The sequence below is a fragment of the Coregonus lavaretus genome (genome assembly GCF_964263955.1).
Source record: "Coregonus lavaretus genome assembly, chromosome: 9".
NCBI classification, from domain to species: Eukaryota; Metazoa; Chordata; class Actinopteri; order Salmoniformes; family Salmonidae; genus Coregonus; species Coregonus lavaretus.
The window spans coordinates 36,150,957-36,223,045 of record NC_139996.1 but is presented as its reverse complement, the minus strand read 5'-3'; the positions used below and the strand labels follow the sequence as shown (position 1 = coordinate 36,223,045).

Sequence of the window (72,089 nt, the reverse complement as noted above, 5' to 3'; positions counted from 1 at the left end):
AACTGTAAGTCGCTCTGGACAAGAGCGTCTGCTAAATGACGAAAATGAAATGAAAATGAATTCGTAATCATCAAACAGAACTCAATTCACCAACCCTGAGCACTCACTGCCAACTAATCAAGACAGCCATAAACCATCATTCTGGAAACAAACATGCTGAGTTAGAAATGACATTATTTCATGCTCAATATTTACTCACTTCCAATGTAGATACAGTGGGGAGAACAAGTATTTGATACACTGCCGATTTTGCAGGTTTTCCTACTTACAAAGCATGTAGAGGTCTGTAATTTTTATCATAGGTACACTTCAACTGTGAGAGACGGAATCTAAAAAAAAATCCAGAAAACCACATTGTATGATTTTTAAGTAATTAATTTGCATTTTATTGCATGACATACGTATTTGATCACCTACCAACCAGTAAGAATTCCGGCTCTCACAGACCTGTTAGTTTTTCTTTAAGGAGCCCTCCTGTTCTCCACTCATTACCTGTATTAACTGCACCTGTTTGAACTCGTTACCTGTATAAAAGACACCTGTCCACACACTCAATCAAACAGACTCCAACCTCTCCACAATGGCCAAGACCAGAGAGCTGTGTAAGGACATCAGGGATAAAATTGTAGACCTGCACAAGGCTGGGATGGGCTACAGGACAATAGGCAAGCAGCTTGGTGAGAAGGCAACAACTGTTGGAAGAAGTTCAAGATGACGGTCAATCACCCTCGGTCTGGGGCTCCATGCAAGATCTCACCTCGTGGGGCATCGATGATCATGAGGAAGGTGAGGGATCAGCCCAGAACTACACGGCAGGACCTGGTCAATGACCTGAAGAGAGCTGGGACCACAGTCTCAAAGAAAACCATTAGTAACACACTACGCCGTCATGGATTAAAATCCTGCAGCGCACGCAAGGTCCCCCTGCTCAAGCCAGCACATGTCCAGGCCCGTCTGAAGTTTGCCAACGACCATCGGGATGATCCAGAGGAGTGGTCTGATGAGACAAAAATAGAGCTTTTTGGTCTAAACTCCACTTGCCGTGTTTGGAGGAAGAAGAAAGATGAGTACAACCCCAAGAACACCATCCCAACCGTGAAGCATGGAGGTGGAAACATCATTCTTTGGGGATGCTTTTCTGCAAAGGGGACAGGACGACTGCACCATATTGAGGGGAGGATGGATGGGGCCATGTATTGCGAGATCTTGGCCAACAACCTCCTTCCCTCAGTAAGAGCATTGAAGATGGGTCGTGGCTGGGTCTTCCAGCAAGACAACGACCCGAAAACACACAGCCAGGGCAACTAAGGAGTGGCTCCATAAGAAGCATCTCAAGGTCCTGGAGTGGCCTAGCCAGTCTCCAGACCTGAACCCAATAGAAAACCGCAGCCTCTGGGTTCCATAGTAAACTGAGTAGTGATGTAGATTTGTGACTGTTATGTTTGCACCATTAATACAGAGAAAACTGCTTGTTTCATAGCCCAAACAGTTCCAAAGATATGACCCATATTACAGGCCCAACGTTTTTTTTTTTTATACTGTTAAAAAATCGTGTTGTTTTTACAGTATTATACAGTACAATAAAACTAACAGCAATGTACTGTATTAATTATTTACAGTAAATTGACGTAACTGGTAAATTATTTTAGGCGTAACTGGTAAATGATACCGCAAACTCCAATGAAACTTTGGTTTAATCCTTAAGAATCAATTGACAGACCTGTGCGTCAATCTAATTAACATAATACAAAATCCCCATCATAATCTGTCTGTTTAAAATAGAGATATCTGTTTTTTTGTATGGGCTGCATCTCAATCCACTATGTCGACCTTCCACATCTGCGGTGGAAAGTGGCAAAGCTACAGCGCTGTTTGACAGACCAGGAGACATCCCGAAAATCGGTCTTCTCACGAAAATGTCTGTAGTGTCCGAACAGTTTGGCCTACAAAAATAATATGACAACTCTATGGAAAGATGAGACTCACAATGTTCTCTGTTTTGCTCTATGACCCAAGATTATGGGAGTCGTCTGAGGGTAACCCGGTACGGGTTTCAATCATTTATGGAAGTATGGAAGTAGTTTTGTGAAAACAAAAAAAAGGGGTTAACTGTGTGTGTGTGTGTGTGTGTGTGTGTGTGTGTGTGTGTGTGTGTGTGTGTGTGTCTGCTGGGGTCCAGCAGAATTAAGGCAGTTATACATTTTAAAAACATTACAATACATTCATAACAGATTTCGCAACATATTAAATGTGTGCCCTCAGGCCTCTACTCTACTATCACATATCTATAACACAAAATCCATGTATACATGTGTGTATAGTGCGTATGTTCTCGTGTGTTTGTATGCATGTGTCTATGTTTGTGTTGCTTCACAACACAGACCGTTGTGTCCCCCAACGGCTTAGACTTTTAATAGTACATTACTTTAAAGAAGTACTGTATTTAAAATGGTATTATAATTCCACCCCACTGAATGCAGTACTCTACCGTATTTTTGAAGCGCCAAAAACCTTTTGACCACTAGTGGGTAAATGGTATTGTTGTTTCTGTTCAATTAACATATTTTGAGGTGTGCCTTGTAAGAGGCTACATTTGTTGCACCCGTGAGTGAGAGTGCTGTACCAATTTAACTGATATGTGGTAGTAGTGCCCAAACAGTCAAATGTGTATAGGGGACAGATTGGAGTGGCAGAAAGCCTCAAACCTTTAATGGTTGAGTATTTAACATGTCCTTGGTCGGTTTTGTCTTGTAGTTGCTCCAAGTTTGGAAGCCTTTGCTCATAGATGTTAAGTCCCCTATGTACAGTGGGGAAAAAAGTATTTAGTCAGCCACTATTTGTGCAAGTTCTCCCACTTAAAAAGATGAGAGAGGCCTGTAATTTTCATCATAGGTACACGTCAACTATGAAAGACAAATTGAGAAAAAAAAATCCAGAAAATCACATTGTAGGATTTTTAATGAATTTATTTGCAAATTATGGTGGAAAATAAGTATTTGGTCACCTACAAACAAGCAAGATTTCTGGCTCTCACAGACCTGTAACTTCTTCTTTAAGAGGCTCCTCTGTCCTCCACTCGTTACCTGTATTAATGGCATCTGTTTGAACTTGTTATCAGTATAAAAGACACCTGTCCACAACCTCAAACAGTCACACTCCAAACTCCACTATGGCCAAGACCAAAGAGCTGACAAAGGACACCAGAAACAAAATTGTAGACCTGCACCAGGCTGGGAAGACTGAATCTGCAATAGGTAAGCAGCTTGGTTTGAAGAAATCAACTGTGGGAGCAATTATTAGGAAATGGAAGACATACAAGACCACTGATAATCTCCCTCGATCTGGGGCTCCACGCAAGATCTCACCCCGTAGGGTCAAAATGATCACAAGAACGGTGAGCAAAAATCCCAGAACCACACGGGGGGACCTAGTGAATGACCTGCAGAGAGCTGGGACCAAAGTAACAAAGCCTACCATCAGTAACACACTACGCCGCCAGGGACTCAAATCCTGCAGTGCAAGACGTGTCCGCCTGCTTAAGCCAGTACATGTCCAGGCCCATCTGAAGTTTGCTAGAGTGCATTTGGATGATCCAGAAGAGGATTGGGAGAATGTCATATGGTCAGATGAAACCAAAATAGAACTTTTTGGTAAAAACTCAACTCGTCGTGTTTGGAGGACAAAGAATGCTGAGTTGCATCCAAAGAACACCATACCTACTGTGAAGTATGGGGGTGGAAACATCATGCTTTGGGGCTGTTTTTCTGCAAAGGGACCAGGACGACTGATCCGTGTAAAGGAACGAATGAATGGGGCCATGTATCGTGAGATTTTGAGTGAAAACCTCCTTCCATCAGCAAGGGCATTGAAGATGAAACGTGGCTGGGTCTTTCAGCATGACAATGATCCCAAACACACCGCCCGGGCAATGAAGGAGTGCTTCGTAAGAAGCATTTCAAGGTCCTGGAGTGGCCTAGCCAGTCTCCTGATCTCAACCCCATAGAAAATCTTTGGAGGGAGTTGAAAGTCTGTGTTGCCCAGCGACAGCCCCAAAACATCACTGCTCTAGAGGAGATCTGCATGGAGGAATGGGCCAAAATACCAGCAACAGTGTGTGAAAACCTTGTGAAGACTTACAGAAAACGTTTGACCTGTGTCATTGCCAACAAAGGGTATATAACAAAGTATTGAGAAACTTTTGTTATTGACCAAATACTTATTTTCCACCATAATTTGCAAATAAATTCATTAAAAATCCTACAATGTGATTTTCTGGATTTTTTTTTCTCATTTTGTCTGTCATAGTTCAAATCAAATCAAATCAAATTGTATTGGTCACATGCGCCGAATACAACAGGTGCAGACATTACAGTGAAATGCTTACTTACAGCCCTTAACCAACAGTGCATTTATTTTAAACAAAAAAGTAAGAATAAAACAACAACAAAAAAGTGTTGAGAAAAAAAAAGAGCAGAAGTAAAAAATAAAGTGACAGTAGGGAGGCTATATATACAATAGAATAAAGTGACAGTAGGGAGGCTATATATACAGGGGGGTACCGTTGCATAGTCAATGTGCGGGGGCACCGGCTAGTTGAGGTAATATGTACATGTGGGTAGAGTTAAAGTGACTATGCATAAATACTTAACAGAGTAGCAGCAGCGTAAAAGGGATGGGGTGGGGGGGCAGTGCAAATAGTCCGGGTAGCCATGATTAGCTCTTCAGGAGTCTTATGGCTTGGGGGTAGAAGCTGTTGAGAAGTCTTTTGGACCTAGACTTGGCACTCCGGTACCGCTTGCCGTGCGGTAGCAGAGAGAACAGTCTATGACTAGGGTGACTGGAGTCTTTGACAATTTTGAGGGCCTTCCTCTGACACCGCCTGGTATAGAGGTCCTGGATGGCAGGGAGCTTTGCCCCAGTGATGTACTGGGCCGTACGCACTACCCTCTGTAGTGCCTTGCGGTCAGAGGCCAAGCAGTTGCCATACCAGGCGGTGATGCAACCAGTCAGGATGCTCTCGATGGTGCAGCTGTAGAATTTTTTGAGGATCTGAGGACCCATGCCAAATCTTTTTAGTCTCCTGAGGGGGAATAGGCTTTGTCGTGCCCTCTTCACGACTGTCTTGGTGTGTTTGGACCATGATAGTTCGTTGGTGATGTGGACACCAAGGAACTTGAAGCTCTCAACCTGTTCCACTACAGCCCCGTCGATGAGAATGGGGGCGTGCTCAGTCCTCTTTTTTTTCCTGTAGTCCACAATCATCTCCTTTGTCTTGGTCACGTTGAGGGAGAGGTTGTTGTCCTGGCACCACACGGCCAGATCTCTGACCTCCTCCCTATAGGCTGTCTCATCGTTGTCGGTGATCAGGCCTACCACTGTTGTGTCGTCGGCAAACTTAATGATGGTGTTGGAGTCGTGCCTGGCCATGCAGTCATGGGTGAACAGAGAGTACAGGAGGGGACTGAGCACGCACCCCTGAGGGGCCCCCGTGTTGAGGATCAGTGTGGCAGATGTGTTGTTACCTACCCTTACCACCTGGGGGCGGCCCGTCAGGAAGTCCAGGATCCAGTTGCAGAGGGAGGTGTTTAGTCCCAGGATCCTTAGCTTAGTGATGAGCTTTGAGGGCACTATGGTGTTGAATGCTGAGCTGTAGTCAATGAATAGCATTCTCACGTAGGTGTTCCTCTTGTCCAGGTGGGAAAGGGCAGTGTGGAGTGCGATAGAGATTGCATCATCTGTGGATCTGTTGGGGCGGTATGCAAATTGGAGTGGGTCTAGGGTTTCTGGGATTATGCTGTTGATGTGAGCCATGACCAGTCTTTCAAAGCACTTCATGGCTACAGACGTCAGTGCCACGGGTCGGTAGTCATTTAGGCAGGTTATCTTAGAGTTCTTGGGCACGGGGACTATGGTGGTCTGCTTGAAACATGTTGGTATTACAGACTCAGTCAGGGACATGTTGAAAATGTCAGTGAAGACACTTGCCAGTTGGTCAGCACATGCTCGGAGTACACGTCCTGGTAATCCGTCTGGCCCTGCGGCCTTGTGAATGTTGACCTGCTTAAAAGTCTTACTCACATCGGCTACGGAGAGCGTGATCACATAGTCGTCCGGAACAGCTGGTGCTCTCATGCATGCTTCAGTGTTGCTTGCCTCGAAGCGAGCATAGAAGTGGTTTAGCTCGTCTGGTAGGCTTGTGTCACTGGGCAGCTCGCGGCTGTGCTTCCCTTTGTAGTCTGTAATAGTTTTCAAGCCCTGCCACATCCGACGAGCGTCAGAGCCAGTGTAGTATGATTCAATCTTAGACCTGTATTGACTCTTTGCCTGTTTGATGGTTCGTCGGAGGTCATAGCGGGATTTCTTATAAGCGTCCGGGTTAGAGTCCCGTTCCTTGAAAGCGGCAGCTCTACCCTTTAGCTCAGTGCGGATGTTTCCTGTAATCCATGGCTTCTGGTTGGGGTATGTACGTACGGTCACTGTGGGGACGACATCATCGATGCACTTATTGATGAAGCCAGTGACTGATGTGGTGTACTCCTCAATGCTGTCTGAAGAATCCCTGAACATGTTCCAGTCTGTGCTAGCAAAACAGTCCTGTAGCTTAGCATCTGCGTCATCTGACCACTTTTTTATTAGCCGAGTCACTGGTGCTTCCTGCTTCAGTTTTTGCTTATAAGCAGGAATCAGGAGGATAGAGTTATGGTCAGATTTGCCAAATGGAGGGCGAGGGAGAGCTTTGTATGCGTCTCTGTGTGTGGAGTAAAGGTGGTCTAGAGTTTTTTCCCCTCTGGTTGCACATTTAACATGCTGGTAGAAATGAGGTAGAACGGATTTAAGTTTCCCTGCATTAAAGTCCCCTGCTACTAGGAGCGCTGCATCTGGATGAGCGTTTTCCTGTTGATTAATGGCCTTGTACAACTCATTCAGTGCAATCTTAATGCCAGCATTGGTTTGTGGTGGTAAATAGACAGCTATGAAAAGTATAGATGAAAACTCTCTTGGTAAATAGTGTGGTCTACAGCTTATCATAAGATACTCTACCTCAGGCGAGCAAAACCTTGAGACTTCCTTAGTATTTGATTTTGTGCACCAGCTGTTGTTTACAAAAATACAGAGACCGCCACCCCTCGTCTTACCCGAGTCTGCCGTTCTGTCCTGCCGATGTAGCGTATAGCCTGCTAGCTGAATGTTGTCATTGTTGTCATTCAGCCACGACTCCGTGAAACATAAGATATTACAGTTTTTAATGTCCCGTTGGTAGGATAACCGTAATCTTAAATCGTCCATTTTATTATCCAAAGCTTGAACGTTGGCTAATAGGATTGATGGGAGAGGCAGTTTACTCGTTCGCCGTCGGATCTTTACAAGGCACCCCGACCTACGTCCACGGTATCTCCGTCTCTTCCTCACGCGAATGACGGGGATCTGGGCCTTGTCTGGAGTCTGTAGAATATCCTTCGCGAACGCCTCGTTGAAGAAAAAGTGTTCGTCCAACGCGAGGTGAGTAATCGCTGTCCTGATATCCAGAAGCTCTCTTTGGTTATAAGAGACGATGGCATAAACATTATGTACAAAATAAATTACAAATAACGCGGAAAAACACACATAATAGTACAATTGGTTAGAGGGCTGTAAAACGGCAGCCATCTTCTTCCGGCGCTGTTCAATTGAGCCAGTTGACGTGTACCTATGATGAAAATTACAGGCCTCTCTCATCTTTTTAAGTGGGAGAACTTGCACAATTGGTGGCTGACTAAATACTTTTTTTCCCCACTGTAGGTGACTTTGAGTGGTTCTGGACTCTCCTCATGCGATCTTGTTTTTTGTGTGTATGTACTGACATGTAGAATAGTAGTGAAGAGATCAAAACTATGAAATAACACATTAAATCATGTAGTAACCAAAAAAGTGTTAAACAAATCAAAATATATTTTATATTTGAGATTCATCAAATAGCCTCCCTTTGCCTTGATGACAGCTTTGCACAGTCTTGGCATTCTCTCAACCAGCTTCATTAGGTTGTCACCTGGAATGCATTTCAATTAACAGGTGTGCCTTCTTAAAAGTTCATTTGTGGAATTTATTTCGTTCTTTTAATGCGTTTGAGCCAATCAGTTGTGTTGTGACAAGGTAGGGGGGTATACAGAAGATAGCCCTATTTGGTAAAAGACCAAGTCCATATTATTGCAAGAACAGCTCAAATAAGCAAAGAGAAACGACAGTCCATCATTCCTTTAAGACATGAAGGTCAGTCAATACGGAACATTTCAAGAACTTTTAAAGTTTCTTCAAGTGCAGTCACAAAAACCATCAAGCGCTATGATGAAACTGGCTCTCATGAGGACCGCCACAGGAATGGAAGACCCAGAGATACCTCTGCTGCAGAGGATAAGTTCATTAGAGTTACCATCCTCAGAAATTGCAGCCCAAATAAATGCTTCACAGAGTTCAAGTAACAGACACATCTCAACATCAACTGTTCAGAGGGCTGTTTGAATCAGGACTTCATGGTCGAAATGCTGCAAAGAAACCACTACTAAAGGACACCAATAAGAAGAATAGACCTGCTTGGGCTAAGAAACACGAGCAATGGACATTAGACCGGTGGAAATTTGTCCTTTGGTCTGATGAGTCCAAATTTGAGATTTTTGGTTCAAACCGCTGTGACTTTGTGAGACGCAGTGTGGGTGAACGGATGATATCCGCATGTGTAGTTCCTACCGTAAAGCATGGAGGAGGAGGTGTTATGGTGTGGAAGTGCTTTGCTGGTGACACTGTCTATGATTTATTCACTTAACCAGCATGGCTACCACAGCATTCTGCAGCGATACGCCATCCCATCTGGTTTGGGCTTAGTGGGACTATAATTTGTTTTTCAACAGGACAATTTTTTTTACATTTTAGTCATTTAGCAGACGCTCTTATCCAGAGCGACTTGCAGTTAGTGAGTGCATACATTTTCATACTGACCCAACACACCTCCAGGCTGTGTAAGGACTATTTGACCAAGAAGGAGAGTGATGGAGTGGTGCATCAGATGACCTGGCCTCCACAATCCCCTGACCTCAACCCAATTGAGATGGTTTGGGATGAGTCGGACGGCAGAGTGAAGGAAAAGCAGCCAACAAGTGCTCAGCATACGTGGGAACTCCTTCAAGATTGTTGGAAAAGCATTCCAGGTTGAAGTCGGTTGAGAGAATGTCAAGAGTGTGCAAAGCTGTCATCAAGGCAAAGGGTGGCTATTTGAACTTTTTTGGTTACTACATAATGTGTGTTATTTCATAATTTTGATGTCTTCACTATTCTTCTACAATGTAGAAAATAGTAAAAATAAAGAAAAACCCTTGAATGAGTAGGTGTGTCTAGATTTCTGACTGGTACCTTTTGCAGCGATTACAGCATCGAGTCTTGTGTATGACACTACACCTGTATTTGGGGAGTTTCTCCCATTATTCTCTGCAGATCCTCTCAAGCTCTGTCAGGTTGGATGGGGAGCGTTGCTGCCCAGCTAATTTCAGGTGTCTCCAGAGATGTTAGACCGGGTTCAAGTCTGGGCTCTGGCTGGGCCACTCAAGGACGTTCAGAGACTTGTCCCGATGCCACTCCTGCGTTGTCTTGGCTGTGTGCTTAGGGTCGGTGTCCTGTTGGAAGGTGAGCGCTCTGGAGCAGGGTGTCCTGAGCACTCTGGAGCAGGGTTTCATCAAGGATCTCTCTGTACTTTGGTCCATTCGTCTTTCCCTCGATCCTGACTAGTCTCCCAGTCTCTGCCGCTGAAAAACATCCCCACAGCATGATGCTGCCACCACCATGCTTCACCGTAGGGATGGTGCCCGGTTTCCTCCAGACGTGACACTTGGCATTCAGGCCAAAGAGTTCAATCTTGGTTTCATCAGACCAGAGAATCTTGTTTCTCATGGTCTGAGAGTCTTTAGGTGCCCTTTGGCTAACTCCAAGCGGGCTGTCGTGTGCCTTTTACTGAGGAGTGGCTTCCATCTGGCCACTTTACCATAAAGGCCTGATTGGTGGAGTGCTGCAGAGAAGGTTTTCCTTCTGGAAGTTTCTCCCATCTCCACAGAGGAACTCTGGAGCTCTGTCAGAGGGACCATCAGGTTCTTGGTCACCTCCCTGCTCAATTTTGCCGGGCGCCAGCTCTAGGAAGAGTCTTGGTGGTTCCAAACTTCTTCCATTTAAGAATGATGGAGGCCACTGTGTTTTTGGGGACCTTAAATGTTGCAGAAATGTTTCGGAACCCTTCCCCAGATCTGTGCCTCGATACAATCCTGTCTCGGAGCTCTACGGACAATTCCTTCGACCTCATGGCTTGGTTTTTGCTCCGTCAGCTGTGGGACTTTATATAGACATGTGTGTGCCTTTCCAAATCATGCCCAATCAACTGAATTTACCACAGGTGGACAGGATGTACCTGATCTAAATTTCAAGTCTCATAGCAAAGGGTCTGAATACTTATGTAAATAAGTTATTTCTGTTTTTTATTTTTAATAAATTAGCAAAAATGTCAAAAAAACTGTTTTCGCTTTGTCATTATGGGGTATTGTGTGTAGATTGATGAGGAAATGTTTTTATTTAATCAATTTTAGAATAAGGCTGTAACGTAACAAAATGTGGAAAAAGTCAATGGGTCTGAATACTTTCCGAATGCACTGTATATATGTGAGTGTGTTTGTTATGTCTATATTAATGTTTTAAATGTATGTAAATTGTAAGTATGTTTGTCTGTAATGTATTTTTTGTTATGTGTCGGACCAAGGAAGACTAGCTGTTGCCATTGGCATCGGCTATTGGGGATCCTGATAAAAATCATACAATTAATTACAATGACCATACAAATATTACAGTAAGAGTATTGGTACCATAATACTGATTACGGTAACATGCTATACTGTACATTTACAGCATTATACTGGCAGCAGAGTTACCAGCAAATTGCTGTAATTACATAATACAGCTGTGTTGCTGTAATGATTTAAAGTAAGCTAGCATTGAGCGATTAGGCTAGCGCTGAGCAATTAGTGTATTTTTTTAGATCGGTTCAGTTTCGATTCGATTATTAAAAAATAATCACAGTTTTTGTTTTAGGTCTCGATAATAATGCACTATGCATTATGTGAGTTGAATGCTGTAACCACACAGAATATAACAATTAATAAAAGTCCCATGATTATAGTGAATGCCCATTACTGCTCATCACTTATTAACCATCATTTATTCATATTACTTTACTTTAATAAAATATTTCAGTTGTTGTGCATATTACATTTGTTTTAGGCCTATTTGATGACTTTATTATTTCATTCCATCATCATCTCATCTCTATAGATCTGCTGCCTATGCTGTCTGACAAAATCACTATTTTAGTAGTTCTTCAATGTAAATAAGGCATACTTTTATGACTGCTGAATACCAACTATCAATCACTTAGATCATGTATTTTCAGGTAGAGATACATCGCTTTCCTGGCTACCCAGACTCCTTGCTCCGGCCAAACGCTACGCCACGCCCACGGACGTTAGTTTATTCTCCACAATGAGTCTGGATCTGAATACGTCCCTGACCCTTCACCGAATGCGAACACATTCGGGGCCGTCTGATTTGTCCAGAAACTGATTGGTTAGAGACGATCCAATCGCTGATTACTTTATTTTGTACAATGCCCCTCATGCCCCTTGTCACCACAAACTACTTCAATGATGGCAGTCTCAGACTAAAGAATGTAGCAAACGACAGAGCAGCAGAAGAATGTAGTATTAGTTGTCAGGCTATCATGAAGCAGCTGCTCTCTATCCCTCTCAATCTCGAGTTCTTCTGTCTCTTCTCTCTGTCTCCGTGTCTGCACCACACAGACCAGACAAGGAGATGTGCAATGGATTATGGTCATTGTAGTTTATTACCACGTTTTATGTGCTAAACGATGTAGAATATTGGCTTGTTGGAAACTAGAACTCCCTACTACATCGCACAGTTAGAGCTTATCTCTACAGAAACTGTGCATTGTGCTCACAGATTTTTTTGTTGTTGCAAAAGTGTGTTCAAATAGCTGAACCGACGTAGGTCGGTCAATTAGTTGTTAAAAACTGAAAAATAAGCAACATTTTGGTTAATCGCTCAGCACTACAGTAGGCTCATTTACATTATAATGCTGTATTGTATAATATAGCACTTCCTTCCTTACTGTAAAACATTTTACAGCATCCCTGCTCTAAAGCAAAATTACAGTATTTAGCTGGCAACTCTGCTGCCAGTATAATGCTGTAAATTTACAGGGAAAAGTTTTACAGTGTACGTGTGTTTGTGTTTGCGCACATGCTGTGGCTTCCAATTTCCCTGATACTGTCACACTTCCTGACATCCTCCCCTCCTGCCTGGATTGTCAGTGAGACAGTAAGAAAGCCCACAGTGACATTTATCTACCATAGACAGCAGTGGCGGTCAGTGCCGTTTATGATGAGGTAGGACAACAACAACAAAAAATAATGAGCATGGCCTTATTTCTATTACAGTATGTTGGATGACTGTCATTCATATTCCATTCACTCAGTTCAATGTAATCGATAGGTTTAGGCTACTACATGATACTCATTTTCCCTATACCCATCATGAGGTTGCTACAACCTAGCCTATGAATTAAAGTTTACAACATAGGTGCACACAGGTTGAGAGAAAAATCTGAAATGACAGACAGTGACACATGTACAGACAGTGACACATTCAATCATGGGCGGTGTGTTCAATAGGGCGATATGGGCGACGCACTGCCAAACGGGAAAAGGAAGGGATTTTTTTTCTAATCAATTATATCATGGCAACAGTAGTTCAGTGTTCACGTCTGATCTGCCAGCCACTAAATGTCCAATCAGGCTAAAGTCGTGCTTCAAATGTCCCCGCCCGTTTTGGGGCGATTTCAGTCAGGTTGAAAATCGCACAGAAGTCTCTCATAGCCTCTAATGTAAAATATTTTTTTTTCAAATTTCTGAGCTTTCAATACATTCTCTATGGGTGTCTGAGGGCTTGCACTTACGCGCTTTCGTCATACGTAACGTAACGTAACCATGAACGGCAGACAGCAACGCTTGGACAGCGACTGGTGTAACCGACATGCACCATCTTTCAGAAAAGATTAAGAAAAATGAGCTGTCAAAGACCCACATTGATAGCTGTTTGAGATTGTCTGCTTTGGTGAGAGTGAATATTGCCACTCAACTGGATGAGGGATACAGGCTAGCTGTCCGCCGCCACAACGATGAGGTTAGCAACAGCAGAGTCGTGAACACTGTCTACGAGAATCGAGACGACCTCATAGAATGTTTTGAAGCCATCCGGACGGGTTCATTGGGTTCATTTGACCAGCCCACCGTACCAGAAGCTACAGAAGAAGGACATCGATGCTGTCTTTATCAAACGTGCCCTCGACAGCTTCGCAAGCAGTGTGCAGGCCATAAGGTAAGATAAAGATTAAACAATATCATTCGATCTTTCTCAAAGCAGAGCTTTATTTGAAAATGTATGCATGAAAGGAGACTGCATTTGTGTTTGAAATTACATTATTGTCATTATATATGGCCAGTGGTGTAATCTATCTTATTTTATATACTATGTGTACTGTACAGTGGTGCTCATAAGTGTATGAACACATTCTAAAGCTGACTAAAAAGAGGAATAAAAAAAAAAAAAAATCATCTTTTGGAAATTGATCTTAATGACTTAATTAAAAAAGTTGGAAAATCCAACCTTTAAGGACACCAATTTTCTTTTCTTTTTTATTCCTCTTTTTAGTCAACTTTAGCATGGGATCATAAGCTTATGAGCACCACTGTATACTGTGCTGAACATCCAGGCTATGTGAGACACAAAGGCTAACTTAAACACTAAAGACTTTATGCATCCCTGCCCATTTTAAGTGGAACTGAAGTATTTGTACTATACATGGATACATTGCATATACCTGTGCATCACATAGACAACAATACTGTACAAAGCCAACAAACACATTGGTCTGTTTGCCTTCAGGGACTCCTCTCAACAGCAGCTGCAAGAAGCAACAGGAGCCAAAAGACCCAGAACAGCTTTGAGAGAAGAGGAGAAGCAGAGGCTGTCTGAAGAGGTCTGCAACACCATCCTGGATCACACCAAAGAAAGGTTCTCTTTCTCTGGCCACCTTGTGAGTGCTACCTTACTGCAAGCAGACATGTTTGAAAGGTACTGCCATTCAAAAAAATAAAAAATCTGTTCATGTTCATTTTTACAAATCTATACAATTGGCCAGAATATGGTTGTTCATATTTACAAATCTATACAATTGGCCAGAATATGGTTGTTCATTTTTACAAAGCCATACATATTGTTTATGCAGTGTTGAGGAATGTGAAAGAACACCCTTGATTATTTTTACTGTGATAACTTATTTTGCTTTTGTAAGCCAACACTTTTGAGATCAGTCAATAAATGCTTCTGGTATTGACTTATATGCTGCCCCTGTCTTCATGTTGTTGCTGGACATATATTTTTAAAAATGTGTGTAGGTCACCTAAATCATCAGAAAAATTGCCCCTCCTGAGAATTTTTTCAGGAGCCGCCACTGCATTCAATACAGCCTTGCACACTCTTGCCTGCATCTACCTCATCTAGGGTGTAACGTTGCCAACGAGAGTTTATATTGGCCAAATTCAGGTATTTTTATCCCCGTTTCGTTTGCTTGTTTAAGAAACGTTTTTCAACAGAATCGTCAGAATGAATACACCCCCTGATCATAGCAGCCATGTTGTATTCATTCTAGCCCATATGCACTCTCCTCCTCTCACCTTTTCCCTTCATTTGTGGACTTAAATGAACAACACATCAGCTGAATGTGACCAGCCGAAAAAACCTTTCCAAGCCAAACCATGGCATAACCACTACACACAGCCTACATCGTTGTCCCCATATTAGCTAAAGTCACGTCCTAGTCAACATAGCTAATATAACTAATGCATTAATAAACCCGCTACAATCATGCAGTAACGTTACAGTGTATAGCCAGTAAGCAGTTAGACCGGCAGCCCCGGTGGCAATAAATTAATACAACCAAAAGCTTACCTTGACTTGGAAGAGTTCCAGTGTTGTGTTGGATAGTCATAGCCAGCTAGCTAACATAGCATCCCTCTGTTTGAGCCGGGTGTTTGAGTAACTCAACTAGCCAGCTGCATTTCCTAGCTAAGTAAGTGAAACTGAAAGTGAAAAAAAAGATAATCTCTCTCTCGCTCTCTTGCTTCTCCTTCAATTTGAAGAAATTAATTTGTTGAAAACTTTTCAACTATTGTCTTTCTCTAACTTTGAGTCAACTACTCACCACATTTTATGCACTGCAGTGCTAGCTAGCTGTAGCCTATGCTTTCAGTACTAGATTCATTCTCTGATCCTTTGATTGGGTGGACAATATGTCAGTTCATGCTGCAAGAGATCTGATAGGTTGGAGGACGTCCTCTGGATGTTGTCATAATTACTGTGTAAGTATATGGAAGGGGGTGAGAACCAAGAGCCTCCTAGGTTTTGTATTGAAGTCAATGTACCAAGAGGAGGACGGAAGCTAGCTAAACAGGGTGTTTTAATCAATTATTTGGTGACGTGAATATATTTAGTCTAGTTTTTCAATGTTTTACCATTTTTAATTTTAAGAAATTCACTGAGGAGGATGGTCCTCCCCTTCCTCCTCTGAGGAGCCTCCACTGATACACAGATATTACTATTCTACCAGGATGGGCACATGGGTGATGTGAGTAAGTAGATATTGTGCAAGTATTAGCGATTGGGGGAGATGTGCATAATCTAATATTCAGTGTGTGTGAAAGTGTGAGAGTTTGGACAGAAGTTGAAACCGTGCTGCTGAGACAGAATTACAGTGATTTGATTAGAAAAGTGCAGATGGCTGCTAATTCTAATCAGTGCAATAGATCAGGACGGGCCGTTAGGCTGATATTTCCCTAACCACCTCTCTGAAATTAACTTACAGATACAAGTGTAATACCCTGTTAAAACCATGTATTAAAAACATTTAGTTTTACTACAGTCTTTGCTGTTGAGTCTATTTTGTAATTACATTGCATCAAACAAATGTTTACTTTCATGTTTAAACGTAAAATAAAATACCTGTCAAACATTGAAAAAGCACTGTTGGTTGAATTATTTAATATACCGTCTACTTACTATTTTGACATATGCATGTGAACAGGGTGACCTGATTTGGTTTAGCCAATTAGAAGACTTGTTAAGTTTTGGGCCAATCGTGTAAACTCTGTTTTTGCGGTTGCACAGCACTTTTAGGGGCAATTTGAGGACACTCTGCTCGAGAGACACAAGGAGAGGAGAAGAGACACAGACACTATCAGTTGTTGAGTATAAACTTTTACATCTGAAGAGATTGCAAATTGCATTTAGAAAAAAGACTGTTGCTTAATTTTACTCACCTGTTACAAGTCTAGAGAAAGTCTAGTTAAACATCTACAGTATCTATCGAATTTATACTGAAGAAAAATATGAGCTGCAATAAAAGATTCCAGAAACTTTTCATACACACAAAAAGCTTATTTCTCTCAAATTTTGTGCACAAATTTGTCTAAATTCCTGTTAATTAGCATTTTTCCTTTGCCAAGATAATCCATCCACCCGACAGTTGTGGCATATCAAGAAGCTGATTAAATCCCCTATTGACTGAGGTGAATGAAGCTACAGCAACAAGGTGATAATGGCTGGAGTAAGTTTTGCTTGGATGAAGTGTTGTTACCACCTGCTCAGAGGAACTCATGCTGTGTTATCTGTCCATCTCTTATTCTCATCTCCTTTGCCTGGCCAATATGTGGGAATTTGAACATGAAATGAGATACTTGCAGCTAATCTGGAGTATCTTGAATTATGCATAATATAATACTGCAACTCAACCAAATCCTCTGCTGCAACTGAACCTCTCATTTCAAAGTACCAAAAATACTCCTGCTGTTTTCAAAAAGCCACATTTGAAGATTTCATTTTTCATTGAATCCTCTCTATGCAGGCGAAAACAAATTATTTTCTGACTCATTGCTGCAAAGTTAAAGACGCCCTCCAGCAATTGTTTTACTTTTCCTGTTGATATTCCACGTATAAATTATAGTTGCGACGATAAAGCTTCCTACCACCATATCTAAGCCACTATGATACCGATGTCGATTCAACTTTGCATTTGATATTATTGTACTATTAGAAGAATATCTTTATATTTTTTCGGACATCCGGAATTGTCGAAATGCAAAAAAAAAAGTATATTGGTTCTCTTGACCACTCAAAATGACGTGAATACACATGGCAGAGGTAAACAGCAGAAGTGTATGGCTGTGGATTGACTGCACTGTTTGTATGGAATGTTGGCGTATTGGCAGTAAATTTGGTTGACTAACTCCCTTACCAAAATGGCTGACCTTTATACTGTCATAAAAAGGTTTGTGTCCATTCTAGTATTCTAATTCCTAATTCTATGCTATCTAGTAGCAGGCTAGCAGCTGTAGCTAGCTAACAGCAGTGGGATAAGAGGCAAGCTACAAGCAAAGGAAGCTAGCTATATTTTGCTATGGATGTTTTTTCATATGGCTGAAGTCATTTGTGTAAACTGCTGACCTCGACACTTGCGTGCAATCAGAGCACAAACAAAATAAGCTAGCGAACGTCCTTGACTGCTATTATAGCCAGTTAGCTAGCAAACTAGCCAGTAGCTACAAGCCAACAATACTGTAGCTGTATGGACAGATTGTGCACCACAACTCAAGGTTAAGGAACGTTCATAGTCAACACCCAACTTTGGGAAACTTGGGAAACTGCCACGCTGCTATCTTACAATATGCAATGGGCATAGCTCATCTAGCTACACCATATAGTCAAACTGGCTAGCTTTTAGTTTCAGCACAAACGGCTGCTAGTTAGCTTACATTTCCTCGACCAAGATCAACCAAGACTTCTCAAAATACAAACTGTAGCTGATAAAACGAATTGCCTTGCTAAGAAATAGTTAGCTATGTTGAATCTAAACCCGGCCAATGCACATGCAAGAAGCATCTGCTGTTCATTGCAGTGTACACATGTGTGCTAGCTAGCTAATTAGCTACATCAACACACCACTGTTCAAGCATCCATAGCAAATTCCAGCTCTAACTCATGATGCATTTATTCAGTACACTCCCTCCTTTTGTCAATGCAATTTTCTTTGTGCCATTTGAATCAAAATTGTGCTGACTGATCAACAGTCAAGTTACTTTTCAGTTTTGAAGTAGCTATCAGCAAGTAAAATACTGGAGGGGAATCTGTGGGGATTCCCCCGTAAATGTTTAGAGATATCTTTCCTAATGCTTACTCATCTAAATTATTCAGTACTTTGAGAGGCACTTACAGGAATTATGTGGTTAATGTAAAGCAGCTGATGAGATTCAAAAATGTAAATAGCCATCTCTATGAAGTAATACTGCTTCAAGGAGACCACCATCATCCCAGTGCCCAAGAAAATCAAGGTGACATGCCCAAATGACTATCGCCCTGTCTCACTCACCCCGGTCATCATGAAGTGCTTCAAGAGGCTGGTCATGGCCCACATCAAGGCCAGCATGCCAGGCACACTGGAACCACTCCAATTGCCTACCGCTCCAACAGATCACGGGAGAGGCCATTTCCATCTCTATTCACATGTCCGTAACACATCTGGACAAGATGAACAACTACAGTGCCTTTAGAAAGTATTCATACCCCTTGACTTATTCCACATTTTGTTGTGTTACAGTCGGAATTCTAAATGGATTAAATTGTTGTTTTTCTCTCACCCATCTACACACTACCCCATAATGACAAAGTTTTTTTGCAAATGTATTGAAAATTAAATACACAAATATCTCATTTACATGAGTATTCACACCCCTGGGTCAATACATATTAGAATCACCTCTGGCAGCGATTACAGCTGTGAGTCTTTCTGGGTAAGTCTCTAAGAACTTTGCACACTTTGTACAATATTTGCACATTAGTCTTTTAAAAATTATTCAAGCTCTGTCAAGTTGGTTGTTGATCATTGCTAGACAACCATTTTCAAGTCTTGCCATAGATTTCCAAGCCGATTTAAGTCAAAACTATAACTAGGTGACTCTTAGTAAGCAACTCCAGTGTATATCTGGCCTTGTGTTTTCGGTTATTGTCCTGCTGAAAGGTTAATTTGTCTCCCAGTGTCTGTTGGAAAGCAAACTGAACCAGGTTTTCCTCTATGATTTTGCCTGTGCTTAGCTCTATTCAGTTTCTTTATGTCCTAAAAAAAACTCCCTAGTCCTTGCCGATGCGTGGTACTCAGTGATGTGTTGTGTAGGATTTGTCCCAAACATAACACTATGTATTCAGGACATAAGGTTTATTTCTTTGACACAATTTTTGCAGTTTTACTTTAGTGCCTTATTGTAAACAGGATATTCTGTACAAGCTTCCTTATTTTAACTCTGTCAATTAGGTTAGTATTGTGGAGTAACTACAATGTTGTTGATCCATCCTCATTTTTCTCCTATCACAGCCATTAAACTCTAACTGTTTTAAAATCACCTTTGGCCTCATGATGTAATCCCTGAGCGGTTTCCTTCGTCTCCGGCAACTGAGTTAGAAAGGACGCCTGTATCTTTGTAGTGACTGGGTGTATTGATACACCATCTAAAGTGTAATTAATAACTTCACCATGCTCAAAGGGATATTAAATGTCTGCTTTTTTTCTTTTTGCCATCTGCCAATAGGTGCCCTTCTTTGCGAGGCATTGGAAAACCTCCCTGGTCTTTGTGGTTGAATCTGTGTTTGGAATTCACTGCTCGACTGAGGGACCTTACAGATAATTGTATGTGTGGGGTACAGAGATGAGGTAGTCATTCAAAAATCATGTTAAACACTATATTGCACACAGTGAGTCCATGCAACTTATTATGTGACTTGTTAAGCACATGTTTACTCCTGAACTTATTTAGGCTTACTATAACAAAGGGGTTGAATACTTATTGACTCAAGACATTTCAGCTTTTCATTTTTAATTCATTTGTAAACATTTCGAAAAACATAATTCCACTTTGACATTATGGGGTATTGTGTGTAGGCCAGTGACAAAAAAAGCTCAATTTAATCCATTTGAAATTCAGGCTATAACACAACAAAAAGTGGGAAAAGTAAAGGTGTGTGAATACCTTCTGAAGGCACTGAATGTGAGAATGCTGTTCATTGAATACAGGTCAGCATTCAACACGATTATTCCCTCCAAGCTGGACACCAAGCTCATAGCCCTGGGTCTGGACACCACCCTCTGTAACTGGATCCTGGACTTCCTGACAGGCAGACCACAGGCTGTGAGGATTGGCAACAACTGACTCTTAACACAGGGGCCCCACAGGGGTGTGTCCTCAGCCATCTGCTGTACTCCCTGTTCACCTACCAATGTGTGGCTTTGCACGACACCAACTTTGCTGACAACACCATGGTTGTAGGTCTGATAACCAACAAAGACGAATAAGCCTATAGGGAGAAGGTAGGTGAACAGGCATTTTGGTACCAGGACAACAACCTCTTCTTCAATGTCAGCAAAACAAAGGAGTTGATTGTTGACTTCAGGAAGCAGAATATGGAACATGCCCCGACCCAGTACAGTCAGCAGTGTTAGGTTCCTCGGCGTCCAAATCACAGAGGACTTGACATGGACCAACAACACCACCACTCTTGTCAAGAGGGTGTCTCTACTTCCTAAGGCGGCTGAAGAAATTCGGCATTCGACCCCCAGTCCTCTTTAAATACTACCGCTGGTCCTCTTTAAATACTACCGCTGCACCATCGAGAGCGTCCTAACCGGTAGCATTACGGCCTGGTACAGGAATTGGTCCCTCCATGACCGCAAGGCCCTCCAGCGGGTGGTGAAGACGGCCCAGTACATCACTAGGACCGTGCTCCCTTTCATCCAGGACACCTACTCAAAATGGTGCCGCATCATCAAGGACCCCACACACCCCAGCCACGAGCTGTTCACTCCCTTACCGTTGGGCAGATGGTATCAGAGCATGAGGTTTGATACCAACAGGCTGAGAGACAGTTTTTAATTACAAGCCATCAGATTACTAAACACTTGAACTGGTCTGACCAGCTGCTCTGATTCTCTGCACCTTAGCTCACATGCACTCACTCACGCATACCCCCTCACAGACACACACACACACACACACACACACACACACACACATATACAGTTGAAGTCGGAAGTTTACATACACCTTAACCAAATACAATTAAACTCATTTTTTTCACAATTCCTGACTTTTAATCCTAGTAAAAAGTCCCTGTCTTAGGTCAGTTAGGATCACCACTTTATTTTAAGAACATGAAATGTCAGAATAATAGTAGAGAATGATTTATTTCAGCTTTTACTTCTTTCATCACATTCCCAGTGGGTCAGAGGTTTACACTCAATTAGTATTTGGTAGCATTGCCTTTAAATTGTTTCACTTGGGTCAAACATTTCGGGTAGCCTTCCACAAGCTTCCCACAATAAGTTGGGTGAATTTTGGCCCATTCCTCCTGACAGAGCTGGTGTAACTGAGTCAGGTTTGTAGGCGTCCTTGCTCGCACACGCTTTTTCAGTTCTGCCCACAAATATTCCATAGGATTGAGGTCAGGGCTATGTGATGGCCACTCCAATACCTTGACTTTGTTGTCCTTAAGGCATTTTGCCACAACTTTGGAAGTATGCTTGGGGTCATTGTGCATTTGGAAGACCCATTTGCGATCAAGCTTTAACTTCCTGACTGATGTCTTGAGATGCTGCTTCAATATATCCACATAATTTTCCTTCCTCATGATGCCATCTATTTTGTGAAGTGCACCAGTCCCTCCTGCAGCAAAGCAACCCCACAGCATGATGCTGCCACCCCCGTGCTTCACGGTTGGGATGGTGTTCATCGGCTTGCCAGCAACCCCCTTTTTCCTCCAAACATAACGATGGTCATTATGGCCAAACAGTTCTATTTTTGTTTCATCAGACCAGAGGACATTTCTCCAAAAAGTAAGATCTTTATCCCCATGTGCAGTTGCAAACCGTAGTCTGGCTTTTTTATGGCGGTTTTGGAGCAGTGGCTTCTTCCTTGCTGAGTGGCCTTTCAGGTTATGTCGATATAGGACTCGTTTTACTGTGGATATAGATACTTTTGTACCTGTTGTACCTTCACAAGGTCCTTTGCTGTTGTTCTGTGATTGATTTGCACTTTTCGCACCAAAGTACGTTCATCTCTAGGAGACAGAACGCGTCTCCTTCCTGAGCGGTATGACGGCTGCGTGGTCCCATGGTGTTTATACTTGCGTACTATTGTTTGTACAGATGAATGTGATACCTTCAGGCATTTGGAAATTGCTCCCAAGGATGATCCAGACTGGTGGAGGTCTTCAATTTTCTTTCTGAGGTCTTGGCTGATTTCTTTTGATTTTCCCATGATGTCAAGCAAAGAGGCACTGAGTTTGAAGGTAGGCCTTGAAATACATCCACAGGTACACCTCCAATTGACTCAAATGATGTCAATTAGCCTATCAGAAGCTTCTAAAGCCATGACATCATTTTCTGGAATTTTCCAAGCTGTTTAAAGGCACAGTCAATTTAGTGTATGTACACTTCTGACCCACTAGAATTGTGATACAGTGAATTATAAGTGAAATAATCTGTCTCTAAACAATTGTTGGAAAGATTACTTGTGTCATGCACAATGTGGATGTCCTAACCGACTTGCCAAAACTATAGTTTGTTAAGAAGAAATTTGTGGAGTGGTTGAAAAACAAGTTTTAATGACTCCAACCTAAGTGTATGTAAACTTCCGACTTCAACTGTACATTCATGCTACACACACATCACAACTGATGCTACAAGACTCTTATTATGATCGGTAAATACTGAACAATTTAAACACTTTCCCCCCAATCCCCCCTTCCCCAGAACACATGTAAATATTGGACTATAAATTGTGCCTTCCTGTATAATACATATGCTAAAATGTTTTCAATTCTCTCAGCCATTTACTTTATGTTCGTATTCTTCTCTTTTATTATTTATTGTTGTTGCATTGTCGAGAAGGACCCTGCAAGTAAGCATTTAGTTGGATGGTGTATACCATGTGTATACCGTACATACGACTAATACAACTTGAAACTTGAAACATAACAGCCAGGATGATAAATTCTGAGCTTATGTCAATATTACACAGATTAGCTAATGGTTCCAGAAATCTTGAATGCCGACAGGCACTTTAGACCTCCATATCTACAGTGCCTTCGGAATGTATTCAGACACCTTGACTTTTTCCACATTTTGTTATATTACAGCCTTATTCTAAAATTGATTAAATTGTTTTATTCCAGCATCAATCTACACACAATACCCAGTGACAAAGCAAAAACAGGTTTCTAGAGATTTTGGCAAATGTATTAAAAATAAAAAACTAGTCTTCTTGGGTATGACTCTACAAGCTTGGCACACCTGTATTTGGGGAGTTTCTCCTATTCTTCTCTGCAGATCCTCTCAATCTCTGTCAAGTTGGATGGGGAGCGTTGCTGCATAGCTATTTTCAGGTCTCTCCAGAGATGTTTGATCGGGTTCAAGTCCGGGGTCTGGCTGGGCCCCTCAAGGACATTCAGAGACTTGTCCCGAAGCCACTCCTGCGTTGTCTAGTCTGTGTGCTTAGGGTCGTTGTCCTGTTGGAAGGTGAACCTTCGCCCCAGTCTGAGGTCCTGAGGACTCTAGAGCAGGTTTTCATCAAGGATCTCTCTGTAATTTGCTCCGTTCATCTTTCCCTCGATCCTGACTAGCCTCCCAGTCCCTGCCGCTGAAAAACATCCCCACAGCATGATGCTGCCACCACCATGCTTCACTGTAGGGATGGTGTCAGGTTTCCTCCAGACGTGACGCTTGGCAATCAGGTGTGGTGTCGAGAAAACGATGCCAGTTATGCTGTGAGAACAAGGAAATCCGCTGACACTGTACTTTGACTATAAAGGTTTATTATATCAAAGGATTCCAGCGTCAATTTACAGATATCTACCGATATCTGGAGAATAACCGGCTCCAATCTGTAATATGTTATTCTCCCCGTCCTTTGTTTTAACCGTGGTATTTATATCCTATGCCCTATGTAACATAATATGGGTGTTTTCCCCTACAGACCAATCCCAGGACTCCACCTAAAATACTTCCTCGGCTTTAGGGTGCCCCTATAGAACTGCTCTCCAGATGCTCCCCTTAAGCTGAGTCAACATCCCCTAAGACCATTTGTAACTATTAGCAAAGTCATAAATTGTCCAGATACCACACAGGCCAAAGAGTTCAATCTTGGTTTCATCAGACTAGCGAATCTTGTTTCTCATGGTCTGAGAGTCCTTTAGGTGCCTTTTTGGCAAACTCCAAGCGGGCTGTCATGTGCCTTTTACTGAGGAGTGGCTTCTCAGTAAAAGGCACATAAAGGCCTGATTGGTGGAGTGCTGAAGAGATGGTTGTCCTTCTGGAAGGTTCTCCCATCTCCACAGAGGAACTCTGGAGCTCTGTCAGAGTGACCATCGGGTTCTTGGTCACCTCCGTGACGAAGGCCCTTCTCCCCCGATTGCTCAGTTTGGTCAGGCGGCCAGCTCTAGGAAGAGTCTTGGTGGTTCCAAACTTCTTCCTTTTAAGAATGATGGAGGCCACTGTGTTCTTGGGGACCTTCAATGCTGCAGAAATGTTTGGGTACCCTTCCCCAGGTCTGTGCCTCGACACAATCCTTTCTCGGAGCTCTACGGACAATTCCTTCGACCTCATGGCTTGGTTTTTGCTCTGACATGCACTGTCAACTGTGGGACCTTATATAGACAGGTGTGTGCCTTTCCAAATCATGTCCAATCAATTGCATTTACCACAGGTGGACTCCAATAAAGTTGTAAAAACATCTCAAGGATGATCAATGGAAACAGGATGCACCTTAGGTCAATTTCGAGTCTCATAGCAAAGGGTCTGAATATTTATGTAAATAATGTATTTCTGTTTTTTATAAAAATCTGTTTTCGCTTTGTCATTATGGGGTGTTGTGTGTAGGTTGCTGAGGATTTGTATTTATTTAATACATTTTAGAATAAGGCTGTAACATAACAAAATGTGGATAAAGTCAAGGGGTCTGAGTACTTTCCAAAGGCACTGTGTGGAGTAGCCCCATGGTGGGCCAGTATGAAAAAAGTATGAAAATGTATGCACTCACTAACTGTAAGTCGCTCTGGATAAGAGCGTCTGCTAAATGACTAAAATGTAAAAAATGAGTAGGCTATTTAAGGAGTTTGTCTGATGGTGCCCTCTGATGTCATCGGCCTCCCCCCTTGCTTACAGGAACAATAGAGGTGCAATAGAGAACAAAAGATGTCATGAGGATACCTGGACCACCTATTGAGATGTGCCTTTTGTTAAAGGCCAAGCGCAGTCCAAAACGTGATTTTCCTGTGTTTTGTATAGGTTGGAATAATACTGTGAAATTGTGAAAATTATGATAATGCCCTTTTAGTGTAGGAGCTGTTAGAAAATACCACCTTTTTATTGGGCACAGGGGAGGGTAGTGTTTTTTCCCCCTGGTTTACATTTGCTCTTTTGCAGGTTTTACTATATAATTTCTTCCATCCTGGCCAAATATCCTCATCTGCTTGCATGCGCCTCCCCTATATCAAGGTGTTTGGGTACTTCCCTTCTGCACTACGCTTTTCCACACGCTAACTTTTACTCTATCACAGGTCAATATAGTCAACCAGTCTGTCTATCCTGCCCTCTATCCACCATTCATAGTGATAATATATATATATATGCCATTTAAATATATATATATATGCCATTTAGCAGACACTTTTATCCAAAGCGACTTACAGTCATGCGTGCATACATTTTTGTGTATGGGTGGTCCCGGGGATCAAACCCACTACCCTGGCGTTACAAGCGCCGTGCTCTACCAGTAATAGTGGTAGGTGGATCGTTTGTCCAGATCTGCAATAGGCTAGCTAGAAATCATACCCTACATAATCTATATGAATCCACAAGGCCAGGTGCATCATTGCGAAAGAACAGAGAAGACATGAGACACGCAGCTCAAAAAGCTCCCCTATTGATCCTGTTTAGGGACAAAACAATTATCCTACCTAAACTAGCCTAAAACACCACAATGCAATGAATAATTGCATTATTGTTTTCAAGTGAGTACAAAATTCTACTCTTGGCTGCAGTGAAGTTGTCATTTGAACAACGGCGCAAAAGCCCTGTGATTTGAATGTTTCATTCCATTTGGATCAGCTGTGGATCTACTCTGAACAGTTTATAAGTTCTAGAAAGGCACAGTAGCAGGCCAGTCTGGCTGTATTTTTACTTCTGATACTGAGATACGCTGTCTGTTGCAGATCATCATTCTCCCAAGTTATCCTATAATAATGTGCCCACAAATGCTCCTGGCAGGCCCAGTTATTCAGGAAAGCTTAACGTGCACTCTGCCTCCTTTCCAATCGAAGTGGCTATTCCTCGAGCACCTAGAACCTAACACTTCAATATAGCCTAAATATTTATCATTTAACTTTTAAAATGTAAAAGTTTCACTTTTATATGTGTCATAAACACAACCAAATATTAATATAATCACCATCATATCGAAGTAAACTAGGAGTCATGCGATGATATGCTACAGATGAAATTATTTATGATGAACTTCACAGGGTGTTGAAAGTGAACGGTGATGAGCTTGATGCGCCTTTCAATAAATATCAAGGGTCTTATTCTGGTGACATGATGATCTCACACTTTTATACATAATAATCTTATTTTGTAGGCATTGGCGACCCGTCATTCAGGGGCAGGTGAGGCAGAGCCCCAACTCTTTTGAGCCCCAGATTTTTTGCAAAAAAATATATATACAGTTGAAGATTATTTCACTTATAATTCACTGTATCACAATTCCAGTGGGTCAGAAGTTTACATACACTAAGTTGACTGTGCCTTTAAACAGCTTGGAAAATTCCATAAAATGATGTCATGGCTTTAGAAGGTTCTGATAGGCTAATTGACATCATTTGAGTCAATTGGAGGTGTACCTGTGGATGTATTTCAAGGCCTACCTTCAAACTCAGTGCGTCTTTGCATGACATCATGGGAAAATCTAAAGAAATCAGCCAAGACCTCAGAAAAAGGTTTGTAGACCTCCACAAGTCTGGTTCATCCTTGGGAGCAATTTCCAAATGCCTGAAGGTACCACGTTCATCTGTACAAACAATAGTACGCAAGTATAAACACCATGGGACCACGCAGCCGTCATACCTGTCACGATCGTCGGAGGAAGTAGACCAATGCGCAGCGTGATAAGTGAACATACTTATTTATTGAACGAACAAAACAACAAACGATACGAAACGTGAAGTCCTTGGTTACAATACACACCATACGGAACAAGATCCCACAACACACTGTGGAAAACAGGCTGCCTAAGTATGGTTCCCAATCAGAGACAACAAGCAACAGCTGATACACGTTGCCTCTGATTGAGAACCACACCGGCCAACATAGAAACAAAAGAACTAGATAATAACCCTAGCACACAAAACACATAGAAACAACACACCCTGGCTCAACATAACAGAGTCCCAGAGCCAGGGCGTGACAGTACCCCCCCCCCCAAAGGCGCGGACTGCGACCGCGCCAAACATAAACCGAACAGGGGAGGGCCGGGTGGGCATTCTTCCTCGGAGGCGGTTCCGGCTCCGGGCTTGACCCCCACCCTCCAACAAACCCCCCAAAGCGCCCCTGGTCCGGTCTGGCCCTGCTGGCCGGAGCTGGACTGAACACTGGTGGAGCGGATTGCTCTAGCTCCGGAGTGGAGCAGCTGACCGGTGCCGGACTAGGCACCGGTGGAACAGGCACGGGCTGTGCCGGACTGACGACGCGCACCACAGGCTTGGTGCGGGGAGCAGGGACGGGCCGGACCGGGCTGACGACGCGCACCATTGGCTTGGTGCGGGGAGCAGGGACGGGCCGAACCGGGCTGACGAAGCGCACCACTGGCTTGGTGCGGGGAGCAGGAACAGGCCGGACCGGGCTGACGACGCGCACCATTGGCTTGGTGCGGGGAGCAGGGACGGGCCGAACCGGGCTGACGAAGCGCACCACTGGCTTGGTGCGGGGAGCAGGAACAGGCCGGACCGGGCTGACGACGCGCACCACAGGCTTGGTACGAGGGGCAGGAACATGCCGGACCGGGCTGGCGACGCGCACCAAAGGCTTGGTGCAAGGGGCAGGAACATGCCGGACCGGGCTGGCGACGCGCACCACAGGCTCGGTGCGAGGGACAGGAACAAGCCGGACCGTACTGGGGACACACACCACTGGCCCTACGCGGGGATCAGGAACGGGCCGGACCGGACTGGCAACACACCCCAGTACCTCTCGCCGTGCCTCTACATTCTCCTTCCCCCTGGTGACCAGTGACTCCCGTAACCTGGCGGCCTCCTTTGCCAACCCGCTGAACCACTCTATCCCGGCCTCCTGCTGCCCCGTCGTCCACGGCGTGAGCCCCCCCCCCTAAAAAATGTCTGGCCGTCTCTCCTCCCAGTGGGCCAGGCCTCCATGGCTCTCGCCAGACTCTCGCTCCTCTGCTCCAAAGTCCAGCCTCTCTCCTCCTCACGCTGCTTGACCCAGTCGAGGTTAATATCCTTTAGAGCCCTCTCTGGCGTTGGCTCCTGGACACGCTGCTTGGTCCAGTTATGGTGGTGGACCAATGCGCAGCGTGATAAGTGAACATACTTATTTATTGAACGAACAAAACAACAAACGATACGAAACGTGAAGTCCTTGGTTACAATACACACCATACGGAACAAGATCCCACAACACACTGTGGAAAACAGGCTGCCTAAGTATGGTTCCCAATCAGAGACAACAAGCAACAGCTGATACACGTTGCCTCTGATTGAGAACCACACCGGTCAACATAGAAACAAAAGAACTAGATAATAACCCTAGCACACAAAACACATAGAAACAACACACCCTGGCTCAACATAACAGAGTCCCAGAGCCAGGGCGTGATAATACCGCTCAGGAAGGGGATGCGTTCTGTTCCTAGAGATGAATGTACTTTGGTGCGAAAAGTGCAAATCAATCGCAGAACAACAGCAAAGGACCTTGTGAAGATGCTGGAGGAAACAGGTACAAAAGTATCTATATCCACAGTAAAATTAGTCCTATATCGACATAACCTGAAAGGCCGCTCAGCAAGGAAGAAGCCACTGCTCCAAAACCGCCATAAAAAAGCCAGACTACGGTTTGCAACTGCACATGGGGACAAATATCGTACTTTTTGGAGAAATGTCCTCTGATCTGATGAAACAAAAATAGAACTGTTTGGCCATAATGACCATCGTTATGTTTGGAGGAAAAAGGGGGTTACTTGCAAGCCAAAGAACACCATCCCAACCGTGAAGCACGGCATCATGCTGTGGGAGTGCTTTGCTGCAGGAGGGACTGGTGCACTTCACAAAATAGATGGCATTATGAGGAAGGAAAATTATGTGGATATATTGAAGCAACATCTCAAGACATCAGTCAGGAAGTTAAAGCTTGGTCGCAAATGGGTCTTCCAAATGGACAATGACCACAAGTATACTTCCAAAGTTGAAGTAAAATGGCTTAAGGACAACAAAGTCAAGGTATTGGAGTGGCCTTCACAAAGCCCTGACCTCAATCCTATAGAACATTTGTGGGCAGAACTGAAAAAGCGAGTGCGAGCAAGGAGGCCTACAAACCTGACTCAGTTACACCAGCTCTGTCAGGAGGAATGGGCCAAAATTCACCCAATTTATTGTGGGAAGCTTGTGGAAGGCTACCCGAAATGTTTGACCCAAGTGAAACAATTTAAAGGCAATGCTACCAAATACTAATTGAGTGTATGTAAACTTCTGACCCACTGGGAATGTGATGAAAGAAATAAAAGCTTAAATAAATCATTCTCTCTACTATTATTCTCACATTTCACATTCTTAAAATAAAGTGGTGATCCTAACTGACCTAAGACAGGGACTTTTTACTAGGATTAAATGTCAGGAATTGTGAAACTGAGTTTAAATGTATTTGGCTAAGGTGTATGTAAACTTCTGACTTCAACTGTATATATATATATATATATATATATATATATATATATATATATATATATACAGTACCAGTCAAAAGTTTGGACACACCTACTCATTCAAGGGTTTTTCTTTATTTTTACATTTTTTTTACATTTTAGAATAATAGTGAAGACATCAAAACCATGAAATAACACATATGGAATCATGTAGTAACCAAAAAATTGTAAAATAAAATAAATATATATTTGAGATTTTTCAAATAGCCACCCTTTGCCTTGATGACAGCTTTGCACACTCTTGGCATTCTCTCAACCAGCTTCACCTGGAATGCTTTTCCAACCGTCTTGAAGGAGTTCCCACATATGCTGAGCACTTGTTGGCTGCTTTTCCTTCACTCTGCGGTCCAACTCATCCCAAACCATCTCAATTGGGTTGAGGTTGGGTGATTGTGGAGGCCAGGTCAACTGATGCAGCACTCCATCACTCTCCTTCTTGGTAAAATAGCCCTTTGCACAGCCTGGAGGTGTGTTGGGTCATTGTCCTGTTGAAAAACAAATGATAGTCCCACTAAGCCCAAACCAGATGGAATGGCGTCTCGCTACAGAATGCTGTGGTAGCCATGCTGGTTAAGTGTGCCTTGAATTCTAAATAAATCACAGACAGTGTCACCAGCAAAGCACCCCCACACTATAATACCTCCTCCTCCATGCTTTACGGTTGGAACCACACATGTGGAGATCATTTCGTTCACCCACACCGTGTCTCACAAAGACACAGCGGCTGGAACCAAAAATCTCCAATTTGGACTCCAGACCAAAGGACAAATTTCCACCGTTATAATGTCCATTGCTCGTGTTTCTTGGCCCAACCATGTCTCTTCTTCTTATTGGTGTCCTTTAGTAGTGGTTTCTTTGCAGCAATTCGACCATGAAGGCCTGATTCACACAGTTCCTTCTGAACAGTTGATGTTGAGATGTGTCTGTGACTTGAACTCTGTGAAGCATTTATTTGGGCTGCAATTTCTGAGGCTGGTAACTCTAATGAACTTATCCTCTGCAGCAGAGATAACACTGGGTCTTCCATTCCTGTGGCGGTCCTCATGAGAGCCAGTTTCATCATAGCGCTTGATAGTTTTTGCGACTGCACTTGAAGAAACGTCTTGAATTGTTCCGTATTGACGGCCCTTCATGTCTGAAAGTAATGATGGACTGTCGTTTCTCTTTGCTTATTTGAGATGTTCTTGCCATAATATGGACTTGGTCTTTTACCAAATAGGGCTATCTTCTGTATACCGCCCCTACCTTGTCACAACACAACTGATTGGCTCAAACGCATTCCACAAATTAACTTTCAAGAAGGCACACCTGTTAATTGAAATGCATTCCAGGTGACTACCTCATGAAGCTGGTTGAGAGAATGCCAAGACTGTGCAAAGCTTTCATCAAGGCAAAGGGTGGCTATTTGAAGAATCTCAAATATAAAATATATATTTATTTTATTTAACACTTTTTTGGTTACTACTTGATTCCATATGTGTTATTTCATAGTTTTGATGTCTTCACTATTATTCTACAATGTAAACAATTAAAGAAAAACCCTTGAATGAGTAGGTGTGTTCAAACTTTTGACTGGTAGAGTATATATGTTTGTTTTTTTTTGGGGGGGGGGGGGGGATTTCCTGTTTTGCAATTATTTGGGCATTAATACAATGTAAAAAATCAATAAAAAATAATTGAGTTAATAAAGCTGCATACAAACATGTTCTCTTTTTTGCTTTCTTGAGTAAGGCAGCTCCAAAATGCAGGTATTTCAGCCTAGTTCAGTGCTTTCTGTGGTGGTGGGGCAGCCAGTGGAAAATACGGAGCATAAGGGTTGGTAATGTTCTCTAGTTGCGCCGTGATTGGCTCAGTGTTCTGTCACTCATGGGGAAAATACGTCACCGCCAAATCTAAGGGTAGAGCTCGAAAGTTCAAGCCCCCTTTGGTGCTGCCATAGAGTTACATTAGAAGTGCCCATCCAAGAAGGCTCAAGTTCATTGGCCACAGATTAAAGGACATCAAATCACGTTAAATCTACCGTAGCTTTGATTGGACTGATCATGTCAACATCATACTTTCAAAATCTTAGCTAGCAGTCATCATCATGAATCAAGTCGACAATCTACTGGCAAATCCTTTTTAATCCTTGTCATATGAAGAGAAATACTGAAGAGAAATTATAGATAAAACGTATCGGTGCTCATCAGCCATTGGACATAAACATTACACAACAAGTTGGAAATAGCAAATTCAACAATGAGTGGTTTGGAAGGAATCAGTGGCTAACTGCAAGCATTTCAAAGCAATCACTAGCCTGCTATTCAGTGGAGTGGCTGTGTGGTCCCAAGTCTGAGTTTAAGGGTCTCATTTTCAAGCTTAAAATTATAAACATTCAACATTGGCCGTGCTGTCAATCCAGCATGATTTCTGCCACGCTCAAAGCAACTGTTAACTCGGAACTGGGAAATCTGACTTCAGTGAGTTCAAGACAACTCGGAAAAAAACTAGCTCAGACTGGGAACTCGGGCCTCTTTCTAGAGCTACGATCTGACGATCATTGACATCTTGATTCTACCTTGTTTTTTTTCAGAGTTCCCAGTTGTCTTGAAAGCACCATAAATCCAGAGAATGCCAGAATTTGATGACAAAGTTTGATGACAAAATTTGCCCACGAAGGACCGCCACGCCACCTTCCTGTTCAAGTGAGCACAACAAGGTGAGTCCAAACATTTATTGTATGCTGCCTCATAAATTATGTAATATGCCAGGGAGATATGTATACTGTAGCTAAGAAAGTTATACTAAGTGTATGTTGTGTAGTAAGCTGTTAGTATTCCATGTGCCTCACACTGATAATTTGGTCTATTTTCCCCTCTTAATTTCACCTACTGTTCTGACTTGGTGGTGCACATGTAGCCTATAACCTGTTTTAGAGAAATGTAATCATAGAATATTGTAAGAGCTTTCATTGTCTGCTTTAATGCCCCCTTTATTTATCCTACAGTTCTGACTTGGTGTACAGGGAGAACACTGTAAGAACGGCCCATGTTCTGAATTCTGTCGCTGTACATTTCAAAAGTGCTGAACAAATAGTTATATTGACTACGTCCGTCCTAGCTCGCTCATGAATGTCTTAATTGAAATTACGGATTGCCTCTTATCCGCTCGTCGTCCACTTATGTCATAGTTTGTACATCTCAATTGTCAGTAAAAAACACATTTCATTAAGCAAGTCAGCCATATCAGCTATGTTTTTTTAAAGGCAGTAAATGAGGCTGAATTAACTGTTTCTGTGATGCTTATGATAGAAGGAGTCAGGCGCAGGAGAGTAATACGCATCCAAAAACTTTATTCCGTCGATAAACAGTTGCGCAAGCATGCAACAACAAAACTCAGGCACAGGGGAAATATCTACCCTGGCAACAACAAGGTAAGGGTAGCTCAACCGAGCTACACACAGCTCACTACAAACAATCACCCACACAGAAAAGGAAGCAGAGGGAACACTTATACAATGACTAATTGGGGATAAGGACCAGGTGTGTGTGATTAATTAGACAAGACAATTGGAGTGATGATAAATGGATCGGCAGCAGCTACTAAGCCGGTGACGACGAATGCCGAAACCTGCCCGAACAAGGAGAGGAGGCAGCCTCGGCGGAAGTCGTGACAGTCCCCCCCCCCCCTTGACGCACGGCTCCAGCAGCACGCCGACCCCGTCCTCGGGGACGGCCAGGAGGATGCGGAGCAGGGCGAGCCGGATGGCGACGGTGGAAATCCCGTAACATTGAGGGATCGAGGATATCCCTCACCGGGACCCAGCACTGTTCCTCCGGACCGTACCCTCCCACTTCACGAGGTACTGAAGGCCCCACACCCGATGCCTCGAATCCAAGATGGAACGGACCGAGTACGCCGGGGCCCCCTCGATGTCCAGAGGAAGTGGAGGGACCTCCCGCACCTCAGACTCCTGGAGCAGACCAGCTACCACCGGCCTGAGGAGAGACACATGAAACGAGGGGTTAATACGGTAATCAGGGGGGAGTAATAACCTATATGTGACCTCGTTGACTCTCCTCAGGACTTTGAACGGCCCCACAAACCGCAGACTCAGCTTCCGGCAGGGCAGGCGGAGGGGCAGATTCCGGGTCAAGAGCCAGACCCGATCCCCCGGTACAAAGACGGGGGCCTCACTGCAGTGGCAGTCAGCATTGGCCTTCTGACGACGCACGGCGCGTTGGAGGTGAACGTGGGCAGCATCCCACGTCTCCTCCGCGCGCCGAAACCAACCATCCACCGCAGGAGCCTCGGTCTGGCTCTGGTGCCACGGTGCCAGAACCGGTTGGTAACCTAGAACACACTGGAAAGGCATTAACTTAGTGGAGGAGTGGCGGAGAGTGTTCTGGGCATATTCTGCCCATGGCAAGAACACCGACCACTCCCCCGGCCGGTCCTGGCAGTAGGACCGCAGGAACCTACCCACATCCTGATTTACCCGTTCCACCTGCCCATTACTCTCGGGGTGGAACCCAGAGGTCAGGCTGACCGAGACCCCCAGACGTTCCATGAACGCCTTCCAGACCTTGGACGTGAACTGGGGACAGACACTAAATCCTCTGGTACCCCGTAGTGCCGGAAGATGTGAGTAAACATGGCCTCTGCAGTCTGCAGGGCCTTGGGGAGACCGGGCAGAGGAAGGAAGTGGCAGGACTTTGAGAAGCGGTCCACAACGACCAGGATGGTGGTGTTACCTTGGGAGAGGGGAAGATCAGTCAGAAAATCAATGCTAAGGTGAGACCATGGTCGTTGTATAACTGGTAACAGTTGTAGCTTATCCGCTGGGAGGTGCCTAGGTGACTTACTCTGGGCACACACCGAGCAGGAGGAGATGTACACCCTCACGTCCTTAGCCAAGGTAGGCCACCAGTACTTTCCGCTCAGGCAGCGCACTGTACGACCGATACCTGGGTGACCAGAGGAGGGTGACGTGTGTGCCCAGAAGATCAGACGATCACGGATAAGAGCAGGCACGTACTGTAGCCCATCTGGACACTGCGGTGGAGAGGGATCTGTGCGTAATGGCTGCTCTATATCCGCGTCCATACTACCGGCGCCACAACGCAGGAGGCTGGCAGTATGGGAGTGTTGTCTCTAGGCCTCTCCTCTGTATCATACAGCCGGGACAGCGCGTCTGCCTTCACGTTCTTCGTACCCGGGATGTATGATAGAGTGAAATCAAACCGTGTGAAGAATAGGGCCCACCTGCCCTGGCGAGGATTCAGCCTCCTTGCTGCCCGGATGTACTCCAGGTTACGATGGTCCGTCCAGACAAGGAAAATGTGTTTTACCCCCTCGAGCCAATGCCTCCACACGGTCAAGGCTCGGACAACAGCCAACAGCTACCGATCACCAATGCTGTAGTTCTGCTCCTATCCCAACCTTGGACGCATCCACCTCCACTATGAACGGTAGTGATGAATCGGGGTGGGCCAGTACTGGGGCTGAGGTGAACAGACCCCGCATTTTGCTGAAGGCCAGGTCAGCCTCAGCAGACCAGCGGAGCCGGGACGGCCCACCCTTCAACAGGGAGGTAATGGGAGCTGCGACCTTGCCAAAGCCCCGGATAAACCTCCGATAATAGTTGGCAAAGCCAAGGAAACGCTGCACCTCCTTAACCGTGGTTGGAGTCGGCCAATTACGCACAGCTGAAATGCGATCTCCATCCATCTCCACACCTGAGGTGGAAATGCGGTATCCAAGGAAGGAGACGGACTGCTGGAAAAACATACACTTCTCTGCCTTAGCATAAAGTTCATTTTCCAACAGTCGGGCCAGCACCTTGCGAACCAGGGACACATGCTCGGCACGCATAGCGGAATACACCAAATTGTCATCGATGTAGATCACTACACCGCGACAAAGCATGTCCCGAAACACCTCGTTCACAAAGGACTGGAAAATTGAGGGAGCATTCATCAAACCATATGGCATCACCTGGTATTCATAATGCCCGTGGTTGTGCTGAATGCTGTCTTCCACTCATCTCCCTCTCGGATACGTACCAGGTTGTACGCACTCCTGAGATCTAATTTGGTGAAGAAGCGTGCCCCATGCATTGATTCAATCACTGAAGGAATGAGGGGGAGAGGATAACTAAATCTTATCGTCTCCCTGTTCAGTGGTCGATAATCAATGCACGGGCGCAGACCTCCGTCCTTCTTCTTCACAAAGAAGAAACTCGAGGAGGCGGGTGAAGTGGAGGGACGTATATACCCCTGGCACAGGGAGTCGGTGACATATGTTTCCATAGCCACCGTTTCATCCTGTGACAGGGGGTATATATGACTCCTGGGAGGTACAGCATCTACCCAGAGGTTTATCGCGCAATTCCCCGCCCGATGAGGTGGTGATTTATTAGCCTGCGTTTTAGAGAGCGCTTGCACCAGATCGAGGTATTCAGGGGGAATGCGCACGGTGGAGGTACTGTCTGGACTTTCCACCGTGGTTGCACCAACGGAAACACCTAAACTGACACTCTCGCGACCACCCCGTGAGAACCCTCTGCGGCCATGAGAAAGTGGGGTTGTGGAGTGCTAGGCAAGGGATACCGAATACGACAGGGAAAGCAGGAGACTCAATAATGGAAAAAGTAACCTGCTCACAATGAGTCTCCTGGGTAATCATGGTGACTGGTGCAGTAACTTCCTTAACCAACCCGGACCCTAATGGTCGACTATCAAGTGCTCTGATGGGGCGTGGAATGGATAGGGGAATCAATGGAATGCCTATACGGTGTGCGAATGCCCTGTCCATAAAGTTCCCAGCTTTGCCTGAATCGACTAGCGCCTTACACTGGGGAACATCCATGTGCTCAGGAAAGGAGATGAGTATTTTACAGTGCGCAGCAGAGGGCTCTGAATGAGTGTGGGTGTTTGATACCTGGGGAGATGCGCGAGTGTCCTCCCTGCCGCCTCCAAACCCAGAAGCGCGTTGAAGACAACGTATGGTGAAATGTCCCTTTGTGGGACTGGCGTTGTCGTCCTCCACTCTCTCGGCCGGCAGCTCCACCCAGCTCCATCGGCTCGAGGTCCGAGTCTTCCGGGATGGAAACGGGCAGACCCCTACCAGGATGTCCTCTGGCAGCCAGCAGGTTGTCCAACCGAATGGCCATGTCCACCAGTTTATCGAAGGACAACATGGTGTCCAGGCAGGCTAGCTCCCGTCGGATGTCCTCATGAAGATGGCACCGGAAATGGTTGATCAGGGCCCGCTCGTTCCACCCGGACCCCGCTGCCAGCGTCCGGAACGCCAACGCGAAGTCCTGCACGGTCCTCGTCCCCTGCCTCAGGTGGACCAGTCGCTCACCCGCCCCTCGGGCGGGTGGTCGAATATCGCCCGAAAGAGGTGAGCGAACTCCCTGTAGTCCTCCAACGCGGCTCCTCCTTAGTTCCACACCGCATTGGCCCACTCCAGGGCTTTCCCTCAGATGCAGGAAACGAGGACAGACACCTTCTCCCACTCCGATGGTGCCGGCCTGATGCTGGCGAAGTAAAGCTCCAATTGGAGGAGGAATCCCTGGCACAGCGCCGCTGTCCCCTCAAAACGCCTGTGGTCGGGATATCTGGATCCCTCCTGGTGCTGGGGTGTAGGTGGCTGGATCTGGTTGGCCAGCTGGCCTCGACAGATCGGGTCTGCTCCTCTCCAGGCGTTGGACGACCTGAAGAACCCGATCCATCGCTTCCCCCAAGCTGGCCAGCATCGTGGAGTGCTCCTGGACCCGTGCCACGACTCCAGGCATGCACTCTTCTCCCGCTGACTCCATAGCAAGGTGGGTGATTCTGTGATGTGTGTGATAGAAGGAGTCAGGCACAGGAGAGTAATACGCATCCAAAAAGTTTATTCCGTCGATAAACAGTTGCGCAAGCATGCGACAACAAAACTCAGGCACAGGGGAAATATCTATCCTGGCAACAACAAGGTAAGGGTAGCTCAACCGAGCTACACACAGCTTACTACAAACAATCACCCACAGAGACAAGGAAGCAGTGGGAACACTTATACAATGACTAATTGGGGATAAGGACCAGGTGTGTGTGATTAATTAGACAAGCGGAGTGATGATAAATGGATCGGTAGCAGCTACTAAGCCGGTGACGACGAACGCCGAAACCTGCCCGAACAAGGAGGGGAAGCAGCCTCGGCGGAAGTCGTGACAGTTTCGCTGCCAGACAAGGCTCCGCTGATAGCCAGGTGTAGCAGTGGTAAGGTGTTGGGACTGCTGTTGGGACTCTGCTGTTGGGACAGCTTTATGTAGGCCCCAACAGTTTGTGGGCACCGTTTGTCACCATTTATAGTGCAATTTATGTATCGTTTCGTGTTGTGTTGTGTTGTGTAGTGGCTTTGCTGGCATGCATCCCCAAAAATGTTTTTCAGTTTGCCCCACCAAGATTTATATGCTAACATCGCCACTGCATGTAGGCTATACCCGCACTGTATCTGTGAGAAGGCCTAGAGTGCCAATGCAATGGAAACCCATTTAACTTGTATTTTTTATTCGGTACATGGGAATTTAACCGCAAAAGTAGTTTTTATGTGAACTACGTATTTACGCACAGACTTTTATCCGCAACAAGTCCAATTGATGGAAACACAACTCTGATGGGGGAAATGCACATTGTTTTTATGCAGATTTTAGAATATTCACATGGAAATCTGTCGCCAATTGGATGGAAACCTAGCTATAGGCACCTTAAAGACTCTGGCAAGTGCACTAATCTAGTGTCACTTTGATTATGTCTGCACATCATGATTCACCAGCAGCCCCAAACATCTAAAGAATAAGCTACAGACCAGCCAAAACAAGCCTGTAAGAATTGTACTTAAACTCCACCCTCATACTCATCTGGAGGTCGAGCATTTTAAGCAGCTAGCCTGGCTATCTGTGGAAAAAAAGAGTAGTATTAATTCAACTTGATCTGGTCCACAGAATTATCACAGACTCAGCCCCCAGGTACCTATCCAACAATTTTTCATTTGTTAGAGATCTCCATCAGCATAATACCAGAGCCAGAGACTCTAATATATACTGTTTTAACTATAAGAGTCTATCTAGTAAGAACACATTTTTATATCCCGGCGCTGTTGAGTGGACTCAAAGCCATACCAACCACAATCACTTTTTTAAATGTCAAAAGCTGGCTAAATTGTGAACAGCATAACCTTTTTTTGTCTGTATCTCTGTAATGTGTCTGTATCTATGTAATTGTGTATATATATTTCTGTAAAAAATATTGTGCAATCCCGGTCACTTTTAACAATCTTTGTACTGTGTGTATTTTTTTAACTGACAAATCAAATCAATCAATTAATCCAAACTGTGCAGCGGCCATTTGATTAATGGAAAGAGACATCTGTTAGAACAGGGTTGCCCAACCCTGTTGCTGGAGAGCTACCCTCCTGTAGGTTTTCGCTCCAACCCCAGGTGTTACTAACCTGATTCATCTTATCAACCTGCTAATTATTGGAATCAGGTGTGCTAGATTAGGGTTGGAGCTAAAACCTAGAGGACGGTAGCTCTCCGGGAACAGGGTTGGGCAGTCCTGTGTTAGAAAACACCAAAAAGTTTAATGACGTTCAGAGATTGTCAAACCAAGCCTTCAATACTGGATAGGTCTACAAGGTAGGGAGGGATGTATTTTCTGTTTGTCGAGATTGACATAGTCTATTTATTGTGGTGTTCAAAACACAAACCGTGATATTGAAGCCCCAAAGTCGGTATGCTTTGTTTATTGGTTGTGTGGTGCATTGGTACAGAAACCTGTTGGTGGAAAATCTGTTGCATATATTTTAAATATATTGAACAAAAATGTAAATGGAACATGCAACAATTTCATAGATTTTACTGAGTTACAGTTCATATAAGGAAATCAGTCAATTGAAATAAATTAATTAGGCCCTAATCTATGGATTTCACATGACTGGGAATACAGATATACATCTATTGGTCACAGATACCTTTAGGGGCGTGGATCAGAAAACCAGTCAGAATCTTGTGCGACCACCATTTGCCTCATGCAGCACGACACATATACTTCGCATAGAGTTGATAAGGCTGTTGATTGTGGACTGTGGAATGTTGTCCCACTCCTCTTCAATAGCTGTGTGAAGTTGCTGGATATTGGCGGGAACTGAAACTGAAGCTGTCGTACATGTCGATCCAGAGCATCCCAAACATGCTCAATGGGTGACATGTCTGGTGAGTATGCAGGCCATGGAAGAACTGGGACATTTTCAGCTTCCAGGAATTGTGTACAGATCCTTGCGACATGGGGCTGTGCATTATCATGCTGAAACATGAGGTGATGATGGCGGATCAATGGCACGACAATGGGCCTCAGGATCTCGTCACGTTATCTCTGTGCCTTAAAATTGCCATTGATAAAATGCAATTGTGTTTGTTGGCCGTACCATAACCCCACCGCCAACGATTGGGCACTCTGTTCACAACGTTGACATCAGCAAACCGCCTGCCCACACGACACCATACATTGTGTTGTGTGACAAAACTGAACATTTTATATTGGCCTTTTATTGTCCCCAGCACAAGGTGCACCTGTGTAATGATCATGCTGTTTAATTAGCTTCTTGATATGCCACACCAAACATGTAAACCAAAAAACAAATTCGTTTGGAACATTTATGGGATCTTTTATTTCAGCTCATGAAACATGGGACCAACACTTTACATGTTGTGTTTATATTTTTGTCCACTATCATTATAAATATGGCATCAAAATGTTGGAAATCTGATTTCTCCCTAGCTGATCATTGTTTGCAGCTGGCTCTGATCGTGGTGTAGTCCTAATGAAACAGGCAGGGAGAGTGAGCTCATCCGTTGTGGTCGGCAAACTCTCAACCTTCCGGCCCGTAGCCCTGCGTGGCATCGACTGTGCCACAAAAGTTGGAGTTGGACCAGGATCTCTCCTTCAAGATGCTTATGTTGAAACAAAGGCATTAAGGAATAATGATATAGCTGACAAACATGTTTTGGCTGAATTTATTACATTTTGGCAAAATTGACAACACTGTACTTACTGCACGTGCATATACTGTACACCACATACCAGTACATATCTTATTTATCATTACAATCAACAGTTTAGCATTTCTTTAAAGCACTTTCAAATCAAATACAATTCTAAGTGGCAAGCTTTCTAGCTCTCATTAATAACAACAAAATCAAATCAGCCCAAAAAGATACAAAATCAAATCCAATCAAATTTTATTTGTCACATGCGCCAAATACGACAGGTGTAGACCTTACCGTGAAATGCTTACTTACAAGCCCTTAACCAACAATGCAGTTCAAGAAAGAGTTAAGATAATATTTACTAAATAAACTAAGGTAAAAAATAATAAAAGGTAACACAATAAAATAACAATAACGAGGCTATATACAGGGGGTACCGGTACCGAGTCAATGTGCGGGGGTACAGGTTTGTCCAGGTAATTTGTACATGTAGGTAGGGGTACAGCTTTTTAGAGTACAAATAATGCTACAAAATCATATCAGCAAATCGGTTACAGGAGTGGGTCGCAGTTCCGGAGCGACCCACTAGGTGTCATCCTCTGACAACCATAGGCACCTCCTCACTCACAGTCGGGACTAATTATCTGCCTATTGGTGTCACCTGTGGCTATCTGATTCCCCTGTGTATTTATGCCCTCACTTCCCTGTGTTCCCTTGCTCAGTTTTCTCTGCTAGTTCCTTGATTTCAAGCAGTACGTATCAGTGTTGGATCACGTGACGGAGTTACAGGTACACAAGAAGTGTTCTCCCTGTGTCAGTTAGTATTTCTTATTCTTTGTCAGCCTGTTTTTTGGAGACCAATGTGCTCCTCATTTGTTTTTGTGTATAGTCCGTTGTTTTGTATCCTGGCTTTTGGACCACCAGTAAAGATGCTTGTTTCACCATCCTTGCCTACTGTCTATCCTGCACCGCACCTGGGTCACACCTCACACCAACCCTTAAACAAATCCATAAACTGAGTAAGCAGTTAGATAAAGATGGTTTTGTTATGCCACATATGTTTCTTTGGCAGTAATGTTAGAGAATGTTATAATTATCCATAACAAAGAGAATGATGTTCTACTTTTTAAATACATGGTAAAACATTAATTATGTTAAAAGTTTTTTGGCAAAATTACAGAAGTATTCTCAATCCATCTCGATGCTGTAGGGAGAAAGAATAAGTGCTTTTCTTTAAAGCTAGAATCCTTAGTTGCTACATACATTTTTGGACTTCTTGAAGAATATAATTTATAAATGCCCCATGAACTTAGTTCAACTGTCATACCCCATCAGAACAAAATATACACTTGTTTTACTCCAATGTTTGTAAATAACGTAAACGTAAACAAACACTGTATCGACTCAAAACATGGTTAAAACTCCACATTTTATATCATGGATGGTCATTCCTTGCATCCATAGCTCTGTCTATGAATTTGAGTAGTTACATTTCTCCAGCCCCATCCTTTGACTTTGTTATTGTTTCAATTAAGGATTTGAGCGTTAAGGCGTATTTGTCCCCCTAAAAATTGGTGAATAGCACATTGTTAGAGCTTTGAAATTAATCACGTGTGTTCCCACATCACCTCCACACAAGTGGTACCTCGAACTATCACTGTGCGACAACACAGTGATACAATTAAGATAGCAGATCTGTACATGCAGACCATTAGGCTTGCTTTTACTCTTACATGTGTTCATATTTGTGTAGTAAAACGTAAGTCTGCCGACCACTGGGATTGGAGAACCACATGTAAGAACACCCGGGACACCCATATCTGTCTGACATTAACTGGATGATTACATTTACATTTTAGTCATTTAGCAGACGCTCTTATCCAGAGCGACTTACAGTTAGTGAGTGCATACATTTTCATACTGGCCCCCCGTGGGAAACGAACACACAACCCTGGCGTTGCAAGCGCCATGCTCTACCAACTGTGCTACACGGGGCCCATGATGACATATCTTTTTCAGGGTTGAAATCAGCAATGTAACATGTAGCCAGCCAGGGTTTATAAACTGATACACAAAACAACGCTGGATTCAAAACTTTGAGTTTTTTCAATTAAAAAATTATTATACAAAATTCTTGCAACCAATAGAATGTTATGTATATGGGGCTTACAACCATCCCAGCTCTGTAGATTTTGCTGCGAAGAGACAGAATCATTAGATCACTTGTTTTGGTAATGCCCATATGTAGCTTGTTTTTTGTTGCAGGTTCAGCAATGGCTGAAAAATCACACATTTACTTAAAGCTATCTTTGCAAATAGCACTGCTGGGTGACTTGAAAAGTCATGGTCAGTCGATCAATAATATAATAGTACTTTTAGTAAAGGTGTTCATCTTTCATTTAGAATATGTGGAAACTATGAGAATAGAAAGATTCAGAACTTTTGTGAAACATCACAGCATATTTGGCAATTAGAAGTCAAGACTGGATGGTTTTTAGAGATAGATGGGAGGGGTTCAGGGTAGCTGAAGGGTGGGATAAAAATAAAAAATAAAGATCACTAATGTAAAGTGTACCTTGTACCGTGTCCCTAAAATGTATATAGTATGTATAAGCTGGAAGTAGAAGCCTAAGTATTGTTGTCCATTAGTTTACTCCAATTAGGGGAGGGGAGGTAGGGTTAGGGGAAAATAAGAAACAATCTATCTGCAATGTTAAAGCTGATCTAACCCCTAAAACAAATTACAAATATAAAAATAAAACATGTAGCCATTCAGTATTTTACCCCAGTTTCCTAAATGTACATTATATTACATTTCTGCTCCTGTTCCCAATCTAGTACAGTAACCGTCTCACAACAGTGACTACAACCATATAGGTAATGTATCTCCATCCAGCGTAACTGAACAACAGGGAGTGATCAGAGTTGGCTGGTCTCGCTATAGTAAATAAAGACACTCAGGCATTGAGGAAGCCACAGTCAGCCACCTGTAGACTTCTGGCAGGAAAAATATAATGGCACAGATCATCCATAACTCTCTGGCACTAAAACTATCCATATTAAAAAGCTGCAGAGCTTACTCATATTGACACATCTAGATTGCTACTAGCTAGAAATGATTTAAACTAAAGTGGGATTCTCATTACAGTATTAGTTAATTGCACACATTCCCCTTTTATTCAGGATCTGTAATGTTTAGGAGCAATTTGAAAGAGACTCAGCCTGGGCTGGGACCATGACTCATCATGAGGTGTGGATGTGTAGAAGATGAGCCACTCTTTCAATAATGCAATGACTTGAACAAATTTTCGCTGGGTGGTGAACCACTTTGAATCAAAGGCCAGCATCCTAATATCCCCACATCGCCAAACATTCTTAATGGATCATTTTTATCTGTTAATCCGGATGTTAACCCAAACATTAAACATCTATGGGCATTTGTATACTCTGGTTGCTTTTGTTGAATACCATTCAACCAACCCCGGTTACCCCACCCATTCCAACTTTCTCACGTGGCCCAAAACATTAAAATTAATCTCTTGGCAAAGTGGAGATAAAATGATAGCAAAATGTCCTGTGCTCTGAGCTGGGGCTTTTGTGCAGAACAAATGGCAGTGCTTTACAGTGTTGTCCCTGGGTCATAACTTTTTTGCTTTATATTTGTTTCTATAAAACTTAGAAATGTGTCATTTTCACATATATAGACACTGGTATTGTGCTTGAGATAATGAAAGTTAGGTTGAAAAGTGGTGAAATTGCCCTTTAAAGGCAATCAGTGCTCTCTCTCTTGTTCTCTCTCTCTCTCTGAACAGCATGTTATTCCTCTTTCCCTCTGAGCGTAGCAACCTAATGAGAAGAGTACCTAATGAAATGCACTAACAAGAGCAGAGGAGCCCTGCAGTGATCCCTGGGAGCGACCCATAACACTCTGCAGAGGAGTCAGGTGTTGATGATGCTTTTTACAGTCAAAAACCCAGAATCCTAAATTATAATACTGTTAATGGCCTGAATCTTTTCATTCTGCAATAGGTGATAGTGCTTTTTCAAGGGTAATGATATGGATTACTTTTCCATTCCAATGCATCCTGCAATACCCTAAAGCAGGGGTTCTTAAACTTTTTCAGCTCGAAACCCAAATGAGAAATTGACCATCCTCCTGTGACTCAAATCATCCTTCAACGACTCAAATTAAAAGAAGAATTAGTGTATACATAGATGTATAATGCCCAGGGCCCACTTTGGGTCCCGACCCATAGTTTAAGAAACCCTGCCCTAAAGGGCTATGTTACCAACATTTGTTTGGATTGGCGAATGATGAATACTCACTTCCTCATGTTAAAACAGGCTTGTTTTATCTACAGCACTGTGTGATTAATTGCTGCCTCACTCATCTCAGGTTGCCAAGGTGTGCATTTGATCTCATTTTGCCCAGGCGTGGCTGTGATCTCAGTTTGCCCAGATGTGAACATGATCTCATTTTGCCCAGATGTGGAGTTGATCTCAGATTGCCCAGGTGTGGATTTGATCTCAGTTTGCCCAGATGTGAACACCATCTCATTTTGCCCAGATGTGGAGTTGGTCTCAGATTGCCCAGGTGTGGATTTGATCTCATTTTGCCCAGATGTGAACATGATCTCATTTTGCCCAGATGTGGAGTTGGTCTCACCAAAGCTTGTGTCTTTCCTCTCTTCCTTCAGGTGATCCTGATCCTTCCTCTCTTGGGCTGAGGAGGTGTCTTTGCTCTGCCCCGCCGTCACTGTGTCAGTGCAGGTCACTCTCCTTGCCCCCAGTTTGGTCTCGTTGCTAGTCTGTTGGGGGATGCGTGGGTCCCTGGCCATGCTGTAACCGGTCTGGTTCATGGAGAGGGTGCAGTGGGCCTCCTGCCTCTGGCACTGGGAGAGCCCGCGGAATGCTGAACGGAACTTCTGAGACATCAGGTTGTACACTACGGGGTTGATGGCACTGTTGGCATACATACAGATCCGACAGAACAGTACAAACCAGGCGTCCAAGTAAGGTGTGTCAACGAAGGAGTTAATAAGGACCAAGGTCCGGTAGGGCATCCACAGTAAGGCAAACAGGATCACCACCACTGACAGCATCTTAGTGACCTGTGGGAGAGACAGGAGAGGTGAGACCAGGGGAGACGTGTTGCAGTATCATTAACACAATTTGGTGTTTATCTGTGTGAGCCTTGGTTTAAGCAAACAGACACACTTTGGCTACTCTTAGCCAGAGTGGATTGGGTCAACGAGGCCCCAGGGGCCCCCAGTGACTTAGGGAGAACAGGCCCCATCTGAGTGCTGGGCATATCCTCAAATAAATCAATCAGAGAGAGAGAGTACTGTAGCATCACTCAGCCTCTGGCTTTGTGACCATGGTGACAGCACACAGGCAGACATTCCAGAACCCCAGTGAGACAGATGGAAAAGAACCACTGTAAACCCCACTCATTAGCCTTATCACTCCCAAACAATGGCACAGGCTTTCTTTTATCCCCTGCTCACCTTTCTGTCTGTATGAATTTTAAACATAACTGTGTTGTTGAAGCGTGGCCACCTTTTTCTAGTCTTCCTACATTTGATCATGGGAACACAAAAGAGGCAGGTTGACATTTATTGGGATGAGTCTTGTCCTTGAGTCAGAACTGAGCGATTTCCGCTAGATGGGCCAGCTGCAAAGTCAAAATTGACTATTATTGTAAAAATTAATGGAAATAAAAATGTGTTTTTTTGTCTTAATTTAAGGTTAGGGTTATGCATTAGGGTTAGCAGTGTGGTTAAGGTTAGGTTTAAAATCAGATTTTATGACTTTGTGGCTGTGCCAGCTAGTGACCACTCTGCAGAGCTGCCTCCAGAACAAGATTCAAGACGAAAAACGCTGACCTGCACAAAAGAGGGGCAGTTGATACACCTATCATACACGGCCTATTTAAGCTTAATAGAATTAGAGATAAGGTTCCCTTGTTAAACAGCAGTCAATGACAGCAATCCTGGTTGAAATAAAGAAATTCATGACACAACAAAGCATTTAATTGAGTGGAGAGAAGCAGGGTGAGATAATGACACTGATGATCACTGTGACATTTTGAATATGCATCTTATTATTTTCATAACGCATCACCGGTAGAGGGAATATCAACATGATGCCACAAACAAAACAGACTGCGTCAGGTTTGCATTAGGTTGAATACAGAACAGACGCAAGTCTACTGAACCAAAACTCCAGTTTACCTTTGGATACACTACAATGATAATCACTGGTCTAGCTAATAGTGCAGAAAGAACCACCCTTTGCAACATCCTTTCTTATCAGGTACTTTGGGAGATTGTCGACAGAAATCATATACTAAGGTCTCGATTCAATCAGATCGAGCGTTAACCTGTGTTAGCCGACAACCACATGTTTTGGCGGGCTTGGAGGTGTATGAGCTGAGAAATCGGTGAGCGGCTGCTCATGTGTCAAAAACCACTCCCTTCCTATTATCCCTACCGCGTTAGAAGTTCAAAACGGCAATAGAAAGTGTAGGCTCTATCGATTATAGAAATAATGACAGGCTTATACATGTGTTCGTGTTAATTTTGGATGGGGGTATTTATAGCCTCAGTCTAATCGAGGTGTAGACAATAGAACTTGTAATGTGGTTGCATGAATTTATGCGGCTGCATGGGATTTGTCGGATATAAAGTCGGGTGTGGTTTCATTGCATCCAATGGCAGTGTCCGCGATAAGGTAACGCAAGGAGCCGCTTGTGGATTTGACAGCTCTAACGCAGTTCCACCTCCAACACCGCCAAAACAACTGCTATGCGGATGTCGGCTGGCGTGGATCTGACAGAATCTAGCCGTCATTCTATAGTATACAGGAGTTTCATCAGAACTTCAGATTTTTTTAAATCATCAAATCAAATAAAGGTCCAATGAATAAAAGAGCAAAGAGTACCTGTTGGAGAACTGAGACTATAATCATTGGTACCACTTTATAATAACTCCACGTGCTAAAGCATTTATAATGAATTAGTAAATCGTTTATTCATTTATTAATCGTTACTCCCACGCTTGTAAATGTTAGTATCCTAGTTATTTACACATTTATAAACAACTTTTAAAGTATTTCATAATGATTCATAAGATCATTCATAGGATGTTTAATATAGGTCCTTTTACTAACCGTTAGTTAATTTGTTTTACGTGTCCTCATCTAAAGTGTGAGCTATTTATACTTTATAAATTCTTTATAAATGTTTTGTGTGATCAGTGTAATTTCTCCATTGGTAGACATTCCAGCAGTACCTGATGCTCCTTAAGATCTCAAAATGGCCCCTAGAACATACGCTACGTGGCCAAAAGTATGTGGACACCCCTTCAAATTAGTGGATTCAGTTGGCCTGCACAGAGCCCTGACCTCAACCACATCGAACACCTTTGGAATGAATTTGAATGCCGACTGCGAGCCAGGCCTAATCGCCCAACATCAGTGCCCGACATGACTAATACTCTTGTGGCTGAATGGAAGCAAGTCCCCGCAGCAATGTTCCAACATCTAGTGGAAATCCTTCCCAGAAGAGTGGATGCTGTTATAGCAGCAAAAGGGGGACCAACTCCATATTAATGCCCATGATTTTGGAATGAGATGTTCGATGAGTAGGTGTCCACATACTTTTGTCTATGTAGAGTTAAACAATAAGCACACAATACAGAGGGGGTGCATTTCAACCAACAGGCAGAATGTAGCGCTGTACTACGCTTTACCAATGGATTTCTTGAAACGCTACTACTGGGAGATTACATGCACCTGAGTGTTCAAGCAAACTTGCTTGCAACGAAGTGACTCCCCTATCAAGGGGTTTTGGTACTTTCCTTATACACTAGCCTATGCCAAAGTCCCCACATGGGTTGCCGCTGTCGGCTCCTGGCTCATATTCGTCACACTCGCATCTTTGATATTTGCCTCTCCAAAGGTGAGCCATGATGAGGCTTTTTATCAGAGTTATTGACCTCACAATAAGTCAGATTTGAGTAACTGCATGACAGCTTTGTGGTGCTGAAACATGAAGTGGCAGCCGCAGTGCAATTAATAAGAGGTAGGCCTACCTGTTTGACAGACGAAATGATAGACCATCCATAGATTTGTCGGCCAATTCCTCCAATAGTGTCACCACTCTTTACATACCTCTGTGTCCATGAAGGGCTTGATGTGTTAAGTTAAAATTATTATTAAATAGATAAATCACCCTTAGTCAGCTTAAGAAGTAGGACCACGTTTTTTCCGATGAGAATACCCATCAAAGGGTGAACATATCTTGGTAGCAAGCATATCTTGATGGGAGCAGTAATAAGGTGACCAATAATGGTTGCAATTGAGATCAGCTGTGCAGGTGAATTTAGTGTGTATTGATGGTTTAACGAGAGATCAGCTGGCGATAATCTGGTGGCCATCGATGGTTGCAATAGGTCCAGGATGTTTAAGAAAGTAAATTAAACATTTTATTCCAAAACAGTCACACTGTTGTAATAGTGTGATGTGTAACTTCAGACGCACTACATGCTGAGTAAAATAAAGTTTTTAGTTCGAAAATGCTAACATAAGGGTCTGTGGTGAAAAAAATCTTCAACTGTGATGTCTCCCTAGCAGCAAACAGTTGCAGCAAACTAAAACTAACATTGAAAAACAACCTAGCATGTGAACAAAATGATATAACTGGCAAAGAAACACAAGGACAAAGTCACACTATGGTAGCCTTTCTTCTCAATTCGACCAGTTCTTTGGGATGAAAAAAAAACAACTGTTCGCAAATACTCTGTGTGACCACCCAACAACGTAGTTGGTGAAATATACATTCTTAACAGCCAATGAACGGGTGTAAATTTCCAACCCTGACTGGAAGCATTTCAAGGTCCTGCACAGTCAAAATCATATTTTGTTATGAAATTGGATAATATTTGGATGAAATCAGATCAGTAGGATGACCAAAATGACCAAAGTATGAAAAATGACTGTTGCTTCTACACTGAACAAAAATACAAACACAATACTGTATGTAAAGTGTTGGTCCTGTGTTGGCCATGAACTGAAATACAAAAAGCTTATTTCTTACAAATGTTGTGCACAAATATGTTTACATCCCTGTTAGTGAGCATTTCTCCTTTCCCAAGATAATCCATCCACCTGACAGGAAGCTGATTCAACAGCATGCTCATAGGGCCTCCTGAGTGGCGCAGCGGTCTAAGGCACTGCATCGCTGTGCTTGAGGCGTCACTACAGACCCAGGTTCGATCCCGGGCTGTGACACAGCCGGCTGTGTCCGGGAGACCCATGAGGTGGTGCACAATTGGCCCAGCGTCGTCCGGATTAGGGGAGGGTTTGGCCGGCCGAGATTTCCTTGTCCCATTGCACTCCAGCGACTCCTGTGGCGGGCCAGGCGCCTGCACGCTGACTTCGGTCGACAGTTTTACAGTGTTTCCTCCGACACATTGGTGCTTCTGGGTTAAGCATGCAGTGTGGCTTGGCAGGGTTGTGTTTCGGAGGACGCATGGCTCTCGACCTTTGCCGTACGGGAGTCGCAGCGATGGGACAAGACTGTAACTACTAATTGGATATCAAAATTTGGGGATAAAAGTACAACAAATATATATAAATAAAGAAACAGCATGATCATTGTCCCCAAAAGGCCACTCTAAAATGTGCAGTTTTGTCACACAACACAATGCCACAGATGTCTCAAGTTTTTGCATGCTGACTGCAGGAACACAACCAAAACAAACAGAAAATGCACCAGAGCTGTTGCCAGAGAATTGAATGTTCATTTTAGAGAATTTGTCAGTACGTCCAACCGGCCTCACAAACGCCGACCACGTACAGTGGGGAAAAAAAGTATTTAGTCAGCCACCAATTGTGCAAGTTCTCCCACTTAAAAAGATGAGAGAGGCCTGTAATTTTCATCATAGGTACACGTCAACTATGACAGACAAATTGAGAAAAAAAAATCCAGAAAATCACATTTATTTGCTAATTATGGTGGAAAATAAGTATTTGGTCACCTACAAACAAGCAAGATTTCTGGCTCTCACAGACCTGTAACTTCTTCTTTAAGAGGCTCCTCTGTCCTCCACTCGTTGCCTGTATTAATGGCACCTGTTTGAACTTGTTATCAGTATAAAAGACACCTGTCCACAACCTCAAACAGTCACACTCCAAACTCCACTATGGCCAAGACCAAAGAGCTGTCAAAGGACACCAGAAACAAAATTGTAGACCTGCACCAGGCTGGGAAGACTGAATCTGCAATAGGTAAGCAGCTTGGTTTGAAGAAATCAACTGTGGGAGCAATTATTAGGAAATGGAAGACATACAAGACCACTGATAATCTCCCTCGATCTGGGGCTCCATGCAAGATCTCACCCCGTGGGGTCAAAATGATCACAAGAACGGTGAGCAAAAATCCCAGAACCACACGGGGGGACCTAGTGAATGACCTGCAGAGAGCTGGGACCAAAGTAACAAAGCCTACCATCAGTAACACACTACGCCGCCAGGGACTCAAATCCTGCAGTGCGAGACGTGTCCCCCTGCTTAAGCCAGTACATATCCAGGCCCGTCTGAAGTTTGCTAGAGTGCATTTGGATGATCCAGAAGAGGATTGGGAGAATGTCAGATGAAACCAAAATATAACTTTTTGGTAAAAACTCAACTCGTCGTGTTTGGAGGACATCAGCAAGGGCATTGAAGATGAAACGTTGCTGGGTCTTTCAGCATGACAATGATCCCAAACACACCGCCCGGGCAACGAAGGAGTGGCTTCGTAAGAAGCATTTCAAGGTCCTGGAGTGGCCTAGCCAGTCTCCAGATCCCAACCCCATAGAAAATCTTTGGAGGGAGTTGAAAGTCCGTGTTGCCCAGCAACAGCCCCAAAACATCATTGCTCTAGAGGAGATCTGCATGGAGGAATGGGCCAAAATACCAGCAACAGTGTGTGAAAACCGTGTGAAGACTTACAGAAAACGTTTGACCTGTGTCATTGCCAACAAAGGGTATATAACAAAGTATTGAGAAACGTTTGTTATTGACCAAATACTTATTTTCCACCATAATTTGCAAATAAATTCATTCAAAATCCTACAATGTGATTTTCTGGATTTTTTTTCCTCATTTTGTCTGTCATAGTTGTCGTGTACCTATGATGAAAATTACAGGCCTCTCTCATCTTTTTAAGTGGGAGAACTTGCACAATTGGTGGCTGACTAAATACTTTTTTTCCCCACTGTATATGGTGTCGTGTGGGTGAGCGGTTTGCTGATGTCAACGTTGTGAACAGAGTGCCCCGTGGTGGTGGTGGGGTTATGGTATGGGCAGGCATCAGCTACGGACAACGAACACAATTGCATTTTATCAATGGCAATTTGAATGCACAGAGATACCGTGACGAGATCCTGAAACCCATTGTCGTGCCATTCATCCGCCGCCATCACCTCATGTTTCAGCATGAGGTGTTGCAAGGATCTGTACACAATTTCTGGAAGCTAAAAATGTTCCAGTTCTTGTATGGCCTGCATACTCACCAGATATGTCACCCATTGAGCATGTTTGGGATGCGTGTTCCAGTTCCCGCCAATATGCAGCAACTTCGCAAAGCCATTGAAGAGGAGTGGGACAACATTCCACAGGCCACAATCAACAGCCTGATCAACTCTATGCTAAGGAGCTGTTGCGCTGCATGAGGCAAATGGTGGTCACACCAGATACTGACTTGTTTTCTGATCCACGCCCGTATCTTTTTTTTAAGGTATACAGTGAGCTCCATAATTCACTGGACAGTGACCATTCTTTTGTTATTTTGGTTCTGTACTCTAGCACTTTGAGTTTGAAAGGATACAATGACAATGAGGGTGAAGTGCAGACTGTCAGCTTTAATTTGAGGGTATTTTCATACATATCGGATGAACCGTTTACGAATTATAGAAGCTTTTGTACATGGTCCCCCCCATTTTCGGGCATCAAAAATCATTGGACAGTTTAACATAATGTAGAATAAAGTAATCATTGTTAATATTTGGTCGCATATCCTTTGCATGCAATGACTGCTTGAAGTCTGCGATGCATCGCCATCACCAGACGCTGGGTATCTTCCCTGGTGATGCTCTGCCAGGCCTGTACTGCAGCCATCTTCAGTTCCTGCTTGTTTCGGGGACTTATTGCCTTAAGTCTCCTCTTCAGCATGTAAAATGCATGTTCAATTGGATTCAGATCTGGTGATTGACTCGGCCAGTCAAGGTTTTTCCACTTTTTGGCCATCAAAAACCCCTTTGTTGCTCTAGCAGTATGTTTAGGGTCATTGTCTTGTTGCATGATGAAGTGCCGTCCAATGAGTTTGGAGGCATTTGGTTTTATCTGAGCAGACTTACGCATGACTGTAAGTCGCTTTGGATAAAAGCGTCTGCTAAATGGCATATTATATTTATTTATTATGTAAAATATTTCTGTAGACTTCAGAATTCATTGTTCAACTTCTGTCTGCAGTCACATCATCGATGAAGACAAGTGAGCCTGTTCCACTGGCAGCCATACAGGCCCAAGCCATAACACCCCCTCCACCATGTTTCACGGAGGAGGTGGTATGCTTTGGATCATGGGCATTTCTTTTTTTTCTCCACACTTTCCTCTTTCCATCACTCTGGTACATGTTAATCTTTGTCTCATCTGTCCACAATACTTTTTTCCAGAACTCTTGGGGCTCTTTTAGGTGCTTTTTAGCTAACTGTAATCTTGCCTTTCTGTTCTTCAGCCTTATCAGTGGTTTGCATCTTGTAGTGTACCCTCTGTAGTGCTGCTGGTGTAGTCTTCTACGTATGGTAGACTTTGACACATCTACACCTGCATCTAGGAGAGTGTTTTTGATCTGTTGGGCTGTTGTCAGGGGGGTTTTCTTCTCCATAGAGAGTATTCTCCGGTCATCCACTACAGTGGTCTTCCTCGGTCTACTGGGTCTTTTGACATAATTGAGTTCACCGGTTGTTTTTTTCTTGTTAATGATGAACCAAACTGTTGACTTGGGCATGGCCAGGGTTTTTGCAATGTTCCTGATTGATTGATTTTCATTTCTGAGCCTTATGACGGCCAGCTTCATTTGCATCGACACTGCTGTCTTCCTCATGTTGTCACACCCCAACAACAACCTCCAAAGGCAATAGCAAAGTCTAGAATCAATACTATTCATCAACAGCTCTCCTGCATTCACCAACGACACAAATTAATACACCTGCCTAACGACACACATCTGTGAAGCCAATTTAACAAATACTTGTAGTACCTTAAAATGGGGGGACCATGTACAAAAGGTGCTGTCATCTCTAAACTGTTCATCCGATATTTATGAAAATACCCTCAAATTAAAGCTGACAGTCTGCACTTCACCCTCATTGTCATTGTATCCTTTCAAACTCAAAGTGCTAGAGTACAGAACCAAAATAACAAAAAAATGGTCACTGTCCAATGAATTATGGAGCTCACTGTATGTGACCAACAGATGCATATCTGTATTCCCAGTCATGTGAAATCTATAGATTAGGGCCTAATTAATTTATTTAAATTGGCTGATTTCCTTATATGAACTGTAATTCTGTAAAATCTTTGAAATTGTTGCATGTTGTTTATATATTTTTTCTTTCATTTTTTCATTGATAAAGTTTGATGATAAAGTTACTGGTCCCCTCCCCATGTCAAACATTTGGATTCAGTGGGCGGGATAATTAAGGGATTTTTGTGACATCACAAAATCCTCTCAATTGAATACACCAATGGTAACATCTTATTCTCTTACCTAATTTAAATAAATACCGCCTTGTAACCAACATCTCAGAAGGCGTGTTCACAGAGGGGCGTGGTTTACATAGCTAGGAAGCTAGTCTACTGGTGCCAAAATTTTACTGCTGCGTGTTAGCAAATATAATTTTAGGTTTCCCCTATTCATCTAAGGCAAATATACTTTATAGGTTTTCACTTTCATCAGTGTCTGGCGTTAGCTAGTTACTGGCTAGGTAGGTATTTAGCCAGCATGGAACAAAAACAGGGGAACGGTTGCCCAAAACAGTGACACAGTTGTCATGTCATTACATAAAGAGTCATACAAATGTTCATGATATATGAACGTTGTCTGACAGTGTATTCGGAAAGTATTCAGACCCCTTCACTTTTTCCACATTTTGTTACGTTACAGCCTTATTCTAAAAACTGCATCAATCTACACACAATACCCCATAATTACAAAACAAAAACAGGTTTTTAGAAATATTTGCAAATGTATTCAAAATAAAAAAAAGTGTTTTACTATCCGTGATCATGGCAGCATCCACATGAATGTAGAAGTGTTTAGAAACATATTCTATTATTATTTTCTATAAAAGTGACTCCAAAATGACACAATATATTATTTACCATTCCTTTCTATTGGGCACAAAATCATCTGAAACACAACCAAAACAAATAGAAAATGCAGCCACCAAGTTTGTAGAGTCACAAGCTTGATGTAATCATTGTGTGCTAGGAATATGGGACCAAATACTAAACGTTTGACTACATTAATACACATATAAGTGAATTTGTCCCAATACCTTTGGTCTCCTAAAATGGGTGGAATATGTACAAAAGTGTTGTAATTTCTAAACGGTTCACCCGGTATGAATGCAAATACCCTCAAATGAATGCACTTTAACCTCATAGTCATTGTATCATTTCAAATCCCAAAAATTTGAAAACTGTCCCAATACTTTTGGAGCTCACTGTAAATGGAACAATCTTCACATAAATCTTACAGGTAAAATAAACCTCTTCGGAATGGCATGGCTCCCAAAGTTTTTGTATTTATTCTTGGTAATACCAATTACCCCAACGAAGACATTCTTTAAAAAACTAAACTCAGCCATAACAAACTTTATATGGGCAAATAAAACTCAGAGAATAAAAAGGAAAGTTTTACATCTCCATAAGTCAGAGGGTGATTTTAACCTCCCAGACTTGGAATTGTATCAACTCGCCACCCAAGGCTTTTACTTGAGACAATTATTGAAGATGCGCATGCTCACCCCCAGAATCTTTTCACGTGTCTATTTTCAAAGGAAGCTAAGAACATTAACAACTTCGTAGCTAAGAACACTATAACAATATGGAAGAAAATGTAATGGATTCTAAAAGAACCAATATATCTCGCAAAAACCCAACCCTATGGAACAATCTTTGGCTAGCTTTCAGGAATGCACCGATAAATTAGTCCACATGGAAAGCTAAAGGCATAGAAACCGTAAATGACTAGGTAATAGGAAATACATGTATTTCCATGACAGAATTCAAAAGCAATTTTGGACTGACCAATGTAGATATTTTCAATTACATGCAACTTTCATATCACGAAAATTCGATTTGAAATATTTTGGACATCAGAGCAATCTTGAGGGAATCCTATTTGAGTCAGAAAAGGATATTCATATGATAGGTAAGATAGACAAAACGTTGCAGAGAGCCTATCCAGCTGACAACCTCTTAGAAAAAAATATAAACTATTGGAACCAAGATTTTAAAATAACTGATATTGGCATAAGATGGAGGGAATGTTGGAACATAACTAATGAAATTACAGTTAATTAAAATGTACGCTTAATCCAGTATAAACTAATTTATAGAATTTATTATACAAGAGACAAAATTCCCAAATCTACAGCATAACGACAGAGTCATGTCTTAAGTGTAAAACTAACAATGAGTCAATAATCCATGCCTTCTGGAAATGCTATGAAGTCCAAAAGTTATGGGCGGAGTTAGAAAGTTGGCTGTCAGAAGTATTACAATGTAAATATACTTTTAATCCATCTGTCTGCATTATTTCAAGACATGTCATATGAGGGTGCAATGAGATAGCTGATGGGTTGGACGATACTCTCCTCATCAATTATCTTGAAAAAACGTGAACTGAAAAACTGAAAACCAACCAATCCTCCATCGTTAAGACAATTGAAAAAGAATATGCTTCATTATCTAAATATTGAAAGGGCATGGGCGACGGAGAGGAACAAATGGTGCAATTTGAGGACATGTGGCAGAGAGTAGTGCAGGCACTGGAGATAGGGGGAGAACAGGTGAGTCTGGGCAGGTGTGATGTCGTTGTATGCGTCTGTATGTTATCTTTTGTATGTGTATGTTTTGTATTGTTAAAAAAAAGACAAATAAATCTTAAAACAAAAAGAAAATGCATCTTGCCTCAAGCGAGGACACTGGCGGTGAGTAACATGAGAAATAAGCCTACTTATAGTTCTGAGACGCTATCTCAGTATGGCGTGATTTACTGCATAGTGTAGATGGGTAGTTAATTTTTTATTTACCAAGGTTCATCTTGCTCAGCAAGGACACCAGGCAGTAAGTAATATGAGAGATAAGCCTAATCATACTTCTGAGAAGCTACTGTATCTCAGTATGGTGCAATACGGTGCAAAATTAGTTTGATTTTATTCTATTTTATTAGGATCTCTTTTAGTCCACATTTGGACTAATCTTCCAGGAGTCCTTAAACATTAAAATACAATTTATAATACGATCACATTTTCACATATAACACACTGTTACAATCAAACCTAATACACTGACATATTGACCAGATGAATACTCTAACAGTCTGAAAAGATAGATTGATTCCTTAATCTACAATAGTCCTGCACAACCTTCTGATTTATTATATTAAAATGGTTCTAAAGTATTTTTTGAATTTATATATTGAAAGGTTTCTGGTTTGCTCAGATAAATTATTAAATTTCTTTATTGCTCTAAATCTAAATGTTTTTATGCCTATTTCTCTTTTCTGTCTGGATAACACATAGATGGTGGACAATCTATTCCTAGTATTTACTGAATGTCTGTCTCTTACTAACTGAATACTGTTATGAATGGAGTTTGGCCGTTTTAAATGGTGTACATTGTGAAATAAAATAATCATGTTTCTTTTTCAATTATCTTGTTAATTGATGACCAACCAAGAGCATTGTGCATGACTACAACAGAATAACCATATCTCCACCTTAAAACAATCCTTGCTGCTTTGTTCTGTGCAGTCTGCAGCCTCCTAATTACACTTGCTGATGCATTTCCCAAGACCACAGAACAGTAGTTCACCTGACTCCCAATTAATGCTTGTGTTGCTTGCTTAAGAATCTTTCCTGGTAAATATTTAGCTATCCATCTGATCATGCATGCATTTTTTTAAAACGTTTTTTTTTTACATAGATTAATTATTTGAGACGACCATGATAAGCAGTTGTCTATCTGCACCCTTAGTAGTTTGGTTTCTGACACTTCCTCAATTTGTACTCCCCCCACACTTAATTGTATCCTATGCTGTGTTGGCCTTTTCCTGGTGGAACAGACCAATATTACTTTGGTTTTCTTGGTGTTCAAAACAAGTTTGTTCTGGCAAACCCACTCCCTGATATTTCCCAGATCTACCTGTAGAGCTTGCTGTACCTGTTGAACCGATTGTCTTGCTGTATAAATTGTAGTATCATCTGCAAATATAGTAGCTTGAGTTTCAGATAAGGCATAAGGAAGGTCGTTGGTATATATTAAGTAAAGAAGTGGCCCAAGGCAGCTGCCCTGCGGTATTCCACAGTTTAAAGCATGAGGGGAAGAAAACGACCCATTGATATGTATTTTTATTTTATTTTACTTATTTAACCTTTATTTAACTAGGCAAGTCAGTTAAGAACAAATTCTTATTTACAATGACGGCCTATTGGTGGACTGTTTCCTGTCAGTTAGATATGACTGTACCCAATTCAATGCTGCCTCCGTAAACCCATAATGTAATAATTTTGTCAAAATTATTTCATGATCCACTAAATCAAATGTTGCACTAAAATCTAAAAATAGTACACCCACAAACCTGCCATTATCCATAGCATTGAGCCACTGGTCAGTCATGTCAACCAATGCAGTGGTAGTGGCATGGTTTTTGCGATAAGCATGCTGATTGGCTGTGATCAGATCATTATTTTCCATGTACTCCCATATTTGTCTACTTACAGTACCCTCCAATATCTTACTGAGTGAAGGGAGTAGACCAATTGGTCGACTATTGGCAGGAGAAATGGGTTCTTTGCTGTCTTTCGGGATTGGACACAGTTTAGCATGCTTCCATACATTTGGAAATGTCCCCTTTTCCAATGACAAATTAAATATGTATTTCAGTGGAGCTGCAATCCGGGGAGCAGCATAACGAAGTACAAAATTGTCTATAAGATCATAACCTGTAGATGTACCATTGGGTAATGACTTCAATTGGTTTAACACCTCCTCTACTGACACCATTTGTAGACTAAAAGAGCATAATATGATCATCAATCCATTGGACAATAGCTTGTTTGGAAGAATGGGTGTTTACATTATCACTCAGTAAATTAATTTTCTTTGTAAAAAAAATCAGCAAAATGATTTGCAATATCAGCTGGTTTTGTTATTGTTCTCCCGTCAACGTCCACACTAGCTGGGTATGATGAGATTGATGTACCAAGTAAGCCCTTAACTGTATTCCATACCTTTTTTGAATCATTTTTACAATCATAAAAAAGTGGTCAGATGACGCAGATGCTAAGCTACAGGACTGTTTTGCTAGCACAGACTGGAACATGTTCCAGGATTCTTCAGATAGCATTGAGGAGTACACCACATCAGTCACTGGCTTCATCAATAAGTGCATCGATGATGTCGTCCCCACAGTGACCATACGTACATACCCCAACCAGAAGCCATGGATTACAGGAAACATCCGCACTGAGCTAAAGGGTAGAGCTGCCGCTTTCAAGGAGCGAGACTCTAACCTAGACGCTTATAAGAAATCCCGCTATGCCCTCCGACGAACCATCAAACAGGAAAAGAGTCAATACAGGACTAAGATTGAATCGTACTACACCGGCTCTGACGCTCGTCGGATGTGGCATGGCTTGAAAACTATTACAGACTACAAAGGGAAGCACAGCCGCGAGCTGCCCAGTGACACAAGACTTCCAGATGAGCTAAACCACTTCTATGCTCGCTTCAAGGCAAGCCACACTGATGCATGCATGAGAGCACCAGCTGTTCCGGATGACTATGTGATCACGCTCTCCGTAGCCGATGTGAGTAAGACTTTTAAGCAGGTCAACATTCACAAGGCCGCAGGGCCAGACGGATTACCAGGACGTGTACTCCGAGCATGTGCTGACCAACTGGCAAGTGTCTTCACTGACATTTTCAACATGTCCCTGACTGAGTCTGTAATACCAACATGTTTCAAGCAGACCACCATAGTCCCCGTGCCCAAGGACACTAAGATAACCTGCCTAAATGACTACCGACCCGTAGCACTGACGTCTGTAGCCATGAAGTGCTTTGAAAGGCTGGTCATGGCTCACATCAACACCATTATCCCGGAGACCCTGGACCCACTCCAATTTGCATACCGCCCCAACAGATCCACAGATGATGCAATCTCTATTGCGCTCCACACTGCCCTTTCCCACCTGGACAAGAGGAACACCTATGTGAGAATGATATTCATTGACTACAGCTCAGCATTCAACACCATACTGCCCTCAAAGCTCATCACTAAGCTAAGGATCCTGGAACTAAACACCTCCCTCTGCAACTGGATCCTGGACATCCTGACGGGCCGCCCCCAGGTGGTAAGGGTAGGTAACAACACATCTGCCACACTGATCCTCAACACAGGGGCCCCTCAGGGGTGCATGCTCAGTCCCCTCCTGTACTCCCTGTTCACCCATGACTGCATGGCCAGGCACGACTCCAACACCATCATTAAGTTTTCCGACGACACAACAGTGGTAGGCCTGATCACCGACAACGATGAGACAGCCTATAGGGAGGTGGTCAGAGACCTGGCCGTGTGGTGCCAGGATAACAACCTCTCCCTCAACGTGACCAAGACAAAGGAGATGATTGTGGACTACAGGAAAAAAAAGAGGACTGAGCACGCCCCCATTCTCATCGACGGGGCTGTAGTGGAACAGGTTGAGAGCTTCAAATTCCTTGGTGTCCACATCACCAACAAACTATCATGGTCCAAACACACCAAGCCTATTCCCCCTCAGGAGACTGAAAAGATTTGGCATGGGTCCTCAGATCCTCAAAAAATTCTACAGCTGCACCATCGAAAGCATCCTGACTGGTTGCATCACCGCCTGGTATGGCAACTGCTTGGCCTCCGACCGCAAGGCACTACAGAGGGTTGTGCGTACGGCCCAGTACATCACTGGGGCCAAGCTTCCTGCCATCCAGGACCTTTATACCAGGCGGTGTTTGAGGAAGGCCCTCAAAATTGTCAAAGACTCCAGACACCCTAGTCATAGACTGTTCTCTCTGCTACCGCACGGCAAGCGGTACCGGAGTGCCAAGTCTAGGTCCAAAATACTTCTCAACAGCTTCTAGCCCCAAGCCATAAGACTCCTGAACAGCTAATCATGGCTACCCGGACTATTTGCACTGCCCCCCACCCCCACCCCCACCCCCCACCCCATCTTTTTACGCTGCTGCTACTCTGTTAATTATTTATGCATAGTCACTTTAACTCTACCCACACTCTACCCTAACTCTTCAACTACCTCAACTAGCCGGTGCCCCCGCACATTGACTCTGCACCGGTACCCCCCTGTATATATAGCCTCCCTACTGTTATTTTATTTTACTTCTGCTCTTTTTTTCTCAACACTTTTTTGTTGTTGTTTTATTTTACTTTTTTTATTAAAAATAAATGCACTGTTGGTTAAGGGCTGTAAGTAAGCATTTCACTGTAATGTCTGCACCTGTTGTATTCGGCGCATGTGGCCAATACAATTTTATTTTATTTGATCAATTAAAGCATTTTTATAAAATAACATTTTTTTCTTACGATTTCATTTAACTGCATAATTGAGTAGTGTTATATAATTCTGTTTATCAATTTCTAGTTTAGATTTGGCTGCTAAGACTTTTGCCATATTTCTTTGAGAAAATGCCTCACCCAGTTCATCATCAATCCATGGAGATGGACGAGCCCCAACTGTACTCTTTCTTACTAGGGCATGATGGTCCATTACCTCAGTGAGCAAATCAATAAAACATTCTGTAGCGTGATTTAAATCATCCTCTAGATAAAAGCTCCCAGGGTACAGCAGCCAAATCATTTTGAAATAGCTCATGATTAAAAGTTTTTAAATGTCTCTTGACCACAATTCTTGGGGGTTTCTTTGGAACCTTGGTGTTCATGGTTATGGTCACAATATTATGGTCTGTCCAGCCCACTAGCATTGATCTGGCTTTTAAGCGTTGCAATGGTATATTACAGAATATCAGATCAATGCACGTGTCCGAACGGTGACCTAACTTAGTTGATGATCTAGTAGTATCATTAATAATTTGTTTCAAACCACAGCTCTCGTCATATCTCATTAATTTAGTTATATTTGAATTATAATGATCCTTCCATTTTATATTAAAATCACCCAAGATAAATACATATCTGTTACTATCTGTGGCCTGGTCAAACCCAGTGCACAGGTCATCCAGATAGGACACCTTAGAGCTAGGTGGTCTATACACACATCCTACCAATATGGGTGCCTGGTGAGGCAGATGTACTTGAGCCCATAGTGCCTCTATTTGACATATATTAAGGTCATCCCTCCTCTTAAAAGGTATATGATTCTGAATGTACAGTGCTACACCCCCACCATTCCTATTCCTGTCCCTTCTAAGTAGACTATATCCATGAATGTTAATTTGCCCATCATTTACAGATGCATCCAAATGCGTTTCGGTCAAAGCTAAAATATGAATATTATTTATGTTGACCAAGTTAAAAACCTCATGTATTTTATTAGGAAGACTACATACATTAACCTGAGCTATATGCAACCCTTTACATGTCAAGTGAAGATCAATAGAGCATGTATTCATTATAGTTGAAGTTGTCATGATATACTACAACACACAAACTCAGATTTGAACATTGGATTAAAATAGCCAGGGAGTTACTCTAGTCCCGATACAGTTGCCCGTTGATGTAAAGTTTATCCTTCATCAAGGAGGCTCGTTGATTCAGGCAACGCTTTTCTTTCATGATGGGATACAGGTTTTTTTCTCCTTTCATTGATCTCCGTGGGGAAGTGATCATTCATTACAAAATCAGTGTTTCTGAGTGCTCTTCGCCATTTCCTTTTGCTTAAAATGTTCAAAACATGCAATAATAGCCCGTGGCCTATTCCCAGAGGCCTTAACCATTCTATGGACTCTGGAGAAAGTGACATTACGCACGACATCTGTGGGCAGTTTCAGTTGAGTTTACATAAAGTCTCGGACAGTGTCCTCACAGCTTCTGCTGTTGTCATTCTCCGGTATCCCTGAAAAGATTAGATTGTCCCGCATTGATCAAGCCAGGTTTCTTTAAGTTGTTTGTTCTCCCTTTGCACCACCTCCACCTTTCCATGAATAGTCTACAGGACATTTCAGCACCGTGTTCTCTTTCCTTAGGTCATCAATCTGACATCGGCTGAATTCTAGACAGGCACATAATGCATTGATGTCCTCTTGTAGTATATCCAAGATATCAAGTTTGGCAAGCCTTTCATTGATGGATTTCAACAAGTTAACATCCATATCCGTAAACCTCTCCCCACTCGCGCCCTATTGCTTGGGGATGGTTTGATGCCATCGTTGATACCGCTTGGCCAACTTGGCTTTGGTTTGTTTTGTTGATTGGGTTTATTGTCCTTAACAGTGCTTGAATCCTCCGAAACCAGCTACATGTTTCTTTGAGCTCGTAAGTATCTCTCGTCAATGAATCGCTCATGCTCTTCAATGGGATTCTGAATCATCCAGCGTGTTTGCAGAGAGAGAAAAAATAAAAATAACAAAAAACCACGGATGTATCTTTCCGGACCTAAACAGGCCGTCGGTAGATACACCCAATAAAAAATCAAATTAACCGATTGTGTACTCACTCGTGCCTGTTATATTGAAATATTTGCCACAAACAATTAACTGAAGTTAGAAAAAAAAGTTGTTGAAATGGTGTTCAATAGCATGAGTGTTCAAGAACCTGTTGTCTAGTTACAATCCCACAGAACTTCAGCGAGTTCCCTTCTGTGAACTATAGTGGTGAGAGAGAGGAGAGATGGCAGTTCCCATTGAAGTCAGGACTGGCAGTTGGGTAGAATATTTCCTGTTTACCAAGATGGCAGGTTCATCTTGCCTCAGCGAGGTCACAGGGCGGTGAGTAACATGAGAAATAAGTTGCGGCTATCTCAGTAAGTGCCTGCTACAGCCTACAAATAGTTTCACCTTCATGCTACACATAGTATCAATCATATCATACAGATGATATCGCTGATTTATCTTAAAGCTCTGGTGCGCTTCTGCCATACACATAGTTCGTTGTCTGGCAGCGGTTCTGCTGTTTTGGAGGATTGGTACAGCGTACCTTGCGCACTGCCTGTAATTATTATTACAGGGGTTCCCAAACTTTTTTGGCCCACAACCCCATTTTGATATCTGAAAATTCTCGCGACCCCACCCATGTGAAAAAAATTGTCATGAACAGCCAATGTTTACTTTTTTATTTGGGGCTATGGCAGTCAATTGAAAAACATTCTAACAGTATTTCTGATTGTCTTCTCAACTCAACATCACATACTATTAATGTGGGGCAGTCAATTGTAAATTAGTCTAACATAATGTCTCTTATCTCATCACCACTAATGAGATGGGTGTGCTTGATGCATGTCGCGTCGGAGCTTCTCAAAGTCAGCGGGCGTGGTCGACAGTGCACACCTCATCTCTGCTGTCACATCCAACCTGGATCGATATTTGGTTTTAATGCAGACGAGAGCACTGAATCCAGCTTCACACAGATATGAGCTGGCGAAGGGTAGCCTACCATGAGTTTTATGGTGCTTTCAAAACAACTGGAAAATATGAGGTCAAATCATGATGTCAGTGACCTATAGGTCGGAAAGTCAGAGCTCTAGAAAGTTGGATGACCGTTGAAAACGATTTTTCCCAGTCGGCGCTAGTTTCTTTCCAAGTTCTCAGTTGTTTTGAACACGGCATTAATGCTCAGAGGGGGACGGCAGGGTATTCCCTTTGAGTCCCTTTGGCCTGCCCACCATCCCGTGATAAATGGAGCCCCATCTGTCCAAAAGCCCACCATTCGATCCCAAATGGAATCTGTTTTTCGTCAATATAGCCACGCAGCACACTGAACATCCCCTGTGCCGTTTCATGCTCGGGAATCGTGATACAGAACAATATGTCCTTGTCAATAGCATCCCCCGACATGTATAGTGAACAAAAGTCAATGCATGGGCATCTCGGCCCTCACAGCTAAAGTCCATTTGGAGAACAAGCTGAGGAGTTTGAGTTGTTCAGTCAGTTTCCTCTTGATTGCTAGCAATAGCATACATTCTTTGTTTAACAGTGTTATCTGACAAAGGTATTGATGTGAGATTCTGTGCCTCTGCCTCCCCACTCATTGTTTTCACCATATCAATTGCGTCCGGTAATATCAAAGTCTCTTCAATAGTGTGTGGTTTCATAGCGTAGTGGGCCTAGCCATTCACCGTGGGAATGATTCAAGTGCAACTGTCAAGTGCGGCCTTTTCCCATAATATAAGGGCGCCTGGTTGAATTGTATTTTTTAGATTTGAATAATTTGAATTTAGATTTTTAAGGTTAACCACATAACAATGATTTTGAGATACAAAGACAATATTATAATATATATATATATATATATATATATATTTTTTTTTTTCTTCTCCGGATTTTGGAAATTCCCCCGCAACTCCATTTTCATATCAGGTGACCCCACATGGGAACCGCTGTATTGTTTTGTATATGTATTATTCCAATGCAGTCGTTTTTATCTCAATATCACATTTCTTGGTAACGATTAAGTACCTTACTGTGAATGTTTTCAATTAAAACTGTCAACAATAAACAAAAACACCCGCCCTCCAGGACACATACTGCACCCGATGTCACAGGAAGGCCTAAAAGATCATCAAGGACATCAACCACCCGAGCCACTGCCTGTTCACCCCGCTATCATCCAGAAGGCGAGGTCAGTACAGGTGCATCAAAGCTGGGACCGAGAGAGTGAAAAACAACTTCTATCTCAAGGCCATCAGACTGTTAAATAGCCATCACTAGCACATTAGAGGCTGCTGCTGCCTATAGAAATCACTGGCCACTTTAAGAAATGGAACACTAGTCACTTTAATAATGTTTACATATCTTGCATTACTCATCTTATTTGTATATACTGTATTCTATAATACTCTACTGTATCTTAGTCCAGGCCGCTCTGTCATTGCTCGTCCATATATGTATATATTCTTAATTCCATTCCTTACTTAGATTTGTGTGTATTGGGTATATGTTGTGAAATTGTTAGATATTACTTGTTAGATATTACTGCACTGTCGGAGCTAGAAGCACAAACATTTTTCTACACCCGCAATAACATCTGCTAAACACGTGTATGTGACAAATAAAAATTGATTTGGTTTGAAAAACAGACCCAGACCATTATTCCTCCTCCACCAAACATTACAGTTGGCACTATGCATTCGGGCAGGTAGCGTTCACCTGGCATCCACCAAACCCAGATTTGTCTGTCAGACTGCCAGGGTGAAGCATGATTCACCACTCCAGAGAACGCGTTTCCGCTGCTCCAGAGTCCAATGGTGGCGAGCTTTACACCACTCCAGCCGACGCTTGGCATTGCGCAGGGTGATCTTAGGCTTGTGTGCGGCTGCTCGGCCATGGAAACCCATTTCATGAAGCTCCCGATGAACAGCTCTTGTGCTGACATTGCTTCCAGAGGTAGTTTAGAACTCGGTAGTGTGTGTTGCAACCGAGGACAGATGATTTTTACATGTTTTCAGCACTCGGCAGAGCTTGTGTGGCCTACCATTTCGCGGCTGAGCCGTTGTTGCTCCTAGACATTTCCACTTCACAATAACAGCACTTACAGTTGACCGGGGCAGCTCTAGCAGGGCAGTAATGTGACAAATTGACTTGTTGGAAAGGTGGCATCATGTGACACTGCCAAGTCAACGTCAACGTATTGTATGTATTGTAATCTTTTTAATAAATGGTTAAACGAATACGTGGTGTACCCTGTCTGAACCAAGTATATTATATTCCAAAACACAAAAAAATGTATCTGATGATTTATGCATTGGATGGTGCCCACATTGATCATGCCAATTATAAATATCTGGGCATCTGGATTTACGAAAAGCTATCTTTCAAAAAGCATATTGATGAGTTAGTTAAAAAGATAAGAATTAAAATGGGCTTTGTTTATAAGAATAGGTCATGCCTATGGTTAAATAGCAAAAAACGAATAATTCAGTCAACATTCATACCGTTTATAGATTATGGCGATATTGTCTCTATGTCAGGCATTCATTAACTTTTTCAGCCCCCCTTTTGGGGGCCCTAAACAAGATTTGGTTGTTGGGCCCTTCACCTCGCGGGTAAAACATTTTAGTGGCCCCCTTCTTGTTGACGGCGGAGAGAAGTTTTACAGCTAATTTCCTGCAATTCTACGCATTTTGTCATGGGGTGGAGAGAAATCTTTGCAGTTTGTGACAGGCATTGATTTCTCCATTTATGTTTTGAGGCTGGACTTTAGTATGTATAGCTCGTTAGCACGTAGGGCGCACCGATTGGAGTCACGTTGTTAGTCAGTATGTGTTACACCTGTGCTGGTTGCCATCTTGTTAGTGGGAAGGTGTTTCACCTGTGCTATTCAAGAGTGGCTGGCCCAGTGCTCCAGTGGTCTTGAGCGATGCGGAGGGTTAAGACCTTTAGTTGACGCTCCCTATTTTGACTTCTAGACAAACAGTCCTTTATCTGATCCTCCCTGTTTGTCGTTTTGCTCAACTTTTTGGTTTGCTTCCTGTCTTTAAGTTTGATGTGGGTTTTTCTTTTGTTTGCCTATTCTTGGGCAAATTTAGTGGGCACTCATGGGGGTTGTCTTTTAGGTTCCAGTTGTTGTTGCTAGTCAACTTTCAGTGGACATCCCCATGAGTGTCTTTTAGAAACCTTCCTAAAACCCCACCTGTTTTGTTTTGCCTGTTGGCAGTGACTCTTTGTCAGTTCCCCCTTCTGTTTGAGCGACAGTATTTGGTTTTCTTGCTGGGGAACATAACACGTTTTAAAGCTAATTTCCTGCAATTCTACACATTTTGCCATGACTTATGCCATGTTAATATGATATCTGAGTGAGAGTGACTAACAAATTCAATGTGGGCCCCCTGGAGGTCAGGGCCCCTGGGCACGTGCCCTGCATGCCAGGTTGGTATTCGGCCATTATTACTACAAGTTTAGATAGCTGGCTAGACTAATTTAGCAACACATTTTTTTTTTACAAATCAATCGATCAAATTCTTGTTCTAGGTCATTGACAATAACTCCGGTAATCAATATGGAAATTACTATAGATAACTTTTCAGAACCGCTACGGGGTGAAGAATCCTTTGTTTTTGAATAATTGAAACACAAAGTGTTTATAATCTACTATTTTCAACAAAATAAGGAAAAAGGCAACTGTAGAGGACACTGACACACTACAAATCAAATAATTGTTGGCTGACATGGCTAATCGTGTGACTGTCAGTGACTGACATAATAGAAACTGCTGATGCACAACCAACTTCAAAATTGCACCAACAATTGCACTCAACAGTAAGTTGAGACCCCCCCCCCCTCCCCCCATCATAATGCACTACACTTTATTACGGGTGACAGATTCAGTACACAACACTGCATTCTGTATCAGAAAGTAGGCTGGGCTTCTTTAAAGTCTTGTAGATCGATCCATTGCACTCTTTTTGTTTATAAAGCCCTCTTGCATAAACTTCTGCCGTACCTTAATTGTTAACCTACAGAATAATCTCCAAAACTCTCTAAAATTGAAAGATTTGGTGCCTCTAGGGCCATTCAGATGGCTGATTGAGGACCCTTTTACTGAAGAATGTGTTTGTTTTCTATGATTGAATTGTGTATTTTTGTAATTACAAGGCTCATCTGTGTAAGGTAATTTGGTCTCAGTAAGCTATGACTCCCTGTCAAAATAAAGGTTACATCAAATAAATGGTGCTCCATATTTGTTGACACACGCACCTGTTTCCTGGAGAAGAGCACACTCTTCGGGCGGCCCTGACGACCCCCTTTCCCTTCGTCTGCTGGTTCCTTGCAGCTCCTGCGGAGCGTGGTGGCGCCAGCGAAGACTGTGCCTGCGTCGGGCCGGTTGGGGAGTTGGTTGAGGTACAGGACGCGGGCAATTAGGCCGTACAGGACTATGGCCAGGAGCAGAGGGATCACGTAGAAGATGGCAAAGTCAATGAGGTAGATGGGGAGGTAGAGGTCACGGGACACCTTGTAGCCACACTGGATAGTGCTGTCCTTCATTACCTGGATGTCCACCAGGAAGAACCACAGCATGCAGTAGACACAGGTGAACAACCACACCCCTGCTATGATCCGCTTGGCCCGGGACAACGTACACACTGTCTGGGCCCTCATTGGGTGGCAGATAGCAATGTACCTGGAAATGGAGAAGCACAAACAATAGACACTTTGGCATGTTGTTCTACAGAGACATTTATACAGTAAATTATTCAGATTTTTTTTTGTATAGATGGCTTGTACTTGATGAGGTGTGAAGGAGGTACGGTAGTTGAGGTGGCACTCACCTCTCCACAGTGAAAGCTGTGATGGAGCAGGAGGACACATTGATGCCAAGATACTGGAGGTAGGTGATGCCAAGGCAGCCAGCATGCCCAAACACCCAGGTGCCCATCAGGCTGTCTGACACATTAGGCAGACCAGCGGCCACCAGCACGGTCAGGTCCGCTATGGCCAGGCTGACCAGGTAGCAGTTGGTGGGCGTACGCATGTGTCGCGTGGTCAGGACCACGAGAACCACCATGATATTACCCACAATGCCAAGTCCACAGACCAGCAGAACCAGGAACACTGCCACAGTCTTGTACTCCAGAGAGTGGGATATGGGGTCCCCTGGGCCCACCAAGGAAATGTTGGTTGGGGTGTCCATCCTTGAGCTTACATTTTCTGTCATGATTGCAGGTAATGAGTTTGTTTCTATTTGAGTAAGACAGAGAGAGTGAAGGACATACGAACTGATATGTGAGCGTGGGAATGTAGGAATAAGTGTCCCTGTCTGTCTTCTGTACTTGTTGCTAATGATAGTGTTCCCTTTTAATGTTTTACTATGTACCGTCTGTGTTTCAGCCTATTGATTTATTTGGTTTGTTCCTCCTCTTCAAAGCCTTGAAGTCTTGTAGGGATCTACTTCGACTTCAATAATCAAATTAACATGTTGAAGCTAATATTCCTCTGCCTTTAGCCCTATTAAACAAATGAGCATTCCATTGATCCACCTGAAAATAGAAAAATAATTGTAGTTAATTGGAAGAATGCTACTACTAAAGTATCTACCTTTGGAAAGACATGAACTGCCAATTGCTAAATACACACTTAGCTGGACATGGTAGTTTGCTGTTTGTTTGAATGTCGACATTAGGAGTCAAACAATCGGCTCAACATATATTGGTAAAACAACACATTATAAACCATCTTTAAGAACACCTGCTAGGTGCAAATTCCGTGCACTGAACATTACCAACAGGGAAACATGATAAGCTACAGTGGCTTGCGAAAGTATTCACCCCCCCTTGGCATTTTTCCTATTTTGTTGCCTTACAACCTGGAATTAAAATAGATTTTTGGGGGGTTTGAATCATTTGATTTACACAACATGCCTACCACTTTGAAGATGCAAAATATTTTTTCTTGTGAAACAAACAAGAAATAAGACCAAAAAAAAAAAAACTTGAGCATGCATAATTATTCACCCCCCCAAAGTCAATACTTTGTAGAGCCACCTTTTGCAGCAATTACAGCTGCAAGTCTCTTGGTGTATGTCTCTATAAGCTTGGCACATATAGCCACTGGGATTTCTTCCCATTCTTCAAGGCAAAACTGCTCCAGCTCCTTCAAGTTGGATGGGTTCCACTGGTGTACAGCAATCTTTAAGTCATACCACAGATTCTCAATTGGATTGAGGTTTGGGCTTTGACTAGGCCATTCCAATACATTTTAATGTTTCCCCTTAAAACACTCAACTGTTGCTTTAGCAGTATGCTTAGGGTCATTGTCCTGTTGGAAGGTGAACCTCTGTCCCAGTCTCAAATCTCTGGAAGACTGTAACAGGTTTCCCTCAAGAATTTCCCTGTATTTAGCGCCATCCATCATTCCTTCAATTCTGAGTCCCTGCCGATGTAAAACATCCACACAGCATGATGCTGCTGCCACCATGCTTCACTGTGGGGATGGTGTTCTTGGGGTGATGAGAGGTGTTGGGTTTGCGCCAGACATAGCGTTTTTCTTGATGGCCAAAAAGCTCAATTTTAGTCTCATCTGACCAGAATACCTTCTTCCATATGTTTGGGGAGTCTCCGACATGCCTTTTGGCGAACACCAAACGCCCCCGAACCCACAGTAAGCAGAAGAGGTACCCAGTAGCGCAATCAATCAATCAGATTCCAAACTCTCCAGCATGGCCAAGACCAAAGAGCTCTCCAAGGATGTCAGAGACAAGATTGTAGACCTACACAAGGCTGGAATGGGCTACAACACCATCGCCAAGCAGCTTGGTGAGAAGGTGACAACAGTTGGTGCGATTAAGAACTGTCAATCTCCCTCGGCCTGGGGCTCCATGCAAGATCTCACCTCGTGGAGTTGCAATGATCATGAGA

The 72,089-nt window shown here is 43.0% G+C and overlaps 1 protein-coding gene across 1 annotated transcript; it reads right to left on the bottom strand.

Annotated features, from left to right (window-relative positions):
- Window positions 1-45,587: 45,587 nt before the first annotated feature.
- LOC311135339 (thyrotropin-releasing hormone receptor-like) lies at window positions 45,588-70,390 on the bottom strand (the record flags this gene model as incomplete). Its single annotated transcript, XM_084169283.1, has 3 exons — window positions 45,588-46,343; window positions 69,433-69,856; window positions 70,005-70,390. The coding sequence occupies 3 exons, from the start codon at window positions 70,388-70,390 to the stop codon at window positions 45,588-45,590; spliced, it is 1,566 nt and encodes a 521-aa protein (XP_084025409.1).
- Between the last annotated feature and the right edge of the window lie 1,699 nt (window positions 70,391-72,089).